Source organism: Electrona antarctica (genome assembly GCF_951216825.1).
Source record: "Electrona antarctica genome assembly, chromosome: 10".
Lineage (NCBI taxonomy): Eukaryota > Metazoa > Chordata > Actinopteri > Myctophiformes > Myctophidae > Electrona > Electrona antarctica.
The window spans coordinates 24737280-24806456 of NC_136791.1; the positions used below are offsets into that span (position 1 = coordinate 24737280).

The window sequence follows — 69177 nt, forward strand, 5'->3', positions numbered from 1 at the left end:
AGTGCACACTCACATGCATCTAGTGCACACTCACATGCATCTAGTGCACACTCACATGCATCTAATGCACACTCACATGCATCTAGTGCACACTCACATGCATCCAAACTCGGTGGCTAGGCTAGCTAGTTTCTTGGGACATTTGTGGTCGTAGTGACTACATCTGTCATTAAAAAGATATGTTTTTTCAGCGATTCTCTTAGTTTTAAGGTTAACTGTTGTATAATTGCAATATTACACTCGGGGGGAACTCGCCCTGCAGGCGAGTTCCTGCAGCATCGCAGGTGTGCATTAATGACGTTAAACCACCCCCTCTCGTGTAATATTGCTTAATTATAGTGTGTGATCAAGTTAGTTTATAGTACCTTCCAAACATAAACTGATGAATTCTGCCCTACAAAGCTAGAGTGCACTTAACTACGAAAGAAAAAAAATCACTGATAAATTGGTTTAAAAGTGTTTCAACTGATATGCATATAAGTGATATTACACTAATTGTAAATCTGTTCTTGAGGTCATTGTTTATCCCCCAAAATCACAAAGGCTAATTTGACCTTTTGGCATACACAAATAAGTCGGTGTGTCCAAAAATGTATATACGGTTGTGCCGTTTGTGAAACAAGCTTGTAAACATCTGGAAACCAATTTGTTGTATTGTAATTAAGATGAGAGAAACCCAACGGCTGTGCTGCTTGTAAATAAGCTACTGTAAGAGAGACCTTATGAGTGTGCTGTTTGTGGAGCAAGCATCTAAATGTTCTGTCCTGCCTTGATCTCCTTACCTCCCCCCATTTCTTCCCTTTCTTTGTTTTCATGGAAAAATAACACGATGGAACTATGCACAAAAACGCATTTCACCCACCTTTTTACTTGTAAAACTGTGAAGTGACAATAAATTATTCTGATTCTACTGCACTTTGGCTTTGTAGGGCAGAATGATATCAATTTAATTTATTTAGAAAACGTTAAATAGAGCGCCAAAGTCCTGACATCAGTCGCTCATCCCCTGGTTCTGCCTGGTTCATGGAAGTAATTTCTCTATGGAGAATAGCATGGGGTCATCTTAAAATCGTTTCATATAAGCATTGTGGTCCAAAAATAAACAAGCTGTCTCTGTGTTATTGTCAGGGAGGTGTCTCTGTATCGTTTGCGACAGTCAGTCATTTCTAGCGAAAATGTAACTAATTCAGTAGCAGTAACAATAGCGTTTTCTCTCAGTCAGTTTTCATATCCATATGAGTGTAACGGCCGGGATGACATGTTTATTTTTCAAACACAGTTATTATATGAGGCGATCTAAAATCCCCCTATGGGGATTACAATGCAAATAAAAAGTACATGAACCCGTGGATTTGCGCCCTCTACCGATATTGACGTCGGACTTCGGTGCTCTATATAGGGTTCTTTTTTAATCATTCATGCATTCTGTGGAAATCAGATGATACACATACAGCCCACACACAGCCTTTGGTCCACAATGAGTACAGTAACAGTAGCCTACACTTCAAGTATGAAGCATTCAGACATCATACTGTACATAACCACAAGAGGGGGACATACAGTAAAACATCTTCCACATCATCACACAAACACACTGTTCCAGACCTGCTTTAGAGGCTCATTTTAGTAAAAAATGTCTTCTAAATACCTAACAGGTTACCTAACAGTTTCTATATCAGTGGTGGTGGTTTTTCATGTCAAGGACCCCCACAATGTATTTGTGGACCCCATATTTGTGGACCCCCCGTATACTTTCAAATAGCCTGAGTATAAAATAGGACATACTGTACAGTAAGTGGTTAACCACTTGAACCCTAGCATCCCTTTTCTGGGTGGAATCATAGCCCGATCTACAAGCTCACATTGTGGTGCGTTAGAGGGGTGGAATCATAGCCCGATCTACAAGCTCACATTGTGGTGCGTTAGAGGGGTGGAATCATAGCCCGATCTACAAGCTCACATTGTGGTGCGTTAGAGGGGTGGAATCATAGCCCGATCTACAAGCTCACATTGTGGTGCTTTAGAGGGGTGGAATCATAGCCCGATCTACAAGCTCACAATGTGTCGCATGGTGGTGCGTTAAGGCCTATTCATTCATACTCCAGTTTTAGATGATAAGATGCGACTCACCGCTCACCCCAACACACCTCCCGGTTTTTATAAACCACCGTAAAGGTGAGTAGTTTATCACCTAAAACTGGAGTATGAATTATTAGGCATTTAGCTCATGTCGACCCGAGGACGATTCTACAAAATGTATTTTAAATCCTGACAGTTTTCTTGAAAAAACAATGTTTCTATGTCAGTGGTTCTCAAACATTTTCATGTCAAGGACCCCCAAAAATGTATGTAATTGGCCGCCGACCCCCATCTGAAAATATGTAGTTCCAGTGACCTCACCAGAAGCAAAGATTTGAGTTAAAAAACGTTGGCTCTGAAAGAATATATATTCGAAGATTTGAGGCACATTTTTACGATTTTTCAAAAAATAGAAGACCTACTGTACAAGCTCGTAGCGCGGCACTCGGTGCCGCGCTATGAGCTTGTAGATCTGCTATTTTTCAATAGCTAAAGCATGACATAATGCTTAAAAAGTACAGAGCCAACTCAGGTCAAGTTTACTATAAGTATGGGCTCTTCCAGTGTATAAACCAGAAGGACAACTAGTCCATATTTTGGTCTCATGTCCAGAAAGGATGTGATGTGTGATAATTCATTAATTCATGTGCACCAACTTTAAATCTCTCAGTTTTACAATGTAGGCATTTAGCTAGATGCCTCTTATCCAGAGCGACTGCACAATGTTTATTGGTCTAGTCAATACACAATCAAATTAATCACATACTGTATAGGTCTACTATATAAATTGAGTTTAGAGAGAACAGCTTATCTTAGAGACTAGGATACGTGCAGCTAAACCTACCAGGCCTACCAGGTAAACAATAGCACCTAGCATCGATCTGTCTAAACAACATGCTGTACATTTTGTGGTCAAGAAACAGAAATCTAAGAATCATGCCCCATCTTCCCCCTCTCTCTCTCTCTCTCTCTCTCTCTCTCTCTCTCTCTCTCTCTCTCTCTCTCTCTCCCCCCCACCTGACAATTTGTTTCAGGGTCTGCGGTGGGTCAGAGGCTGAAGACTGATGAGTCATGACCCCAGCAGAGAGAGGCCAGCGGTGACCCTTGACCCTTGGGCTTGGCGCGTGTGCGGCTGACCCTGGAGGATAGTGACCCAACAATGGGAGGCACGTGCCCTGGCCTTGTTGTCGCCATGGTTACCCTCAACCTTTAGGAAGGGGGGTAGGGTCGTGTTGTGCCGCGGCTATTTATCCAAATCCATGTTAACCATCTGCTGCCAATTGACTCCCTTTGATTTGACACCCGTACGCATGCACGCATGCGTGCGTGCACGTGCGACACACACACACACACACACACACACACACACACACACACACTGCAGGCACGCACACGCGCACACACACACAGTGGTGGAAAAAGTACTCACATATTTTACTTAAGTAAAAGTATCAATACTGCCATATAGAAATACTCTGTTACAAGTTAAGAGCCAGGAATTTAAAAAAACTATATGAGCAAAAGTACAAACGTATATATCAAAATGTACTTAATGCACCAAAAGTAGAAAGTGCTCATTATGCAGAATGTCCCATTTCAAGTTTTCATTATGTATCAAAATCTTTCGAAAATAGCCGATCTACAAGATCACAATGCTGATCACTGATCACGTGTGTGTGTGTGTGTGTGTGTGTGTGTGTGTGTGTGTGTGTGTGTGTGTGTGTGTGTGTGTGTGTGTGTGTGTGTGTGTGTGTGTGTGTGTGTGTGTGTGTGTGTGTGTGTGTGTGTGTGTGTGTGTGTGTGTGTGTGTGCGGGCAAATAATTCAGGGGCAGGCTGGGTAATCTCTGCAGGCAACTGTGATGGTGCTTTAAATTCTCACATTCACCTGGAGAGATTCTGCAGTGTGTTCAACAGGCATCCAACACACACACACACACACACACACACACACACACACACACACACACACACACACACACACACACACAGGCCACGCCATAGGCCACGCCATCTTCAGTCAGTCAGTGTATCACTCAAAATCCCCATACATGCAGGGGGAAGCCCCCATATATGGTGCCCAGGTCTCGTGACATCATCAGTGATTTAGATCCCTGATGTCATAGTAAATGTGACCTGCTGTCGCAAGACTTCTTGGAAATTAAGTAATGCAGATGTTTAGCAATAATTTAACTCTCAAGAGTTAAAGATCTATGATCGAGGGTCCATTTGGTTACCAGCTCTCCATTTAGCTGGGGACCACCTGGAATCCTTTCGAGGACCACTGGTGGTCCCCAGACCACTGGTTGAGGACCACCGGCTTAAAGTGGTTGAACTGGAGAGGCGATAATAACCTGCACCGTCAAGAGACCAGCGTATATTAATAGAAGGTCGCCACCTGGTGGGCGAGCTGAGCGTTGATCCTCTTATCCGTTTCAGGTCAAAAGAGGAATCGATTTATTTCAAAGGAATGGAAAGAGGAGGTCATTGATTGACAGCCCTGAGGTGATTGGGCAATGTGCAGTACACCTGAAAGTACACACATGTTGTTGTACTACTTTATACTTTTACCTCCTTGATGCATTTAATCAGTGGTGGAAGAAATACTGTGGAATGTTTAACTTAAGTAAAAGCAGCAATATCACAATATCCTTAAAAACGTATACTCTACTAACAAGTAAGTCTTAAAAGTACTGGCATTAATACCTTTATTGCAATTAATTCACATTACATGTCATGTTGCAGTACACATATTACATGTCCTTTTTTTTCTTCTTTTGTAATCTATATCCATTTATCAATGTCATTTGACTTTCACAAAGTAAAACAATGCAAAAATAATAATGATACATTTTTTAAAAAGAAGAAAGAAATAGGGTTCTCTAAAATACTGCCCTCTATGTTGCGAACAGTTGGTTGTCTCTAGTTTGATGTCAGTCAGTTCCAAAGGTCAGACTACCTTTTTCCTAAATTGTTTTATTGGAATGGTTTGAGAGTAGACCACCACAGCCCGAGCTCCCGGTATGGAATCGAGGCTGGGTCTCATCAGTCATTCCCCAAATGAGTCATTGGTCCATTAATTTGTCCCTTTGACTCCATCTTCTGTTAAACTCAGGCTCATCATTTCTAATTCCGAAAGTTACTCTCTCCAGTTCCAATAATATTGGAACTGGAGAGAGTAACTTTCGGAATTAAACACTGAATGCAAGACATATTATGTCTTGCATTCAGTGTTGATTTTGTCGACTAAAACTAAGACAAAAAATGTTTGTCGACATACCTTTTTCCACTGAAATGGAAACTAAATGAAAACTAAGCTATGGTGACTAAAACTAAGACTATACTAACAATTTCGTCAACAAATAAAAACTAGACTAAAATGTTAGGAAGGGACTAGTGGACAAGAGATCCAAGTCATTTCATTTTACACTTGGTTGCGTGCTGAAAATAGCCGATCTACAAGCTCACAACGCGTCGCAGAGCTTGTAGATCAGCTATTTTGTAAAATCAGTCATTACGACGGCATCAAGGCCCGCCACATCACATTTTAGTCGACTAAATCAACTTCGACTGAAATCTTATGACATTTAGTCGACTAAAACTAGACTAACACTAAAACATTCCGGGTGACTCAAATCTGACTAAAACTAAATGAAAACTATTCAAGAGACTACGACTAAAACTAAAATCTAAATGTGCTGCCAAAAACAACACTGCTTGCGTTGTTTCTTAGTGGTGCACACGTATACCTCCCACATCACAATGCAGGACTCACTCCTAAACCACTCAAACCCTGTGCAGTTGATGAGTGGAGTACCTCAGGGCTCTATGCTATAGTAGTGTATTTTCTGTTATTGTGATGAAAGCTTTGGCTGGAAATAGTTGTGAGCTTTGTCGATCTGCTATTTTCTGCGAAGGCTTTCCCCACTAACCTCACGTCACCAGGCTTTCCACCTCGGAGGAAAGCCTGGTCTCTGTGTGAACCAGTCTGGAGCGGATGATAATAACTACGTCATGTTGTAGTATTGTTTTGTAGTCATCATGCAGGAATAATCAATCGGAACTTCCTTTTCCCTCAAACCGGAAGAATAACAATAAAAGCTCCCATAGCCTGCAGCTTTTATTGAGAAAAATCGGTTTAAGGGAAAAGGAAGTTCCGGAAGATTGATGACTACAAAACAATACTACAACATGACGTAGCGATATCATCCGATCCCGACCGGATCATAAACCCGAAAAGGAATGCTGCCCAGGCTAACTCCCCACAATAACAGACGCTGGTAGAAGAGTAGGCTATTGCCATCAAAATGTAGTCCTACGTCATTCGACGGAATGTCACATTTCACAAGTAAAAACAAAATTATATATGTATTTTATTTATAAAGTTCTAGGCTTGTTTAGCTTAGAACTGGAGGTCTAGAACTTGGGGTCATGTGATCAGTGACATCACAAAGATGTACTCTGCAAGCCAAAAAAAGTACATGTATGACTTTTACACAACAACTCTAAGGTATATTAATGACACATAGTTCAATGTTGAAATTTAAGTACAGTACTTAGTACAGTACAGTAGTGAGTACATTGGTTACTTTACAGCAGTGGTTCCCAAACTTTTTCATGACCCCCCGAATTGATACTAATTAGCCCCACGGACCCCCATTTGGAAAGGTATGCCAGAGACCCCCCCCATAAGGGAAGATTTGTATGGCTCTAGCAATGATCCTCAATCCGTTTAATTTCAAGGACCCCCAGTAAGTTTGATGCATGCATATTACAGACCCCCATTTAATGGCATTTCTATCTCTGGGACCCCAATTTATATTGTAAAAGCAATGTTAATTTAACTCTGAGAGTGTACAAATGGAACCAAATGGACCCTAATGGGTCCATTTGGTTCCAAACTACCATTTAGCTGGGGACCGCCTGGAACTCCCTCAAGGACCACCACTTGGGGCATCACTGTAGTTAAGTGGTTAACCCCCAATCCCCCCCCCTCCACCTGTCCCGTCTCATCCCGTTGTACCGCGTACCACTCTGCTGCGTTTTGGTCAAATCTCAGCTGGCAACTGTGAGTCGTTGACGAGCTCCTCTCACAATGGCCTCTGGGATTATGCTAAACCCAGCGCCTCTGCCTCTCTCTGTACCTAAAACCCCCGGGCCCGGCATGGCCCGGCGCGGCCCAGCCCGGCGTGGGCCAGCCAGCGCGGGAGGGACGCCCTGAGGAGCCCCGCACAGGAAAACAAGTAGAACGGAGGGTGAAGGAGGGAAGCTCGCTCTTCAATGAAGATGTCACTGTGATTTCACACGCAACCCCCCCCCCCCCCCCTATCTGTGTGCTCTTCCTTCCTTCCTCCGTCCACCTTGTCACAGCCTCGTCCCCTTGCCCCACTCCCCCCTACCCCCCCTCCCCTATTGGACATTCTTTTGAAGTTTGCTCCCATCCCATGCTAACCCGCTCATAATGCAGCGCGTCCGTTTTTTGTGAATTTGCATGAATTCACTTTGCAGATGCCTCTGCTGCTGCCAAGCTGGCTTACACACTGATGCGTTACTGTTACAGTATGCGGCATTGTGTTCCTGTCGCTTCAAAAGAAAGCGTTTTTTTAAATGTTTTTGCATCGCTCCTCTTACTGTTATCCCTGATGGACGAGACTACCCCCCCACCCCCCACCCGAAGTGAAGGGTGGTTGCCCCCCTGTGGTTGGGCATGAAGAGTGGTTGCCCTCTACATTTGACGGGTGAAGGGTGGTTGCCCTTCACCCTGTTGGGAAGGGGGGAGGGGGGGGTGAAGACAGAGCTTTCAGATGTGGGTGATACTGCATCAGGAACTGATTGGCTGGTTCTGAAGTGTCAACAGTGCCTGATGCACTGCCTTCAACATCGAAAGAAACATCGCAAACCTGAACGACCAATCAAACGAAAGCGTGCACAGACATTTAGCAGGTGCTCAAGTGAAAAAAAGGGCACATTGTGCAGCGCATGGGAACCGGCCGGTTGCCTTAATAGTGTGAGATTTATAGATTTTGAGCCATAAATAATATATTAGAAGCTTTTTTTTTATCAAGAATTGATCAATGTCACCATGGTCCACATACTGTACACCTTTTTCAAAAGGGCACATTACTCTTCAGAGGGCAAAAGGGCAGATGTCCACCTAGTGTCTATCTGTGCACGCCACTGCCAATCAAATGAAACATCACAGTCTGAACGACCAATCAAAACAAACATCACAGACTGAACGACCAATCAAAAGAAACAAACCTATACTGCAGTGGTGGAAAAGGTGCTCGCATGTTTTACTCCGTAGTTCTCAGTTCAATGAGAACTACTCCATTGTAAGTAAAAAAGTCCGGAATTAAGAATTTAAGCAAACGTGCAAAAGTATTGGTATCAAAATGTACTTTAAGTACATACCTGACGAAGGCCCCTGACCCTGATGCCTAAACGTTGTATTGTTTTCCGCTCTGTTGTCATTAATAAATAAATTAAAATGGTGTGCGTGTGCGGGATCTCCTCTTTCCTTTCTTAGTTTCTCTTTTGGATCCTGCACCCGTTGAAATTTGTGGATGTGCGTTCACCTCTTGACCATTGCAGTCTTAGCCCTGACACATGACTGTCATGATATATATTATATATATAGTCATGGATAATCCTCATCCACTTTGCACTTTCTCCCTTTTTGGTCCATACATCTACATGAACCGATGTCATCAGATTTAAAAATGTACTTCTCCCATGGCCATGGATGAATTTAAAGAAGGATAATAGTGTGCATGCGTACAGTATGTATGTATGTGTGTGTGTGTGTGTGTGTGTGTGTGTGTGTGTGTGTGTGTGTGTGTGTGTGTGTGTGTGTGTGTGTGTGTGTGTGTGTGTGTGCGCGCGTGCAAATACCTGCTTTGTCTTTCTCCACTTGTTCAAATTTGTTCTCACTCTCCTTCAGCCTGGCCTCCATGTACCTCAGCTCCACCTTCTGCTCCACCGCGGTGCTCCCTAAGACGTGGACCATATATGTCCCTGAGGTCTTTCAACTCTGTCCAGAATCCAGATGTCTGGGGCGGTGCAGCTGGTCAGTCCGTCCGTCTGTTGGCCGCTTGTCTCTGTTGGTTCAACCGCCGTCTCTCTCTCCCTGTGCCCATGCCCCAGACAGGCAGAGCAGCGCAATGTGAACTGAACTGCAACGCGTTTCATGATGAGAGGAACACAACAGATAAACCTGTTCTACAGCGACCATCCTTGAGCTTTTGAAAACAGACACAGTATCACAATTTAGCTGCAGGCATTATATTATTAGCAGTGGCGTGCACAGATAGACACTAGGGGGTGCTAGAGCACCCCCTGCCCTTTTGGCAATCCTTTTCTGTCCTTTTGATACCCCCCCCCTTTTTTTTTTGTACACTGTACATTATGTGAACCATGGTGACATTGATCAATTCTTGATAAAAAAGCTTCTGATATATTATTTAGGCCCCAAAATCTAGAAATCTCACACTATTAAGGCAACCGGCAGGTTCCACGCGCTGCACAAGGTGACCTTTTTTCACTTGAGCACCTGCCCCTCTAAATGTCTGTGCACGCCACTGATTATTAGTAAGTAAAGCTAATAGAACTAGATGTTTCAATCCCTATATGGTAAATTAGCGCTCTTGAAGGTCAGAGTGGAGTGGTGAACAAGCAGAGTAGGACTTTCATTGAGGTCATCAGGTGGGCACCCTGCTTCATCGACGTTTCATTGATGTTAGCCCACTACGTCTCCAGAGGGCTCAATGGTGTGCCTGGCGTCCCAGGTACCCCCCCCCCCCCCCCCCCCCCCTCCGTTCCATATCCTCCATATTCACCACTGGACTCTGCATGGCAGGGGCGTCCTCCCTGAGTCAGGCCTAAGCCTGACCGCATACCAACGGTCTTTATCTGGCTGCCCAGTTGTCGTCCTTCCTTTTGATCCACAGCCAGTTGCTGCTTTTTTTCTGCAGCATTTGACACAGACTTGGTTTGCCTGTTGGAGGGAGCGACCCCTCGCTCCCATTTTCTTCAACAGACTTGTCGTGGATGTTGCCACATAGCCTCTACTTCCCACGTCTACTGGAACTGGCATACATTATAACTGTACGATTGTGATAGAAAATATACCTGATAAATGTGTCACACTTAGAATTTAATTTCGACGTCGCCAGTGGTGACAATAGCGGCTAGCCAGAAATGGTGTCCTCTTCCTAATGCAGGAGTGCAGCTCTGCTCTGCATTTGCGAGGCCAGAGTTGGACTATGTATAGGTCAGCCTTTTTTCCACATTTCCACAAGAGTCTACGTTTACAGTCAGGTGCAATGCAGCATACAAATCTTTAATTTTATCATTTACATTGCACTTATATCAGTGTACAGTATTGAAGACCCAGCCCATGATGGACCTGCTCAGCTATTTCCAGAGCAGGGTCAATATTCAGATTCTGAAGACGACCCATATCTAGGCACCAGCTTGGCTCTTGGAGGTCCTTGAGCCCAGCGCCGGCGAGACACGGCCGCCGCCGCCCAGCGCCGCCGAGACGTGGCCACCGCCGCCCAGCGCCGCCCAGACGCGGCCACCGACACCCAGCGACGCCGAGACGCGGCCACCGCCGCCCAGCGATGCAGACAAACACTGTGACGCCCAAGTGCCGCCCCTGGCACACGATGCCCTGATGCTGTCGCCGCAGCTCCGTGCCGCAGAGCCTCCGCTGCCGCAGTTCAGCACTACTGAGGCTGTGCTGCCGTCTAGTGCTACAGATGCTCCTCTGCTGCTACCTACGCTCTCGTCAGCAGACAGCCTGCCTGAGGCCTGGTCAGCCTTCTTTGCTGACACCCTTCCAGAACATTCTGAATTGCCACCTATCACACGCCAGATGTCTGTCTCCGTCCCTGACCATCAGTCTGAACCTAGCCCCCCTCCTCCTCCTGTTTCCCAGCCCGCTGTTTTCCCGTCTGCCAGGCCCTTTGTTCCCCGGGTCTCTGGCCCTCGGCTTCCACAGACTGTTGCCTCTCCACAGCCCCCTCTGTTCGGCTCTGGAGTTCCATGCCCCGGGCCCTCTGCAAGAGGTTCCATTGATCCACCAGCCAGCCCATTGACTATTCTCCCAGTTTGTCTGTCCACCTGTCTCCCGGTTTGTATGTCTGCGTGTCTGTATGCCAGTATGCTTGTGCGTTTGTCAGCTCCCCAGTCCTTTAGTCCCCCTAATCTGTTTACCCACCTGTTGTGTCAGACCGCATGTTTGTCTGCCTGTTTTACTGTTTGTCAGTTAGTTTGTTTGTCTCTTGGTTTGTCTCAGTTTGTCTGTGTGCTTGTCTGCGTGTCTTCCCACCTGCCTTTCTGTGTAACTTTTTGTTGTACCCTGCCAAAGTCTATACAGTGTTTTTGCCTAACTAGTTTTGAGCTTGTAGATCTGGTACTTTTTCTGTTTTTGTCCAGCCAGTCCTGTTAGTTTTGTGCCCCTGTTTCCCTCCCTTCCAACCCCACCCACCCTGCTTGGTGTTCTGATCTCTGTTCTTTTTTCTTTTTGAGTGGTGTAAACCACTCCTACAACTGGCTTTGTTAGTTTGTCTGTCTGTCTGTTCGTACCAAAAAATGAGCATGGTTGCTATGGTCACCCAGTTCACACGGGTGTGATTTCATTACGTCAGACATTACGTCAGACCACAGCTGATTAGTCTATATAAGACCTTACACCACTCAGTTCACACGGGTGTGATTTTTTTTGATGTTTGGAACCCATCCCTTGGGGGGAGGTACTGTCATGAACTGTGTACTTTTATTGTGTAGTTATGTTCCTAGTGTTTCCTTTCTACTCTATTTGTTACTACCTGTCTTGTCTCTACCCTGATTGCTTACTTGAGTCCACCTGTGTCATGTAAAGTTCTCAGCCAATCATCAGGTGTTTGTAGTTATGTTTCACCTGTGTGTAGTTAGTCTGTGTCTATTTAAGTCTCCCTGTGTTCAGTGTTTCCTTGCTAGATTATAAATTATTGTTACGTTGTGTTGTGTTCCTGCCTGTATACCTGTGAGTTGTTAATAAATACTGGACTTGATCTGCCTGTCTGCCGTGTTCTGCTTCTGGGTCCTCACCTGACACGCACCGTGACAATATGTGCATAATGAGTACCGTACTTTAACTTTTGGTATTTTAAGTATATTTCGATGCCAATACTTTAGTATTCTTACTCAAGGTACATTTTCCTGTGTCCTGTAAGCAAATAAATAAGTCACCTCCTTCATTCTGTTTGTTTTCTATTGGCTCTAATTGTGGTTCTTTTGAATTTACAAAAATGGGCTGTTGCGCCACCATGAGGCCGACTGATGTAATTATTACATTAATTTGAATTATGAACCTCCAAGTGTTGGAACTGTAGCCCTTGCGGTTTCTAAGAGACAAATACTTGAATGTGAGTCTTCGACCTTCCCCATTATAGGTGAATGGGGAAATTTAATAACCAATACATTTAATAAACGTTTAATTTGTTAAATTGAAAAAAGGGCTTTGAGATGTGGAACTGTAGCCCTTACGGTTTCTGAGAGAAAATATAAGTGAGACTGGCAGGTGAAATCATGATTTAAAAAAAAATGTTTTTGCTATTTTGCTTCCTAAACATGTTTTCTTTCAAACTAAAGCAAAATAAACATTCAAAACACAGATTTAGATGTTTATTTTAATAGTTTATTTTAGCCAATGACAGCTCTTTTTGCTGGGTGAAAATCCACCCTCTCTATTTTCATGATTGGTTGTTGGTACAAAGGAAGTGACCATATTTGGATCAAACTACAGTCAGCTCGAGGTCCAGACCTTTCCAATGATATATGGCATTATATGTTGTTGCCAAGGTTTGGATGAGATATTTTGTCTCAAAATAATGTCTTCAAATAAAACTTTTTGGATACAAATACAAATCTTTAAAGGCCGTTTACTCAAAATGAGTTTTCCTCATACCTGGGCCGGGACAAAGAATCTCCACTTCAGTTGCACTCACATACACCAAACTTTCCAGTCTTATTCATAACTATATTCTGCAGATATTTACAGAGGGGTTTGTTGATATATAATTCACAGCCTGATTTACATCACATTTTATACCTAAAAACATGCCGAAAATTTCAGATCTTCAGAAATGTATGCAAATTAGCGCATATAATGCCTAATTTGCATATTTAAAAACATGTAATTTCAGAAAACTTGTAATACAAGAAATCTTAGTTTTCATATAAGTAATCAACTGGAGAAGTTTCTACAACAGGTGCGCAGCCACACCCACCTCTGAGTCCAGTTATAGTTTGACTAGGCCAGCAGGTGTGTGTGACTGCTCAAATCAGTCATCCTCCATCTCACAACAACCTTATCAAGTCACAATTTTGCTGAAAAGGTGTTATTTTGGGGGGGGGCGAGCAGCACAGCCACACACTGACATGTTACAGAATGACTTTAAGACAATAAAACGAGTCATTCCCTACACGGTGCTGTCATGATGACAGCTAGAATATGACGATCCCTTTTACAAGGGCTCTGAAATGCCACTTTGTTCTCAGCTGTTTTCTCCTAAACAGATTGTGGGCAATGCACTCAGAGTCACACACTGCCACGTAGACTACACACTGCCTCAGCCCAGGGAGAGAGGATGAACTTCTCTCATTTCTTTCCCTTTGACTTAAAAAGGTAATTTTCTTTGGTTAAAATAAGTGTTAAATAGCTCTATATTATGATAAGTACTCATTTGCTATACATTGTTTGTTCTGTAACAAGAGTCCATGTCTCTCCAGCTCTTTGTTAAACATATTTTTGAGTGGTGCAACCACTCCCTTACGGACGTATGTGTGTGGGTGGGTGCCTGCCTGGCTGGCTGGCTGGGTAGGTATGAGCATGAAAACAGCATGGTTGTTTTTCACCACCTGTGCGCAACCTAACACACACAGAAACGCACATATTAACTGTATATATGATGATTTTGGGTGTGCCAGTACAGTACAGTACAGTACAGTACAGTACAGTACAGTACAGTACAGTACAGTACAGTACAGTACAGTACAGTACAGTACAGTACAGTACAGTACAGTAGAGGGTACAGTATAGGGACCGGCACACAGTAACTCATTTCTCACAGTAAGTCATTTCTCAACCGTTTTGGACGCGGGGTGGCTCGCGGGGTGGCTCGCCAGAACCGGGCCGGAACCCTGGGTACTGTAATTCTCCAATCTTTCAATCAATCAATCAATCAATCAATCAAACATGGTTACTTCCCACCCCTGTAGGGAGGGGGGGGGGGGGGTGGGATTGGAATTAGGTGTGTGTGTGTGTGTGCGTGTGTGCGCGTGTGTGCGTGCGTGCGTGCGTGTGTGTGTGTTGTGAAACTTCAGTGTGCTTTGCTTATGTTAAAGGAGTAGTTCACCCAAAACACGACTCATTTTCACTCAATAATTTGATGACCAGAAGAGTCTCTTATTGACCGATGACCCGGTGCCAGTCATATTTTGTGTTGGCATTTCTTGTCTACAGATTAAAGTTGGAAAGGTTTCTTCACAAAAAAACAGCTTAAAATATAAACACAATGTATCATCCCTGCCTTGTCAAAGCCTATGAAAGTGGCGTCTTAACTACAGAGTGGGATGAATTACATTTTCTGTAATTATTCCAGCGCAAGAGGGATTGGGACATCCTTAATCATCAGTGCTGTTACTATGGGGACCTTCCCACGCCCCAGAGGAACAGTAAAGCCCCATTTTATACTTGTAGCCAATCTACAAGCTCAGAACACGTCGCGGTGCGAAGCAATCTGAGCTTGTAGATCGGGACACCTTCTTCGTGTGACTAAGCATGAATCATTTAAAGGGTTCCCCACCCATGTGAGCCTTGCCTCTGAGGTTTGTAAACACTACTAAAGCTGTGTGTCACAGTTCCAGTGAGTTATAGGAGGGGAGAGAATAGGGCCTATTACTTTACAGGATTAAAATGTAAAAAGCGACATCTCAAAACGAGCTTGTCTATCTGCTACTTTTGTGTAAATATATGATCAAGTAGTACAGTTGGAGGCCATCGATATTGTCCTTTTCTTTTTGCTGAGGTTTGCGTGATCTGCGTAAAAGGACAGTTAACCCATTTTGGGCGGGAACCCCTTTTGGTGTTTTAAACATTGTTATAATTTAGCTATTGAACAATAGCAGATCTACAAGCTCATAGCGCGCCACCGAGTGGCGCGCTACGAGCTTTGTAGGTCTGCTATTTTTGAAAAATCGTGGAGGATTTAGAAGGATTTTTTTAAATTTTGAGGTCAGGCCTAAATGGGTCAAATGATAAGGGACAATATCGGTGGCACCCAACTGTATGATCAAGTAGTAAGTAGGGCATTCATTTACCAAAAAACAAAATGGAGATAAGAGGTTTCTCTGCCCGACAGCAACAACCTACAGTGTGTCAAACTGCCTTTGATTCATCAAGAGCTTTATCTCTCCGTGCCTCTGGCCTGTTATTTGTGCATCTGTTGAATATAGCTTGCCAAGTAAAACAGACTAGGCCAGCGGGAGTGGATCAAAGCTGACCTACTGCTCAGGGGAAATCTGTTTCACCACTTTTCAACCTATCTTCATATCATTGGTCCTCACTAATAGTCCGGCAGTCAACAGGCAGGACATTTGGTCTTTTTTTATTGGCCTAAAATATTGTCTATATACTTCATGAATCCACTTGCTGACCGGCTGTCGATAGCCTATTGAGCAATTATTTTATAGGGGTTTATAAATAATGTGACCATACCATTAACATCCTATAAGGCAAAAATGTCAAAATTTCATTGGGCTTTAAGTAGCATGTGACATGTCAAACTATAGGGTTTTTCATGATTCTGAATGCATTCCAAGCATTAGTTTTGCACAAAAAACACTCCTTGGGCTAAAAACGGCCATAGGCAAACATGTCCACCGTAAGATGAACCTAAATAGGTTTGAATGGGGTTTCTAGGTGTAAGTATGTAGGACTAGTAGCATGCCAAAGTTTGTGCTATTGCCATTGAGAATGCATTGGGCATTTACGTTAAATACGGGGGGGACATATTTTGACAGCAGAAACTGCCTGTCATAATTTCTCCCCCCTTCCTATTCCAAAGCCCCCCCCCAGGTACATTATATATTTAAACTATTTTCAGCAATGGTACACTTATTTTGTCAGTGGGTAGATCTTGTTGAGCTGGTCATTTTTAAAGTAGATATCACGTCATAAATGTGTGGGCACCCCTGATGTAGGACTAGTAGCATGCCAAAGTTTGTGCTATTGCCATTGAGAATGCATTGGGCGTTTAAGTTAAATAACTGAGAAACTACAAATCATTTCAAAGTAAAAAGTTCCAGCATGTGTCTCCACAGTAAGCTGAATTATAAAATGTGTGAATAGAGTTTCTAGGTGAAAGTAACCATAGACGTGCCATAGAGCTGCCACTGGGCCCCATTATAAATTTCTCAAATTTGAAAGCACTATATTTCTAAAACTATGAAACATTTCAAAGATTTCTTTTCAGGCAAACATGTCCACCGTACGATGAACCTTGAATGGGGTTTCTAGGTGTAGGATTGAACCAGTCGCCCTGTAGTCATACAAAGGCCTAGGGTTCCCAGATTGTAAAATGTTGTTCCTCCATCTTGGGAGAGTATGTAAGCTTCAACTTCAGTTACCCAGTACCCAAGGTTGAAGCCCTTCAACTTTGGGCAGATCTACAAGCTCGTAGTGCGGCACCGAGTGCCACGCTACGAGCTTGTAGATCTGCTATTTCTCAGTGGGGTACATTGAATCACTGGTCCTGGGTCAATCCAAGGGCCTACCACTCCACTCTCTTGCCCAAATCTGAAGTTAGGTGGTCAAATGAACTGAAACTGAAGCAATTCAGTAAAGGTCAACGCTTCCTCATGGGGTCATTTTAGGGCCTAGGACCTCCAGTAAAGGGTAAAATTTTTAAGTGGTGGGGGTCAGAAGGTCCAGGGAAAGGCCTACATACTCTCCAAGAGTTGGGAAAGAACATATCAAGAGAGTGGAGTGGTAGGCCCTTGGATTGACCAGTGGATGCGATGTACCCCACTTTGAGGTCACGTCTTAGGCCTAGATTTAGGATAGGATTGAACCAGTCGCCCTGTAGCCAAGGCCTATAGGGTTCCCAGATTGTAAAATGTTGTTCCTCCATCTTAGTATGTAGGCCTTTCACTGGACCTCCTAGCCACTAAGATGACCACAGGCCCACCACTTAAAGACCACATGTTAGGGTGCTGAAATCTGAAGTTAGGTGGTCAAATGACCTGAAACTGAAGCAATTCAGTAAAGGTCAACGCTTCCTCATGGGGTCATTTTAGGGCCTAGGACCTCCAGTAAAGGGTAAAATACTCTTCTTGGTTGTGGGAACAACATATCCAACGATGAGGACCCCAGGGCCTCATAATTCACGCCAGCCAGCCGCTGGTGTGAATTAGATCCTAATTTTTTAATAAATGCTAACAGGTTAAGTGTTAAGGAGTTGGAGAGACAGGGAGACACATTGCTACTGGTAGGCCTAAATGGTAAATGGTGCATTTATATACGTAGCGCTTTTATCCAAAGCGCTTTACATAGACAAGTACAACGACACTAACTCTGGGGGAGCCCAGGATCGAACTGGGAACCTCGCGGTTCCCATCCCGCGGCTCTACCAGCCACTACCCCTGATCCACTGCCGCCCCTATACTGAACAAACACTCAGCCACCACCAAGTGTGAAGTGAGGGGCGCTCTTATCATCATACATCTTCATACGTCACATTCCGTGCTCAGCCAGTGAAATCATCACAACTGTCACTTTTCTGCCCTCACTTTTATCTTCAATATGTACTTTGCTCAGCCAATGAAATCATCGCTGGGTGATCAGCCAATCACAAGCCAATGTTTGTGTTTACACAAACCCGGAAAGCTGGGCATAGAATAACAACTTTTAACAAAAACTTGCCCTGTGGTTTTCAGTTCCTCTGCTCATTCTGGCCACTGTGCAAGACAACCCCCCCCCCCCCCCCCCCCCCCCAACTGGAAGAACAGGTGCCAAGTCCATCCCCATAGCGCTCCTGTCAACAAGCTGCTGACACACACGCACGCACACGCACACGCACACACACGCACATGCACACGCACACACACAGGTTTGTATTACTATACTTGTGGGAACCTTGCGGTTAAGCTTACTTTTAATCGTAAGCTTACAACGTGTCGCTAATTCCAACCCCGAATCCTAACCTCTAAATGTCCACGAATGATCCCAACCTGAGAAACATTTTCTAATCGTAAACGTAGGCCTATTTCTAAAACAAAATACAATCTATTTTCAACCATGAAACAATGTTTTTTTCCCTTGCGAGTACCATGGGAATGGTCCTCACTTACAATGTCAACGTCTATTTTCTCACTTGCATAACTATACTAAGGAATGCATGAGTATATTTCGAACATTAATTGAAAACAAATACATTAAAACAACAAAAGAAACAACAATGTCTGAAAAGGAGTAGGGTGAAGTATAAAACATATTAAACTCCTACCCCTCTTTTACCAATGTAACATTCACTAGTATTATTACTTTTCAACACAATGTATTTACTACAACTCAAGCATCTACTTGTTACTTAAAGTAAAACATGAAAATAGAACAATTTTTTTTTAAATCTCAGCAATAAAATCAATAAAACTGGTAAAACTAAACTATATATAGTTACATATATTTACATGAACTGGTCCTCACAAGTATAGTAATAGGAAACACACACACACTTACGTTGCCCTGTCTTCACCCCGTGGGGGAAGGAATAGCAGGAGCCATGCCAAGCCCAGCAGATGGTCCTCACAAGTATAGTAATAGGAAACACACACACACACACTTACGTTGCCCTGTCTTAACCCTGTGGGGGAAGGAATAGCAGGAGCCATGCCAAGCCCAGCAGATGTTCAAGAAGCGTTCAGGCATCTTGTAAACACCATGAAGCTCTACACCCGGAAAGTAACCAAGTACATTTTCTCAAGTACATAAGTAACATTTTGAGGTACTTTCACTTTTACTGGAGTATACTTTTCCAATACTTTTACTTCTACTCCACCACATCTCGGGTGAGTCGGGTCCAAATAGTGTACAATGTATTTGAAAATAGTTACTTTGTAGATTTTCATTATTATTACAAAACCTACATTTACCACTCCATTTTGGCCATTTGAAAATAGCCGACCTACAAGATCACAATGTCTTGCAATATGACGCATTGTGAGCTTATGTAGATCTGCTGTTTTCTAAAGAAGTGTATACATTTGAAAACTTGAAATGGGACATTCTGCATAATGAGTACTTTTGCTTTTGGTGCCTTAAGTTAAGTAGGCCAAATTTTGATGCGAATACTTTTGTACTTTTACTCAAGTACATAGAATTTTTGACTTTTACTTGTAACAGAGTATTTCTATATTGCAGTATGGTAATACATCAAATGCATAGAAATAGTCATCTATGTTCTATATCTATAAAGTAAACCAAGAACCTATCATCAGTCAGTATATCAAAACAATCAATAATCTGTAGCTACATTGAGTCTAGTATAAACCTCTTCATATTCCATTTTAGCCCGTAGCACTTGCCACTTGCCCTAGCCTCGATGACCTTACAGGCGTATGCAAAGACTCAACTTACGTAACTTAATAGCATTCTATGTAGACATAGCACTATATAGTGTATACGCATTATAGTTTCATTATATAGATATTCATCCCTTCCCCTGAATACATTCAAATTAAAGAAGTTAATAAATGAAACAAAAAAAGTAAAAATCAAGAAGGTTTATTATATTACTTTAGACTGATGCTATAGGTTCTTGGTTCCTATCTATGATCGTCCTATAGTTTATGGCAGTGGTTCCCAAAGTCGGGTCCGGGGACCTCCAGGGGTCCTTGAGGTAGTTCCAGGGGGTAACTATATAGGCTAGAATTCCTAAAATGTACAAAAGCATCAGCATCAAAATGTACTTTATAAAGTACTACAAGTAAAAGTATTCATATTGCAGAATGTACCATTTCACAAGTTCAACACACTTTTGAAAATAGCCGATCTACAAGCTCACGACGCATTTGTTAGCTTGTAGATATGCTATTTTCAAATGGTCGAAGTGTATATCTATAGGGCTGACATGGTTATGATTTCTAATCTAAATCTACAAAGTAACTATAGTAGCATAATGTAGTGGAGTAAAAGTACATCTGAGATTTGGTGTGGAGAAGTAAAAGTTTTGGAAATTCTCAAGTAAAGTGCATATACCTCAACATTTGACAGTAGTTACTGATGATTTCCTGGTTTTGGCTATTAGTGTAGCCAGTTGGTCTCTAAATGTTATGATGAATTGAACACGGTGGACCCTATTGTAAACAAGTGTAATGCTTTATGGCGTCGTCCACAGTTAACAGTTTTTGTATTGAGTTGTGCTTGAAATGTACTGTAATTCTCCAATCTGTTAACTTCAATCAATCAATCAATCAATCAATCACTTAATTTACACCACTGCATTTGATGTTTGTATTTAACTTGCTTATTGTAAAATGATGCACTCTGGATAAGAATAGCTGTTATTAACAGCTAGAATTACACATAGGCCTAATACATAAATGCATTAGTAGCCTAAATGGTAATCTACATGACGGTGAGCGGTCTATAGAGGGAGCCACTTCTGTGGGTTACTGATGCACGCGGTGCACTTGCACAGTGTGTGTGTGCATCCATGGACACGCACGCAAACACACACGCGCGCCGGCGCCGCACACACGCAGCACCAGCATGCGAGAAAGAATCCTCCCGTGATTATTCCTCCTCCGTGCCCGGTGCTGGTGGCGCGCAACAACCTGTGCTACGGTACGTGCGCGCGCCCACACACACACACACACACACACACACACACACGCACACACACACGCCGCCCCCAACATTCCAACTGCATGTTCGGCAGAAGAGCTGCGCAGCGAGCAGGCTCTCTCTCTCTCTCTCTCTCTCTCTCTCTCTCTCTCTCTCTCTCTCTCGTCGCACACACACACACACACACACACACACACACACACACACACACACACACACACACACACACACACACCGTTTATAGCGGAGTAAAAGAAGACCACCCAAAACTACCGCATGCTTTTGCAATAAAGACAAGTATAGGTAGGCGACATGTCATCTACAACGACTGGAGAGGCAGAGAACGCAGGTATAATACCACCCGTGTGTGTGTGTGTGTGTGTGTGTGTGTGTGTGTGTGTGTGTGTGTGTGTGTGTTTGTGTGCAGGTATAATACCACCCGTGTGTGTGTGTGTGTGTGTGTGTGTGTGTGTGTGTGTGTGTGTGCAGGTATAATACCACCCATGTGTGTGTGTGTGTGTGTGTGTGTGTGTGTGTGTGTGTGTGTGTGTGTGTGTGTGTTTGTGTGCAGGTATAATACCACCCATGTGTGTGTGTGTGTGTGTGTGTGTGTGTGTTTGTGTGTGTGTGTGCAGGTATAATACCACCCGTGTGTGTGTGTGTGTGTGTGTGTGTGTGTGTGTGCGTGTGTGTGTGTGTGTGTGTGCGTTTGCGCGCACGCGTGTGCGTGTGCGTGCGTGTGTGTGTGTATGTGTGTGTGTGAGTTTGCGCGCGTGCGTGTGCGTGCGTGTGTGTGTGTCGTGTGTGTCGTGTGTGCACGCTCTTACCCCTAGCATAGGTGACAACAACCCCCCTAGCATGCATGAGCAGCATCCATGCATAAAAGTCGACTGGGAGGCATTGTGAGCTTGTAGATCTGCTTTTTGGTGTAGCAGAATAGATGGAAAAGAGAGTGGTCCAACTGTAGGTACAGTGCAGAGGCAACTTATTGGTTCAGTTTACCGTTAAGACAGCATCACTGCATCAGGATTGAGTGGTTGGGGCAGCGGTGGCCGAACGGTTTGCGGAGCGGTCTTGTTATCGGAAGGTCGCCAGTTCGTATCCCCGGACCGGCACGTTAAAATTACCACCGCTGAAGTGCCCTTGAGCAAGGCATTGAACCCCTACCATGAAATGTTCTATGAGCAGGGTCTGGCTGTAAACAAGTTCGTCAAGCTTAGTCCATTCACCCTGGGTAAACAAAGAACTTTGCTTACTTTGCTTTGCTTTGATTTGGTTTGATTTGAACATTTTATTCACAGTTTGTAGAATTATGTGTACAGTTCAGACGAAAGCACATGCAGGTCAATACAACAAGGATAAAAAACAAACAGAAGAAGCACTATGACTTGTTTACATCAGGGTCCGACGGGAACATAATATAAAAGTACAAATATACACTTCTGTGGGAAAAAAGAAGGAAAATCATCATTCAGGTAAAGAATGGACTCATATATGCAGGATTATCACCTGTTGCATGTTTATTATTTTAATAATCGTTAACACTATTCTGTTTTTTTGCATGACTGGTCTGGGTGATGATGATGATGACCAACATTCGTCTCCCCCCCAACCCCCCCCCCCCCCCCCCCCCCTCCTCACTGACTGACACACACACACACACAGACACGACAGAGCGTGTTTACGCAGTGGGATCTTTACGCGCATTACGCATTAATCCTTTTGGAGAAAAACAGGGCAGAAAAACACTTCACTCACTGAAGTCGCAGATTTGCGCTGGAGCGGTGCCAACGTAAACATCAACGCCAGCCACGGGGGGAGACGTTCGGACTCGTTCAGCAATTCCATCAGTGATGTAATAACTGGTATTAAAACGTGTAGGGCTGTCAAGGAAAAATGATCTTGCGTGCTCTCTCTATCCACTCTGGCTTTTAACACTCTCTCTCTCTCTCTCTCTCTCTCTCTCTCTCTCTCTCTCTCTGTGTGTGTGTCTGCCTCTCGCTCTGCACAGTTCAGCTCCGAAGTTTTAGCGAAATGCTGGGAATCTGCGTGTGTCTGTGTGCTGTCTTCACCCATGTCCTATCCCAGGAGGCTGAGGAACCCATCTCATATACAGTAAGATCATTCATTGCATCTCCTATATACAACAAAGATAACTATTTTTCTCCTATACAGTAGTAAGGGAATCATTTAATCTCTAAGTGAACTCATTTCATCTACTATACAGTTAAGAAATCATTTAATCTCTAGTCACTCATGTTATCTCCTTTACAGTAAGCCCCCTTACTGTATGTGAGATACAAATGATCTTCCTTACTGTAAGGTACTATAATTTAATTAAAGATTACCCATTTCACCTCCTATACTGTAAGGGAGCCAATCACGTTTAGGTTTTGAAGGTTGAGACTTTTGACACAAAACACAATACGTGAGATAACACTAGAAGTGTCTATTCTTGTGTAAGTTCTCAATTTGAGGAATTATTCAGGATTGCTAATAGTATTGTTTCACAGGCGATTTGGTAGTTTCATTATTTCAACGTTTGTTTTTCAGTGTACTGATGGATACGAGTATGACCCAGTACGACAGCAGTGTAGAGGTAAGAACAATGGGACAACTGTGTTGTCCTTAATGCATAATGTATAATGACTTTGATATTAGATATCTAGGATACTTATTTTGTCTGTGTTTTTTGAGTCACAAGATCCCGTTCTTTCTTTCTTTCTTTCTTTCTTTCTTTCGTCCCTTCCCTTTCTCCTTGTCTCCTTCTGATGCCGGTTCACATTCTCTTGTCATGCCAGACATTGACGAGTGTGCCATAGTGGATGATGCGTGTAAAGGGGGCATGAAGTGCATCAACCACTTCGGTGGGTACCTGTGCCTCCCCCAGAACGCCCAGATCTTCGTGGACCAGCAGGTGTCGGCGCCAGACCCCGTGCCACCCATCGCCCCCGTGCCACCCATCGCTCCCGTGCCACCCGTCGCCCCCGCCCAGCCCAGTCGCACGCCGCGGCCTGGGCCTGGCGTCCCCAGGCCCGTACGCTGCACCCCAGGATTCACAGCAGACGAGCAAAACTTCTGCAGAGGTAGGAACAACATCCGCTTTGGCCACGTGCTCAATGGGCTCTATATGCACACAGAATAACTCTTCCTATACTTCCGGGCCCCTTCCCTACTTCCTTCACAGGTGTGCAATGGTTCTCAAACTTTTTAATTTCAAGAACGATAACTCATAAGAGTGTACAATTGGAACCATAAGGAATACGGTCCAATTGTGCTCGTGTAGAAGATGTCCGACAAGGTGAGGTGATGGCTTTGTAGTGGAAGAGATCCTACCTTCCCCCTCACTTCATCCTGCCTCCACAAAACCATCAAACACTAGCATTAAAGAGCTTTTTTCATGATGTGCCAACGCGTGCACTTAATCTCACACCCAAAACTGTGGCATAGCACTTTGTTTTTTTGTAAACAGGGACTTGTTATGTAGTATTCACTTAATAATCATACACCATGAAACGGCCATGAGCTCTGCCTAAGCAGCCGTCAACACAAGTTAAACCATGCAGAGCTGCCAGGTGTGTTGAACGCCACTCAGCTGCTTTTCTGTCCACATTTTGTACCACATTGACGAGTCTGGCATCTCTAGTTTAGCACTTGACTGGTCTGCACGTGGTGACTGTCCACTTGCGTCCTCCTCAGAGTCAAACACAAACAGAACAAAGGAGAGAGGGACAGAGGGTTGTGTAATATCTTGTGACAATAACCTGAAACTCTCTAGAACCATGTGAAGTTCTGTGTTTACGTTCGTATTATAACCAGAACTACAAAGGGGGGAGGTACGACCGTACGCCATGAGAACAAAACTCATGGAGGAAGCGAAAATGATAGAGCTCAGGGTCAGTAGGCTACCAAATTAGGTTCTGAGAACCTTATCTGAAACCGAGCTGTATAGCATAATGGAAAACAAACACAGAAACCGTTGAAATATGCTTTCATGGCATGGCACAGCACGGCTCACTAGGTTCTTGTGGTTTGAAAGAGCCATAACATATAGCCATCTTACGTGCTGTTCCCTGCAGGGCCTGACACTCTCATGTTTGTGGTAGCAGTGAGGCTGTGTGGGTGTGTTCTTGTGGTCGAGAGAGCGCCTTTGATCTTTTCAACAGGGGGAGTGGTTCAAAGATTCTCTCTCTCTCTTGCTATCATACGTGCACACACACACACACACACACACACACACACACACACACACACGCAAACGCAAACGCATGCGCGCGCACACAAATCTTTTGTTGCTTTGTGCCAGATGTGTCTTGGAGAAGCTCTGCCTGTATGTATCCCGTGTAGGTTTTTGTTGCGGTTTTACGTCCAAAACTCTTTTGAACAGATTGCGATGCTTTGTGAGCTGCTCTTGTCTGGTGCTCTTTTGTGATGAAGTGAAGGGCATTGATTTGATGATTTACGGGGTGGGGGGGGGACATAAAAAGATGAAATATGGAGATGTGAGACTTCTGCCCCAACAGCAACAACGTTTTGCAGAGATGAAATGATTCCCTTACTACTGTATAGGAGAAAAAGAGTCTGAAGATGTCGGAAGAAAAAAAAGCATACGGTCTCTGTCGGGTGGAAACCTCACCATTATGTGCAAAACTGTTACTTTTCAGGATTCGAAATTCAAAAGCAATCAAAAGTAGCAGATTTACAAGCTCGAAATGCGCTGCTTCGAGCTTCGAGGTTGCGGATCTGCTACTTTTGATTGCTTTTGTGTGACGCTCTGTAGTTAGTATACAAGTAGGGCGTTAATTAACAAAAAAGAACACACACACACACACCAAAAAAACAACACACACACACACACACACACACACACCAAAAAAACAACACACACACACACACACCAAAAAAACAACACGCGCACACACACACACCAAAAAAACAACACGCACACAAAAACCCCCACAAAAAGTGACATGGATATGGAGATAGGAGGTTTCTGCCAACGACATGGGTATATTTACAGAGTCGGGTCAATAAATGTACAGCGATGTAATGCAAGACATAATTACCTTTACTCCAGCATACGTGCCCGACAGTCATGCCAATTAGCATGAAACTCTGACTGCAGCTTGCGCGCGGTTTGTTGCACGCTGAGATTTGTGGCCACAGGGCTGCAGTGAAACTAACAGGTTTGATGGGACGCCCGGGGCTAAACCATGGGTAAGGTGCTTTATGTGTTTGGTTTTCTGTTCTGAATGGAGACCCATGGTGCTTCTCTTTCCTCCAATTAGCTTTTATTAGAGTGTAAAACATGGCAGCGTATCAGCGTAAGCAGTGGTGGAAACTGGAAAGTAACTAATTACGTTTACTCAAGGGCTGTACTTAAGTACAATTTTGAGGTATTTTTCACTTCACTGGAGTATTTCCAGTTTTCGGTTCTTTTACTTCTACTTCACTACATCTCAGCGGCAAATATTGTACTTCTACTCCACTACATTTATTTGAAACCTTTAGTTACTAGTTACTTTGTAGATTTTGGCTATATTTTTACAAAGCATAATATATTAACCACTTCAGCCCTATGTACATATATGTTGGGATTTAAAATATATCCAATCTACAAGCTCACAATGTGTCGTAATGCCATGCATTGTAAGCTTGTAGATCTGCTATTTCCAAAAGATCTTTATACATTTGAAAACTTGAAATGGGACATTCTGCATAATGAGTACTTTTAATGTTGGTACTTGAATTCCAGACTTTTACTTCTAACAACTCTGTTATAAGTAAAAGTTTATATCCAATGTGAGTTGGTTTTGAAAAGATTTAGATTATTGTTTTTATAGTGAAATGGACCATTCATAATGAGTATATCTTCTATTTTGTTAAGTACTTTTACTTTTACTAAAGTACATTTTGAATACAGGAAGAAATCTGAGTACTTCTTCCATTACTGCATGTGAACAGGCCTAATCCATATTTCTCAGCTGGCATCGTGTGATTTCAACATGCGGGTAAAAAAACAAAACAAAGGTAGACTGTTGTCAGTTGTTTAAGAATGTTTAGCGTGTCTTTGCGTTGGCATTTAAAAGGTGGGTGTCTATTATAACAGTTCATTGAAACACTTCAGCTCAGAATGACCATTAACCATTTATTGCAAAGCTATTGCATTTAGTATGGCGGTGTGGCTCTGCTCATGTGATATCATATCATATGATATCATATCACATTTGATATCTCAGATTATCTGTGCACCGAGACACAGCTCTGATATCAACAACAAACCCCAGAGCAGAGCATAACATAGGGGCGACTGTGGCTCAAGAGGTAGAGCAGGTCGTCCAATGACCCATGGGTCGGCGGTTCGAATCCCGGCTCCTCCTGTCTACATGTCGAAGTGTCCTTGGGCAAGACACTGAACCCCAAATTGTTCCCGATGTGCTGGTTGGTACCTTGCATGGCTTCCGCTGCAATCGGTGTATGAATGTGTGTGAATGGGTGAATGTAATGCACAATCTATGTAAAGCGCCTTGGATAAAGGCGCTATATAAATGCACCATTTACCATTTACCATTTACCATAAAGACATTACACCAACAACATAACTTTCAATGCATTCCATATACCACAGATACTGAACATACATATCAGATGATCATTAAAACAATCCATAAAAGACATTCTAATCACAGAATCACCCATTACAGAACTATTGCTACAGGGAGGAGGCCGGGGAGGTGGAGGAAATTTTAACGCTGACATCTGAACAACAGAGACACAGAGTCAGCTAGCATGAAGACTGAGGACAGGGTAGTGACTGCTTAAAAAGAACACCTGATTTAATGTGGGCGTGAGTGAATTAGCTGGCAGCCAATGAGAGTGAGGGGAGTTGACATGGAGAGAGACAGCTGATTTAAAAGAACAGAATTAATTACTGATAGAGAACGAAGGGGAATAAACCTTTTGCCTTCCGTGTCTAACTATCGCTGCACTGGATTTGTTTAAAAATGTTTAGTACAGTATGTCTTTGCGTTGGCATTTAAAAGGTGGGCGTCTATTATAACAGTTGTTTAAGAATGTTTAGCGTGTCTTTGCGTTGGCATTTAAAAGGTGGGTGTCTATTTCTGCCGGCACAGTGATATTATCTTTGTTTACAGCACTCCCTACTTTCTCCCTCATTACCCCTCGCTTGATACAATGAGCCAATTGTTCTTGAAACGGGAATTGTCCCTCTCTCTCTCTCTCTCTCTCTCTCTCTCTCTCTCTCTCTCCTATCTCTCTCTCTCTCTCTCTCTCTCTCTCTCTCTCTCTCTCTCTCTCTCTCTCTCTCTCTCTCTCTCTCTCTCTCTCCTATCTCTCTTTCTTTCTCTGGTCTGTGGCTGGCCTGGCAGTGGTGGAAAAAGTACTCAAATGTTTTACATCAGTAAAAGTATCAATATAGAATTCAAAAAGTACTTTGTACAATTACAAAAGTATTGGCATCAAAGTGTACTTAAAGTACCGAAAGTAAAAGTACTCATTGTGCAGAATGTCCCGTTTCAAGTGTATACAAATGTAAGTTTTGTAATAATAATCAAAATCTACAAAGTAATACTAGTAACTAAACTTTTCAAATAAATGTTGTGGAGAAAGAGTACAATATCTGCATCTGAGATGTAGTGGAGCAGAAGCAAACGTTTGGAAATTGGAAATACTCAATAAAAGTACAAATACTTCAAAATTGTACTTAAGTACAGTACTTAGTATTAAGTGTACATGGTTACTTTCCACCATGGTGGCTGGTTTTGCACAGCGAGTCTGGCTCACTCAGGGATCTCCCATTGACGAGAGCAGGGGGGAAACCTCAGTGTATCAAATATTGCTTACCTCAGGTTCACTATAGCTGCTAACTCACCACTCTGAGGGGGGAAACCTCAGTGTATCAAATAGTGCTTACCTCAGGTTCACTATAGCTGCTAACTCACCACTCTGAGGAGGATGTTGGGAGGGGAGGGGGGGGGGGGTGCAGAGTCAGGTATAGACTAGACTAGAGAGAGGGGAGGATGAAAGCACTGATGTGGGATGAATTCAACCATAATAGAGCAAGAGGACGTCACGGTTTGTGACTGACCGGTAGCTGGGAGTCAGTCTGCTGACTGTTCTGACCTTCCCCTCAGCCAAATGAGTGAGATTTGTAGGACCTCTGAGGGTGTACGAATGGAATCAAATGGTATATTAAAAAACGAAGCAAAAAAACAAGGTTTAAAATATATATTTTGTTTTCTTCTTCAGTTAACACCACGAACGCCCGGGGGTACAGTATTTAGGACCATTAAATCAGAGCGCCCAGTGATTTGCAGCAATGGAGCACATTTAGCGACGCACCAGGCGCTATCCCGGATGTAGCTGAAGTAGCTAGATGTAGCCAAAACACCCCCGAGGCGATCGACAACAACGGGAGGTATGATTAATTCTAACGCGACTAGCGACGGGACCGCGATGGGCCGTCTAAAACATAATCTTTGATTTGACTTGGACGGAATGATTTACCGTAGATCAAGAGTTATTCACGTTTTAAGATTTTCGGTCTCATCCGCTAAAATGGGGGAGGACATTTTGGATGACTTCCCAACGGGAAATTACATTGAATGTTGCCCAACAGACACGCTCCCAGCCTGTGGAGCGATGCGATTGGTCAATAAATCACCGTCCTTTTATTAATCTCCGTCCTGAGCGCTGGGCGTTGGAGAGAATCCTAACTGAGGAGCTCCGAAAGGAAACAGAGCGATCACTAGATCCAAATCAATTTGCATATGCACCGAATCGGGGAACTAGTGATGCGACATTAACACACCGTGTATTGAAGCACTTAGAGGGAGCTGAAACATATGCAAGACTTCTCTTTGTTGATTTTAGCTCAGCTTTTAATACAATCCATCCAGACATTCTTCTTTGTAAGTTATCTGAGATGAAGGTGAATCCAGTTTTGATTAGATGGTATTTCTCCTTTCTATCTAACAGGCCACAACAGGTGAGATTTAATTTGGCGCTCTCTGATAGGGCAGTAAGCAGTACAGGGGCCCCCCAGGGGACAGTTAGTTCCTCCTTTTTGTTTACCCTATACACAAATGACAGCCCAATCAGTGTGTAGTCAAGTTCTCTTATCCTTAGTCTACTCACAAGTGAAGGTAACACCAGTAGCCATATAACTGGAGTGGACAGGTTTGTAACCTGGTGTGATGAACATCACTTACAAGTTAATGTAAGGAAAACTGAGGAGATTGTAGTGGATCCCAGGTCTATAGGTGACCACACCACGATCACCATACATGGTCATGACATCAAACAAGTCACCTCCTATAAATATCTAGGAGTGCACATGGATTGTGATATGAGCTGGCACTCCCATGTGACAAGTATGTGTGCAAAAGTACACCAGTGCCTTCATTTTCTCCATAAGCTCAGACCTTTTGGTGTAAGTAGAAACATAATGCTGATCTTCTATAGAGCTAGTATAGAGCCAATTCTAAGGTATGGTATCACCAGTTGGTTTGGAAACCTAACTGTAAAATACAAATCTGAGATCCTTAGATTAGTCAAAATGGCAGGGAAGATCATGGGTATGTCTACACCTCCGATCACCCCCCAGGTCATCTTTGAGCAGGCCACCATTGGACAGGTTAAGAAAATTGTGTCTGACCCCTCCCATGTACTATACCCTGAGTATCAGCTAATGCCATCAGGTAGGAGGTACGAGGTCCATGCGTGCAAGTATAATAGGTACAAGCATTCCTTTGTCCCTCTGTCAATCACACTCCTAAACAGAGTCCTTGCAGAGGGCAGACAGGGTAGGGGTCGAAGGTTTTGAGGTGATGTTCTTCCCCTCTTTTGCACTAGGTATGGTGGTGTGTGGTATTTAAATTTTGTACAGGTCACCATGTGCCTTTGTTGTCTTGTATTGTGTATTGTATTGTATCTGTATGCTGTAGGGCGGGTCCTTGGGGTCCAAGACAAATTTCTCCTTCGGGAGACAAAATAAAGAAACCTTGATAGGACGGAGAACTCCGTTTATGCCGCTCAGGGTGTTAAACTTTGCTTTAAGATGTCTTTCCATGCACGTTCTGGCAGAAAGGAAACCGGGACACTCGGGACACTCGGTACAGCAACCGAGTTGGGCCCTTTTCTCACGGAACACTCTGTACAAGCGGCCCGCTTGGTGAGAACAGACTACGGCCCCTTATATTACGTTAGGAACTAGTTAGGCAAGAACAACATTTAAATGAGTGGTTTCAAGCTGACTGGAGCCACGAAAGGCACCACCGAGTGAGTCCAGGCGAGCGAGTAACTGGTGGTGAACGTTGCGAAGTTTGCTTCGAATCAGCGCCGTTCGAGTTACGTCCCGATAGCGACAGAAGCGTAACCCCCCTTGTCTCGGTACAATTTAGGCATTTAGCGGACGCTCTTAATCCAGATCGACCTAAAATATCCCCAGATTCAGGTCCGACTGGGTTGTTCTATTGGGTAGAAAGGTCAAAAAAAGAAAGAAACGCCGGTCTCATGGAAAATGAATTACTAGGTGCGTTAATCGCTGCCCGTCTGAAAAGAGCTTAAGTGTGTAGTGACACATTGGACAGTTTGTCACCCATTACTGACTGAGTGGAAAGCAATTTACGCACGCTACTCAAATGAGTAGCCTATGTCAATTTGTTTTTTTACTTCACTAGAATTATGTATCATTAATTATTTGAATACTAAATACTTTATAACTCTTGTTATATTGTGGTATTGTTACTTTTAGTTAACAGTTCTACTGTGAAACACGCGTTCCCCGCTATTTAATCCAATATTCTGTTGTTTTATTACCTTTAGGGCATACGCTGAAGTATTTGCAGCTTTCAACCACGAAAATCCGGGGAAAAATGGTCTGTTGGTTTGTTATGATCAGAAGCACCAGCGGCCATGACAATTCAGTATTTAAGTCCGACGTCATTTTGTAGTGCTACGTTACGTCCGGGTCCAAGTGGCACCAGCTCCCGTCCGCATCTCATTGTAAACGCGTGAATCTTTTTACAATGACGTTATTTTTCAGAAAGGAAGCCATTGAGGGTTAAAATGGGTCTTAATGCTTCCAACTCAAGTAGAATTATTAATGTTTTGTACAAGTTTCCATGACAAAAAAAAATATGATGTGGAGACAATAAAGACTATTATTATCATTAATATTGAAGGTGGTAACAGTCCATTTGCTCAGTAAAATATTTCGGGGGCATATTTAGAATGTTTGCAGGCTTGAGTATGTTGAATCTAGTTTGCATTAATGAGGATTTAGTTGACACAATGAAATAAAATGGCGATAGTATTCTGTGTGGGGCAGACGGCCTGTCACAGCCAGATTTGGGAGAGCAGCGCAGCTTGCGAGGAAAGCGGTAAAATGAGACTTTCGTGGTTGTTTTCGTCTCAGATTTAGTCCGACGGAGCGTCACAGTATAACTCTATGGGGACACAAAAGCGACACAAAAGTAGGACCCGGAAGTATCTCAGGAGGGGGCGCTCACGTCACAGCTAAAATACTGAATGCGAAACGAAACCACAGTGCACAGCATGTTGTAGTCTAAACAAACGGCCCGTCCACTTGCATTGGGATTTCCGGTTTCGTCATCATAACACAACGGCCTCGTCACCAGGTCCGGGACAAATCTGTTCTTTTTAATTATTTTAAAACGGCGAATTAAACAAATAACGGGTTTAGTGTGTTACGTGCGGTGGAACCCTGAATTAAACAATTTAAAGCCCTGAAAGTGTTAAGTATAAAATAACTAAACACTGCAAGGTCCCTTCCGTTTTAACTTTAGCCTGAGACTGTGTTATTGCAGTGACACATCTGTGACAGGGAGTTTGTCACCCGTTCCTGAGGACGCACGCACGCACGCACGCACGCACGCACGCACGCACGCACGCACGCACGCACGCACACGTACATTTGAAAAGTTGAAATGGGACATTCTGCACAATGAGTACATTTACTCCTGGACTTCTATATTGCAGTATTGATACTTTTAATTAAGTAAAACATTTGAGTACTTCTTTCCACCACTGACGCACGCAAGCACGCACGCACGCACGCACGCACGCACGCACGCACGCACGCACGCACACATACACACACACATACACACACATACATACACATACACGCACGTACGCACACACACTTGGAACGTTTGCAGTGTGTGTGACAGCTTAATGATGATTTGCCTTTCCATGACCTCTTCTACCCTCACAAAGCACACACACACACACACACACACACACACACACACACACACACACACACACACACACACACACACACACACACGCCTGGTTTACTGTATGCTTTCATAAAATGAGGCATGCTTTACTGTACAAGGTGCTTGTTGTACAGTACACGCAGCCCTGCCTGGGCTCTGTGTGTTTTCAGGCTGATGTCATTAGTTTCTCCCACACACACACACGCACGCACGCACGCACGCACGCACGCACGCACGCGCGCATGAAGTTAATTCGTTCATCAAATAAACTAATCAATCATTTAGAGGCCGATGGGAGAGGGAAAAAAATGAAAGCGGATACTTTACGACGCTCGTTTGGAGTAGTACACGCTCACCTTTGTAAAAAAAGCTCCGTGTGCTGCGCTCATGCTCGGGGACTTAAGGACGTCCGCCGTTGGCCAAGTACAATGAATCATCCCTGTGTTTTATGGGGTGGGGGGGGTGCTTGTTATGGTCATAACATAACAAGAGTTAAGTCCTGGGTTTAACATGCTTTAAAACCCTCATACGGTTGACCCCTAGCGCCACCCCCCCCCCCACCCCCCCCTCCGCACCTCCTGTTTTCACTCCACACAGTGGTCCTCAAACCTTTTCAAGTCAATAAATTGATATGCGTTTGGCAGCGGACCCTCTGCCCATACAGTACGATATACATACTGCAGCACCCTGGTCTGTCTGGGTAGAGAGATGCTACCCCTGGTTCACCTCCTCACGCCCGGCCCCCTATCTATGTGTTGGAAGTGTCCCTATGAGCAAGACACGGAGAAGACAATCTACAGTTGATTTTGTCGACCAAAATGTATTTTGGCGGGCCTTGATGCCATCGTAATGACTGATTTTACACTTGCTTTACAAGCTCACAACGCGTCGCAGCGGGACGCCTTGTGAGCTTGTAGATCGTGTATTTTCAGCATGCAACCAATATTGTAAAATGACTTATACTGGATCTCTTGTCCACTAGTCCCTTCCTAACATTTTAGTCTAGTTTTTATTTGTTGACGAAATTGTCAGTATATTTAGTCTTAGTTTTAGTCATCATAGCTTAGTTTTTATTTAGTTTCCATTTAGTTTTTGTCAGTGTCGACGAACATTTTTTTGTCTTAGTTTTAGTCGACGAAATCAACACTGTAATGATGTCCAAATCTGTCATCTCTTGACAAACCAACACATATTCACATTCTCACTTGCCTATTATTAAAACATTAGTGCACACAAAGTATTGATATAGTAAATGAATTAAAAAACAACAACATAATAATACAAAAAAAAGTATAGTTGTACTGTACATGTTGCAACAACAACAATAACGTGTGGTCGCAAAATCTCTAGGCACACCTGGGCTTGCCTCACCGAGTGGAACAGAGCGCTGCCCTGCCTGTGTGTGTGTGCTTGCGTGCGTGTGCTTGCGTGCGCGTGCGTGCGTGTGTCCGTGTGTGTGTGTTTGTGTGTGACAGAGAGAGCCCGCTGTGTACTTTTCCACGCCGACTCCTTGAGTACAAAGCCATTACATTTTTCCGTGCAGATGCAATGCGCTCGGGAGGCATAACTCTGGAATGCCAGAGTTGGTTGTTTTCTTTCCGTTTAGCTCCCATCTTTTGTGACGGGAGGAATTACTCACCTCTCTGACAGATAGATAGGCGTCGGATCGATGCGCTTTGCAGCAGGAATGTATGTCGGCATACATGGCGAGGACTGGTCCGCCATTGCTTTGTTTTTCTTTACTCTATAAAGTCACTTGTAAATATTGGTTAGTTGCGGGTTGCGTTTTTTTTTTTGGGTGCGGGGGCTTGTTTCTTAAGTGTAGTTGCTTATTTTGGCTTGCTGCCTATAGGCCTAATGTTTTTTTTTTTTTCTCAAACAGTTTCAGGTCAAGGACCCCCAAATTACTATATACTGTATTTGTCAGGGACAATAATCAAAATCTACAAAGTAACTAGTAACCAAAGTTTGCAAATAATTGTAGCCGAGTAAAAGTATAAAGTTTGCCTCTGAGATGTAGAGTAGAGTAGAAGTAAAAGTATTGAAATGTTTAAATACTCGAGTAAAGTAAAAACTCAAACTGTAGTAGTAAAGTAAATATACTTGCAGTTACTTTCCAGCAGTGGTTAGGAGGACATGTTGCTCTGCTACCAGCATGCTGGCTGTTGTGCACACATGCGGGGAAGAAACCTCTTATCTCCATAGTCAAACTTTTATTTTATTTTATTCTTTCGTAAATTAACACCCTACTTCTACAGCAGCGGTTTTCAACGCTTTTCATGTCAAGGTCCAATTTTTTTTTCATTATTTGAGCCACAGACCACCGTTTGAAGACATTTAGCCTCTCAGACCCAAAACTAAAGAATATTTTGTTGTCGTTGGATAAGATCTTGTCCACAATAACATGCTGTGTTGATGTTGGTACCTTTAGGAGAGATAACAGGCAAACATTGATCAAAATAACAATTCTTCTACATTCTCTAATTGTGTAGAATTCTTGTAAATTAAGTAATGCAGATGTTTCACAGTGATCTAACTCGCTCTAATCTAACCAAAAGAAAAGATGCGCAATGCTGTTTTTTGGGCATATGAGGTTTCCAGCCGACACGAACACGATTTGTAAAGATGACACGGCAAACGTTCAGCAAACGTTTACAGCTTTGCAGGAAATTCCTGCAGATTGCCATCGGTGTTTGCTTCTTCAAAACATCCACAAGATAAGGCCAAGGCGGGAGAAAAAAATTTGTTTGTTCAGAGACGGGAACGGTTTCAATGGCAAGAGCCACACTGAGGATGCAAAATACCAAACAATAAGAGACATAAAGAAAAACAAGAATTGATGACATAGTTATAATTATACCAGCTGCGTTATTTTATCTGCAGAATTGTGGGTGAAATAACGAGTGGATTTTTGTTGCAACTTGCTGGCTGCAATGCAATGCTATCCCATTGGTTGAGAGGTCGGCTAGAGGAAAAAAGTGTCTGGTTGCCTAGAGACGAGGCAGCCAATGAAATGATAAGTTGCCACTAGGTGACTATGGTCACCTAGTACACCACATACAAATAAACAACAGCAACAACAACTCTGAGAGGCATTGTGATAAGACAAGAGACACTGGACATCACAGGAAACTGGATCAAATGCAGATCTCTAGTTTGATGTTTCCCGGAGGGAACGGAGGAGGAGGGGTCATGATAATTACACACCTGCTGTTCTGCTGGTCTGTCTGTCGTAATGGGCTCTATGCACACACGCCATTTTGGAAAGAACTTCCCTTCCCTATACTTCCTTCACAGGTGTTCCTGATGATACTAATGGGGTGCTGCTATGGCTCACTGGAAACACTCTGCAACATGGGTCTCAAAGTGTCCTTTAGTGCATGGGTTCCAAATGGCCCTCGTACGGCCGTGTAACTCTGAGAGGTTACAAATGGAACCAAACTGGACCCGTTAAGGGTCCATTTGGTTGCATTTGTGGATTCTCAGAGGTTTGGGGGTCCTTGAAATTAAATATTTTGAGTACCATCACCACCTCTTCAGACTCCATCTTAGCCCACAGCACTTGCCGTAGCACTTGCCCTAGCCTCAACGACCTTACAGGCGTATGCAATAGGCGTACTTATTTTGACTTTTGGTACATTAAATACAGTTTGATGCCAATACTTTTGTACTTTTACTCAGGTACATTTTGAATTCCGGACATCTAGGCCTACTTGTAAGTTGTAACAGAGTATTTCTACATTGCAGTACCAGTTGATACTTTTGGTCAAGTATAAAGAATGTGAGTACATTATTTTCCACCACTGTGTATTTCTTTCACGGCTGGTGCAGTCCAGCCCGGTCTGACCTCTGACCTCTCGGTGGCGCGGAGTGCAGCGGAGCGGAAGCAGCTTTCTGCCCGTTGTGCCTCCTGCCTTGCCCTGTGCGTAAGCACTTAATGTTGTTGTTATACTCTCTCTCTCTCTCTCTCTCCCTCCCTCTCTCTCTCTCTCTCCCTCTCTCTCTCTCTCTCTCTCCCTCCCTCTCTCTCTCTCTCCCTCCCTCTCTCTCTCTCTCTCTCTCTCTCTCTCTCTCTCTCTCTCTCTCTCTCTCTCTCTCTCCTCTCTCTCTCTCTCTCTCTCCCTCTCCATGTGTGTCCACGGGCCAGCTGCTTCCTTCCTCCTCTGATGTGCTTACATGTGTTGGATCCTTTCCTCTTACCTCATGTCAGGAAGGGCCACCACGGGGTTATCTATGGCCACTGGTTGGGAGCAGAATGTGAAACCTCCTACACTGTAAAAACAGCCGATCCGCAAGCTCACAACGTGTCGCGTCTGCAACTCGCCGTGAGCTTGCGGCTCAGTCTTTTTTTGCCGACAGTGTAAATGGGAGTCAGCAGCAGTATAAATCACTTAGCTCCGCTCAGCTGTGGCATGTGACATTTCTACACATGTGGAGCTGTGTAGAAACTCTGCATTCCATTCCCATGTTTATTTGTTTGTTTTTGAGTGGTGCTAGCCACTCCTACAGACAGTGTGTCCGTACGTCTGTCCCTGTGTCCGTCCGAGTACGGAAATAGCGTTTGTTGACCACCAAGTGTCACTGTTGCGCAGCCTAACACACACACACACACGCACACACACGCACGCACGCGCACACACACACACACACACAGGCCAGGGAGAAGGGCTTGTACAGTACAGTACAGTACAGTACAGTACAGTACAGTACAGTACAGTACAGTACAGTACAGTACAGTACAGTACAGTACAGTACCACTCAGTTCAGACGGGTCTGATTTTTATTTTTTATTTTTATTATCTGCCCCTCTGTCTGTGTAAACAAACAAACTCCATGCGCGCGTGTGTGTGTGTGTGTGTGTGTGTGTGTGTGTGTGTGTGTGTGTGTGTGTGTGTGTGTGTGTGTGTGTGTGTGTGTGTGTGTGTGTGTGTGTGTGTGTGTGTGCTGAAATATTCAAGTAAAGTCAAAATTCCTCCAAATTGTACTTAAGTACAGCGCTTGAGAAAATGTACTTGGTTCCTTTCCACCACTGGCGTGTGCGCGTGTGCAACTGTTTGCGTGCGTAGACCTTGATTTCTGGTTAATGTCAAGACTCTGGTTAACCTTTCTTTGTAAACGTGGCTGGAACAAATGCACAAATCAAACCGTTTAACGTCAGCTTGAACGAATAATCACTTTCTCTGTGTTTCTGACCAACCAACTCACCAAGAGCGGGTGAGTAATGAGATGAGAATAATTCAAAATGCTCAGGAGAACATCTTTGCAATAATTTTGTGAATCACCTCAGATATTCCATCGTTTGTTTTGATGTATGATCATCCGCTCACAGTGGATCGTCCAAACCTGTTATTTTTCAGGATTCTAATACAAAAGTAGCAGATCTGAAAGCTCAAAAAGAAAAAGTACCTCAAAACTGTACTTAGTCGGTATCGCAGTCCCATCACAGCTAAAGGTCCAGGGTTTGATTCCCGCTGGGGACGCTGGGTGCCCATACCTGAGGCAGGGTTGGCGAAAGGGCCTTTCTGTGTGGAGCTTGCATCTTCTCCCCGTCTCCCCTAGGGTAGATATACCTCACAAAAACATGCAGTATAATCCCTGGTCAGCCGGGGCGCTTGATGGAGGGGAATAAAGGAACTGGTTGGAATAACGTGTTCCTTCCACACGCTAATTCCAACCGGGGGGGGGGGGGGGGGGGGTTACAAAATCGTGGAATAACAATTGAAAGATGAAAATTGTACTTAGGCGCAGTACTTAAGTACTTAAGTACTTAGTTACTTTCCACCACTGGGGTTAGCCCAGGAATGGCAGCGGGTTGATATCAAAGGTCTTTGAGGTCTAAATAAAGTTAAACCCTCTCATGATGCATGCAGGATCTGGGCCTGGTGGATGACAGGCTGATAAGTTTGATATTGTGAAATATTTTTATGGGTTTATTAACATCAAACATGCTGCACCCCCCCCCCCCCCCCTTCTAATAATCAGAGGGGAAACAAGAGATTGTGTCCAAGAACAAGATGACTCCAACTGTTTGTCTGGAACTATTCCTGCTTTCCACTGCACTGGTTCAGTGAAAACATTACAACAAGCCCTATCATGTTGTATACACACTAGTGGCAAGCTAGGGGAACTAAGTACTTTAAAAATATAAATACTGGAGTATTTCTATTTTATTACATTTAGATTATTATTTTTTTGTACTTTTGTACTATTGCTGTATTAACATCTCATAGGCAAATGTTCACTCCACTCCACTTAACCCAAATAGGCGATCCTCAAGATCACTGCAGCGCGTCGCGTTGCAATGCATTTGTGGACTTCTTTCTGCATCATTGAGTACGTCTTTTTTTTTTTTTTTATACTTGTAAGATAGTATTTCTATACTTGTGTATACTTTTACTTACAGTAAGTAACAAATGTGAGTAATTCTTCTTCCAACACTGATGATCACAACAACAAGCCCTGTCATGTCAGTCTAAATCTGGAGCAAATAACGCATTGTTCTAAAATATTTCCAAAGTACTTTTAGGCCCTGATTTGGACATACTGCTCCATCGGCACACGCCAACAACCTGTGAGTGTGTGCACAGCTATGCCTGCGCACATGCGTATACATTTAACCGTGAACACGCTCGTGTGCTGAACTCACATATTGTACAAACCCATATGTATATTTCATCAAAAACGAGAGAAATGTTTATTTTTGTGAAATCCTATGAAAGGATTTGATAGCTGATGAATTTGTTTTGATCATAAGTTGGGTTTTTTTCTCGGTTGTTGTCTGACCCGGAAGCCGTAGATTAACGAACTGGCGGATGGACAGTGGCGATGAAGCGTTGGATTTGAAATGCTATAGAGTAAACATGACAAAGACATGGAAGACCATACCATACCATACCATACCATACCATACCATACCATACCATACCATACCATACCATACCATACCATACCATACCATACATAACATAACATACCATACCATACCATACCATACCATACCATACCATACCATACCATACCATACCATACCATACCATACCATACAACTTTATTGTCAGCTTGCACTGAAATTTGTTTTGCGTCCATGACGTCACCGTTCAAGATTCAAGATACAGATTACAAGACTATGCCGGTTAAGACTGATATGAGGTTAGGGGACTTATGTGGCCGGTTAAGACTGATATGAGGTTAGGGGACTTATGTGGCCGGATAAGACTGATATGAGGTTAGGGGACTTATGTGGCCGGTTAAGACTGATATGAGGTTAGGGGACTTATGTGGCCGGATAAGACTGATATGAGGTTAGGGGACTTATGTGGCCGGATAAGACTGATATGAGGTTAGGGGACTTATGTGGCCGGTTAAGACTGATATGAGGTTAGGGGAACAACGCGACCAACGCCGCGTCGGACAATAGCTGACAACAACGTCAGAAATGTCCATACTGGCTGCATTGCATGCTGTTGATAGAGCAGCTGTTTTTGCTTCTTTTTAATTTGAATCCTTAACAGTAACAAACCCTCGTAAGGCTTCTGTTTATTTATGTTTGGGGTAATGTAATATTAGCAGTCACACTGTCCAATACACATCCATGTCCTCGCACGCACGCACGCACGCACGCACGCACGCACGCACGCACGCACACACACACACACACACACACACACACACACACATGCTTTGAGCTCCCGCCAACCCTATTGCTCCCCTAACTCCCACAAGTCATTTAGAATTAATCTCCCTGAAAAGCCGGGAGTTTAACTCTGACATCACACACACACACACACACGCACGCACACACACACACACACACACACACACACACACACACACACACACACACACACACACACACACACACACACACACGCACACGCACTATGCACACACACAACCACTAAATCTCGGTTGAAATGATGAAAAGAGCTTTTTGTTTCAAAAAAGCCTCCACCCTTTCTGAACATTCTCTCCTCCCATATCTTCCAGTGAAGCGATGTGTCATTCCCCCAGCCATTCAACATGGACGGGAAAGCTGCTTGCACACTGGGTCTCAATGTCGGGTTTGGGGACCCCTAGGGGGTCCTTGAAGGGGTTCCAGGGGTCCCCAGCTAAATGTGTTCATATTACATTAATCATCAGTTTAAACCCTGCACACTACACAGTATATGAATGTTTGCTACTTGAGAAGAATATAATAACCACTAAGCTCACAACGCAAACAATTTGGAATATTTTTGAAAGACAAAATCTTGTGTCCGCCAAATACATATACGTTTGGAGGTCCTTGGCGCGAAAAAGATTGAGAACAACTCCAAGGAGTCATGTAAGTGCTATAATTGTTTGTTGAAAAAAACCTAGCGTAACTTCAGAGAGAGCGAGAGAGATTATATCATAAGCAGTCTCTCATCCCCTCCCTTGACAAATTATCACTCAATCGCCGGTAGTTTACTGTAAATGGATCAGTGGTTCTCAAACCTTTCCATGACAAGGCAGAGCCTGTGGGCCTAGATGTACGTCAATTGAAGCCTATTATTTAATGCTACCCTTAACGCCATTGGCGTAGCCCTACTGCAATTGCGCTTTTATAGTGCATTCGATCGATCAAGTCATAATGCTACTTACGTTAGCATCGGGTTGCTATAGCTGTTGTTGTCATAACACTGGGCCGTGCCATCTTAGATCAAAGAAACTAGAGAAACGGTTGGATGGCACTTACACCCACCTTCTAATGAGAGCGCAGAATTTGTCTTGGAAGAGCCACCCATCGACTAATCTAATATACGGCAACCTTCCCCGTATTTCTTCACTAGTCCGATCCAGAAGAACACAGTTTGCCGGCCACTGCTACAGAGCTGACAATGAGGTTATATCTTCCCTTCTTCCTGTCCTGCCTCAAAGCAGACCAGAGGTAGAAAACTATACTCGTTCCCTGATGTCATGCATGACACATGCATCAGTAAGCAGGAACTGGGGGTGGCAATGAAGGACCGGGAAGTCTGGCGTGTTATTGTGAAATCCACGATCTCGACCGCGGTCGAAAGATTATGATGATGATTCCTTGGCATTTTTGGTCAAAACAAGGTTTATTCCACGGCACAGAGCCGATGATGTGAAGCCCTCCACTGCACGGCTTAGCTCCGTTTTCTACAGAGGACCTGACCAGGCATCGTTCAACTTCCTATTTTATGATCAGTAGGGGAGAGCCGCCACGATTGTAACACTTTTCCCGTTTCATTTTTTTACTCAGCGATCCGTTTATCTACATATGTAATATTTTCAGGCAACGGACCTACACATGTCTGCTACCATAAACCACTTCAAGTTTTTCAATTGATAAAACAGTTTGGGAATTATTAAACCGAACGTGGATGCTGTTCCAGTGTTACATTTGCTGCGCATATCGGATTAATTGTAACGGCATGCGTGATAAATGTAACAACGCTAAAAAACACCATTAAACATATCGTTTTCAGCTTAAAGCAATTATATTTAATTGAAGCAACTCCTTAACATTGTTTTCATACCATGGATGTGATAAGAAAATGTATCAAACATAAGGGAAATATTAAATAGTACCGGGTGTACCAGTTTGGGCGTTTGAGTCAGTTCAATGGGAAAATACATTGATTAAACAAACGTTTGATTGATTGAGTTGTACAATGTTATACAACCCTAAACTAATTTATAATACACTCTGTAATGAAAGACAACTGACTGAACATATAATATTGGCCAATCTGTCAAATATGGAAATATGACTTATAATGGTATTTAATGGATAGGCGTGTGTTACAATTGACCCACTTTTGCAAGTTGTTCTGGTCTGACGTTGCTTACAGACCAGAATGAACGTGCATTCCGTCTAAACACGATGCAAACTAATGAAGAACATAAGCATGAAGACATGCATGTGGATTTTTATTCACCAACATCAAAGAAAAAAATTGTAGCCCACATATACTCCAGGTGTAAAATGTTACGCATTTTGAGAAAAGTCAGTTTTTCGCCAATAATTCCCCGTAGGATGAAGGTAAACACTTCAAACTTCCTGGGCACGTAGAGTACGTTGCTGTACACATACTGACGCGATGGCGTCATGATGGCGTTGACCAATCAAGAGATAACGTGCATTTTACAACCATGACGCGTTACAACCGTGGCGGCTCTCCCCTACCGGAAGTCTGGAAATGTGGCTTTTCAAAATAAGAGCTAAACTGGGAAAAATGCTGGCGTGAATTATATCATAATTTGTCAATAAAATGCTAGCGCTGTAAGTGTTAATATCTTTCTCTCTGTAGCTAAAGGATGCTTGGCCTGAAAATCATTGTAAACTCCTGATTTAGGGTGAAGAAACACCCCCCCCCCCCAGCCTGTAGTGATGTTTATGCTCAGGCTTTCAGAAGGAGGGTGACATGGCACCGTGCAGTGCACTCAGATGCCACCAGATATTCCTGTGAATTAAAATATTGGGTTGCATTTACTGTAGAACATATGCTTTTATTTAGAGAGCTTTAAGGTTTAGAGAAGGGAGTTACTGTACTGTGCTCTGACTTTTCCACGCGTGCACGCACACACGCACACACGCATGCACGCACGCACGCATGCGCACCCACACACAGATTCATAAGAAGCTGAAGGTTATCATGTTGTTGAAAAGGTTTAAAATGTAGCCGTTCGAGATGTGTTTCGTAATTGTGTGTGTGTGTGTTTGTGCGTGCGTGTGTGCGTGTGTGTGTGTGTGTGGTATTGAGCTGTCTGACACGTTGTTATATGGATGCCCACTGGCTGTCTGTATTATGATGGGTTGTCTGAGACCACCCAGGAGAACTGCTGGTGTGCGTGCGTGCGTGCGTGCGTGCGTGCGTGCGTGCGTGCGTGCGTGCGTGCGTGCGTGCGTGCGTGCGTGCGTGCGATAGTGGAGATGTTCACAGTGATTTGGAGAGATGTTCTGTGATTTAAAGTGAGTCATTGATGATGTTGTTGCTGTGGAGACCAGTGATTGGTCGGAATTGTCATTCACAGATCTGTGAGACCACTGTGATTGGTCATATATAGTCATTCACAGATTGAACCCCAATATTCTGTCACAATGGGTCTATAGGTGTTGTATTTCTATGTTGTTATGTTCATGTTCTAGTTGTTACGGTTCTATGTGCATGTCTTCCCCGCAGGTGTTTCTCATACGTAATCAGCTGTGTATATTATTGTTGTTCGACATCAGTCAGTCAGTCAGTCAGTCAGTCAGTCAGTCAGTCAGTACGTGTCGGTTCATTGTTTGGTGTCACTTCATTAGCTAGTGATTTCTTTTCACCTGTTGTTTATTGAAACACCAAATCAACCATGGGTTTGATCCCTATACCTGCCTGCAGTGTTGTTTTTGGCAGCAAATTTAGTTTTAGTGACATTTTAGTCACCTGGAATGCCTTAGTGCTAGTCGACTAAATGTCATGTGATTTTAGTCACCTGGAATGCCTTAGTGCTAGTCGACTAAATGTCATGTGATTTTAGTCGGCTAAATCTACAGTTGTTTTTTGTCGACAATTTTTTTTGTGGGCCTTGCATGCCGTCGTAATGGCATATTTTACGCTTGCTGAAAATAGCCGATCTACAAGCTCTGCGACGCATTGTGAGCTTGTAGATCGGCTATTTTCAGCATGCAACCAAGTGTAAAATGACTTATACTGGATCTCTTGTCCACTAGTCCCTTCCTAACATTTTAGTCTAGTTTTTATTTGTTGACGAAATCGTCAATATATTTAGTCATCAGCTTATTTTTCCGTTTAGTTTTCCATTTAGTTTTCGACGAACATTTTGCGTCTTAGTTTCAGTCGACAAAAACAACACAGATCTGTAAGGGGGTCCATTTGGAACCCCCTCAAGTGACCCTGAGAGTCCCAGGACTCACCACTTGTGTGTGTAGTGTGTGTGGTGGAACATGATGGATGTGATCTGCAGTGACTCAGCTGCAGTTTGATGTTTCTAAGATGTTTCCAAACCAACATCAAACACCTGATTCTCATACCATGACTCACTGGAGCTGTGTGCGTGCGTGGGTGGGTGCGTGCGTGCGTGTGTGTGTTTGTGGTTATTTCTTACCAAATGAACACCCTCATTTTACACACACACACACACACACACACACACACACACACACACACACACACACACACACACACACACACACACACACACACACACACACACACACACACTTGGAGAGATAAGATCTACCAGTTCTCCACCACACCCACTGCTGGAAGACCCCTCGCTTTAATCAGCTGCTGTGTGTGTGTGTGTGTGTGTGTGTGTGTGTGTGTGTGTGTGTGTGTGTGTGTGTGTGTGTGTGTGTGTGTGTGTGTGTGTGTGTGTGTGTGTGTGTGTGTGTGTGCGCGCGCCTGAGTGCGTGCCTACGTGCGTCTTCAAGGTTTTTCAGGCCATGACCCCCCAAAATAAACAATCTGAAAAGGCGACCCCTCCCCCCCCTCCCTCCAACCACCCCACCTTGACTATGGTACGTACTTGGAAGGGTATAGTAGGAGTTGAGTGAGTACAGTTTGATTGACTCAGTCAGTCCCACAACAAAAGCTGTGAAAACTGCAAATGAAAGCCAATACATTTTAATTCAATTAAAGGGATATTTCACCACAGGAAGAAACTGCATGTCACTCAATGTTAATAGTATTTGTAGTAGATAACAGTAGCACAATTTGAAATTTGCACCCTATGGCCAGAAACATCTGTGTGTTGGACTAGGGTTTGACTGGATTGCTGAATTCCTACAATGACCACAATGCTTTGGTGCACTTCCCTCCTTGTGGAGAGGGGGGAGGCTGCGTGGAGGTGTGACTTTGTGGTCCAGGATGGAAGTGAGACCAATGCCTGATGACTCATCAGGCATTTGAAATAAATAATAATAATAATTTGGAATGTTGTAAACATCATTAACACTGTTTCTGTCTGGTAGGTGGTAGCATAAGCACAGCTAAGCTATGCCAGGCATTGACTACCATTGTAACGAGCCTCCATTTCATTTCCGGGTTATCAGGGAGGAGGAGGGGGCTGTTGTTGTTGAGCAGTGATCGTTAGCATTAGCATTAGCGCACACTGTTTACCTCTCGTCAGAAACGGTTACATTTCCGGCGCGATGCGAGACAAAGTCACAAATGAAATCCGATCATCATCATTCGCACGACGGCTCTCCATGGACAGCGTTCGAAGCTTTAGAGATACTGCTTTTAATGGAGATAAATGGAGCCTGGATGTAAAAATCCCATAGCTGGTGGGGACGGAGGCGTTGCATAGCAACCGGAGCAATGCTAAAATGTCAATACTTTATTTGTATAGCACCTTTCATGACATGAAAAAAGTGCTTTACAGAGAGGACATGAATAACACAAAATTAAAAGATCAATTAAAAGCAAGAGTGTAGAAGTGGGTCTTGAGCTATGCTTTAAAAATGTCTACAGATGCTGCCTGTCGAAGGTACAGTGGGAGTTTGTTCCACGCCGTCGGCCCGTAGAAGCAAAAAGCTGCTTCCCCGTATTTTTTAGTTGCCATTTTTTTAGGCAAAGCGAGCAGGCCAGCAGTGGAAGACCTTAGGGGGCGGTTTGGGACATATTTAGGCAGGCAGTCATGTAGGTATAGTAGGTGCGAGACCATTGAGAGCTTTATAAACAAGTATAAGAATTTTAAAATCAATCCTAAAAACAACCGGAAGCCAGTGCAATGAAGCTAAAACTGGAGTAATATGTTCTCTCATCTTAGTTTTAGTTAAAACTCTGGCTGCCGCATTTTGGAATCTGCCGCAAGTTGTAATCTGTCAGTTGTTTTAGTAGGCAGTTCAGAAAAAAGTGCATTGCAGTAATCAAGCCGAGAAAAAACAAAGGCGTGGATTAGCGTTTTTGCATCGTCCAATGACAAATAGGCTCTGATTCGTGCAACATTTCTAAGGTGATAAAAGGCAATCTTGGTAACATGATTAATGTGTGAATTAAAATTAAATTCAGAATCAATAATGACCCCCGAGTTCTTTACTGTACTGTTACTTTCTACAGTCAGGTTGCCAAGTATGCTTATTATTGATTATTTCAGATCACTAGAACCGATTATGAGAACTTCTGTCATATCCTCATTTAGCTTGAGAAAGTTCTCAAGCTAAATGATGGTCGGCGCTTTCATATATGGAGTATACGGTTGTCTACGAACATGTTCGTAGTTGGCACCTGCCATACCTAGCCTAGGGGGCCGAATATGTTCGTAGATGGCAGAAAAATAATTAAAATTATGTTTTTTTTTTGCGTGCGTGCGTGCGTGCGTGCGTGTGCATGTGTTGCAGACATAGACGAGTGTGCGACAGGCAGACACGCGTGCGGTCCAGAGCAGACGTGCTACAACACCAGAGGGTCGTTCACCTGCCAGTGTCCCACCGGCTTCCAGAGGAACGGGGACCAGTGTGTGGGTGAGTCAGGCTGACACCAGACTCTACTAAATGTCTTCACTGAATCATGACAGTTGTCTGAAAAACCTGTTTCTATGTCAGTGGTTCTCAAACGATTTCATGTCAAGGACCCCCAAAACGTATCTGAAATTGGCCGCCGGACCCCCATCTGAAAATATGTTGAAAAAAATCACACCCGTGTGAAGTGAGGGGCGCTAATATATTAAAGTCTATAAACTCATGTTGATCAGGGTGATGTAATGGTGATGTAAAACAAACGGTGCCAACACAAACATTAAATTATCTTTATCGTTAACGAGGTGGAGACTGAAGGGGTGAGTGCTAGGACGCGAGGTTGAGTCAGAAATCAACAAAGTGTATACGTAGGTTCAACCTAAAACCTTTATCATAAGTGATCAGTCCTATAGTCTCTGTGATGCTTGATGGATGCCCATATGCATGTGTGTGTGTGTGTGTGTGTGTGTGTGTGTGTGTGTGTGTGTGTGTGTGTGTGTGTGTGTGTGTGTGTGTGTGTGTGTGTGTGTGCGTGTGCGTGTGTGTGTGTGTTTTCCCACAGACAGAGACGAGTGCAACCTGTCTCACTACTGCATGCATCGCTGTGTGAACACGGTGGGCTCTTACTACTGTGAGTGCAACGCAGGGCACCAGCTGGCCAGCAACAACCACAGCTGTATCGGTAAGTCCGCTGCATGGGTCGGTTCCACTCAGTGTTGCATTGGTGATTTGATCTCTGGTGGTATACGCTATAGTATTGACGTCACGTGCATGTCACTTAACACCTGCAGGTCACACCAGAGCCTAGAGGTGTCTGGGTCACACGATGGACCCATGATGATATGCATACAGGCTCATTCCTATGTTAATTTGCGCTGTGTAAATGGTAAATGGTGCATTTATACAGCGCCTTTATCCAAGGCACGTTACGTAGATTCACCCATTCACACACACATTCATCATACACTGATGGCGGTGGAAACCATGCAAGGCACCAACCAGCACAATGTGGGGTTCAGAGTCTTGCTCAAGGACACTTTGACACTAACTCCGGGGGAGCCCGGGTTTGAACTGGCAACCTTGCGTGCGTGCGTAAAATGGAAAAAAGAAAGCGAAAAGAATAATACAATTTTCCTCCAATGCTGTGTAATTTAAAAGTAGCCTTTTTTGCTGCTGAGGTGTGCATTTTGTAAAGGACTTCATGTTTGCACGCACACACACACACACACACACACACACACACACACACACACACACACACACACACACACACACACACACAGACACACACATTTCGCATGCCTCTGTGCACCTGCACAGAGGCATGAGAAAGGAAGGAAAAGCTATGAATATCCTGGTTACAAAGGTGCGTATCCTGGTTACAAAGATGCGTGTGTAATCACGCACACGGTCGCGCGCACACACACACACACACACACACACACACACACACACACACACACACACACACACACACACCACATATTATTATATCTACTTATGAGGGGACAAATGTTGCTAAAGAAATTTTAACTCGAGACCCAACATCTTTTGTCCGTGACCCACAAATGGATCCCGACCCACTGTTTGGTAAACAGTGCCCTAGATGCCTAATCCTAACCCAAACGCCAACCTGAATCTTTTCCTAAATGTAAACCTATAAAACTATTGAACAACAAGTCTCTCTAGTGGAGGATCAAAAAAATTAAGACACAGTTGTCTCTTTCTCAAGATTTTCTATACATGTGGGGACATCTGGTCCTCCCAAGTATATTAATACACGCACGCACGCACGCACGCACGCACGCACGCACGCACGCACGCACGCACGCACGCACGCACACACACGCACAACATCAAAAGCAAATTGTCTTGCTCTTATCGCCAACATTTTACTCCAGTGCAGATGGAGAGAGAAGCAAAACAAACAAAAGTGTGCGCTGGCTGGCTGCCGCTCGGAACACGCAACCCGAACCTCGGAAACAAATCTCCCACTGACGTCAAACAATGACTCGCTGGAATGTTTCGGGTTTTTTTGCATTGACAGCGAAATGACAATGAGTTGTGTATTCATGAAACATGTTTAAGCGTATCAAATCTCACGACAGCTCAACCACCCCCCCCCCCCCCCCCCCCCAGCTATGCAGAGGCACTCAAAAATAATAATAGATCTTCAGTGGGATTGTATCCGTGAGTGGTTCTCAGTGTTTTAAAGTAACTAAGTGCATGTACTCAAGTACTGTATATACTTAATTCCACTAATTTTACTATAATATACCTTAGAGTTGTTGTGTGGAAATAATAAAAAGGTCCCCCCCATGCTGTGTTGCCTATACTGGAGGTCATTAACATTATGAAGTACATCTTGATGATGTCACTGAGATGTACTTTATAATGTTAGTGATTTTTTTTCAGACGTCCAGTTCTAGGCAACACAGAATGGGGGGACTTTTTTTTATCTCCACACTAAGGTATATTAATGACATAGTAAAATGTTGAAAATGAGTGCATTCCCCTTTAAGTACAATTTTGAGATATTTCTTTACTTTATTTCAGCACTTCTTTTCAAAATATTTTTATTTAGGTTTTATAACAGAAGCCCAGGGGCAAGTATGAATGTCATCAAGTCACAGGTTCTTAGAAAAAAAAATCACACCTGTGTAAAGTGAGTGGTGCAACTCTGTTTGGGGGTTTCCGGGTGGGGGGGGGGTTGAGTTCCAGACCCACAGGAACGCACCCTAAGGTGCCGGCCCGGTTCCGGCGAGCCACCCTGCGTCCGAAACGGTAGAGAAATGACAGAGTTACCATGTCCCCAGGGGTGTAGGGGGGGGGGGGGGGGGGGGGGGGTCCAGACCCCCAGGAACGTGCCCAGGGGGCCGGGCCGGTTCCGGTGTGCCGCCCTGCGTCCAAAATGGTTGAGAAATGACAGAATTACCGTGCGGCAGTCCCTCTACTGTACCCTCTACTGTACTGTACTGTCACTGTACTATACTGGCACACCCGAAAGCATCATATATACAGTTAATATGTGCGTGTGTGTTTGTGTGTGCGTTAGGTTGCGCACAGGTGGTGAAAAACAACCATGTTGTTTTCGTGCTCATACCCAGCCAGCTACCCAGCTACCCAGCCACCCACCCACACACATAGCTCCGTAAGGGAGTGGTTGCACCACTCAAAAATAAAACATCAGATTTTACACAATGTTTCCTTCAAGACAAAAATGTCTCCCCTTCAAGTCCCAATTTAGTAAGGCCAATTCCCAATTCCCCAGCCTCTCTACAAGTACTCCATCTCTGCTAACCCCCACAATCAGTCATCAGTCATTGGGAGGGTGAAGAAAGCCTCGGGTCTCCTCAGGGCCGTCAAGCCAACATCTTCTTTCCACAGCTGTATCTATAGCTCATTTTAATGTGAAGTAAATGATCCAGATGCTTGTTGTTGTTGCAGATGTGAATGAGTGTGATGACGGCCAGAGTCCCTGTGAACACCAGTGCTACAACCTGATGGGATCCTTCCTCTGCCAGTGTGACCAGGGCTTTGAGCTGGCACCGGACACTACGTCATGCCAAGGTGGGCACGCAAGCACGCACGCACGCACGCACGCACGCACGCACGCACGCACGCACGCACGCACGCACGCACGCACGCACGCACGCACGCACGCACGCACGCACACACACACACACACACACACACACACACACACACCTCTGTCAGTGTGACCAGGGCTTTGAGCTGGCACCAGACACAACGTCATGCCAAGGTGGTCACACGCACATGCACACACACACACACACACACACACACACACACACACACACACACACACACACACACACACACACACACACTGAGCTGGCCCCCAACACCACCACCAACAACACACCTGCCATGGTGAGCACAAGCACGCGCATGCCATCTACACAATACACATGCACCCGCATGCACCCCACACACACAGCACGCACACACCCCAGTGTTCATTTCGTTGACTAAAACGATGTGTGTGTGCATGTGCGTGTGCGTGGGTGTGCTTTCAGACATTGATGAGTGCGGCTTCTCCAGCTACATGTGTCAGTACCAGTGCGTCAACAGTCCAGGCAGTTACTCCTGTGAGTGTCCAGATGGGTACCAGCTGCAAGGCGCCAGGCTGCTGCTGTGTCAAGGTACAGTGGGGGGGAAAAGTACTTAACCCATTTAGGCCTGACTGAAAGAAAAAAAAGTATTCTGAAATCCTGACAGTTTTCTTGAGTTTAGTAGTTAGTAGTAGTTGCTGCGAGAGTGAGGTCTAGCCAACACCAACTCGGGATTCCTGGATCGCTGTCCTCCACAAATTCCTATTGAGTTTAAAACGTTCGCTCTGAAAGAATATATATTCAGAGATTGACGCCACATTTTCACGATTTTTCAAAAATAGCCGACCTACAAGCTCGTAGCGCGGCACTTGGTGCCGCGCTATGAGCTTGTAGGTCTGCTATTTTTCAATAGCTAAAGTATAACATAATGCTTAAAACACCAAAAGGGGTTCCCGCCCAGGATGGGTTAAGTAAAAGTATCAATACTGCAATGTAGAACTACTCTACTCTAGTATAAAAGTCCCGAATTCAAAATGCACTTGAGTGAAACTACAAACGTATAGTATATCAAAATGTCAAAATGTACTTAAATGTACCAAAAGTAGAAAGTATACTAATTATGTCCCATTTCAAGTTTCCAAATGTATTAAAAAGAAAAGGTCATTGTTTTTCGGAAAGAAAGAAAGAAAAAGGTCATGGGGTGGAGGAGGGAGGGAAATTCTCCTCATTTGACTCAATTATAATAACTCGATTATTCCACTGATCTTAGGCGCCCCAAATTATGTGGCTAATAGCCTCTCCAGTAACATCAACTCTCCAGTAATAGTGTCATGTGGAATGAGCGCAAAGGTTAGGGCTAAAACACACACACACACACACACACACACACACACACACACACACACACACACACACACACACACACACACACACATATATACACACACACACACACGCACGCACGCACGCACGCACACACGCACGCATACACACACACTGTTGAGCTATAAACGGCCTCCTCTGTGGATTTATGTGCTATACGAGGATGATGTTCTTGAAGTAGGATTCATTTGAAGCTCTGTGCGGTGTTCCTTTTCAAAGGGTGGGCTGTTCTGTGTTCCTGTCCTGTCATTGGTCAGGTGCAGGCTTTCACAAGCCTGTACGGGGCCCATGAATCCAGCACGTTGTGTTGTGTGTTCGGGGGTAGTGGGATGGAGGGAGGGAGGGAGGGAGGGGGGATGAATCCGGGTCGCTTGTGCCAGAAATAGCCTCTGTGGTCTGGAGCGCGTTTGATGGGGTTGTTTTCATGGCCTGGGGGTACTGCAGCAGGGCGAGGGGTGCAGTTTAGGTCTCTCTGCCCGTCTGCCGTGGGAGCATCGGACGGGGGGTCTTCCCTGGTGTTGTCGGCTCACGGGGCACTTATACGACCCTGCGTGCTTCCCTGGGGGAGTTCCTTAACCTACTTAGACCTGAGGCTGATTCTAAAAACGCCTTCTATATATATATCCTGACCTAAGTTTTCTGAAAACCTTTCAAAACAAGGTTCCAAAGTGCTGTACAGTACAAGGTTAAAAAAACCAAAAAACAACATTCTGTGTAAAGGTGAGTTTTTAAAAGTGACTTAAACACAGGCACAGATGGTGCTAACCTTACATGCACGGGTAGAGCATTCCATAATCTAGGTGCCCGAGGGGTGTGCGCGTGCGTGCGTGCGTGCGTGCGTGCGTGCGATAACTAATTCATACTCTCTCTCTCTCTCTCTCTCTCTCTCTATCTCTCTCTCTCTTTCTCTGTCTCTCTCTCTCTCTCTGTCTCACACTCTCTCTCTCTGTCTCTCTCTCCCACTCTCTGCCTTGTGATTGGCTGTCTCTCCATCACCAGACATAAACGAGTGTGAATCAGGAAGCCACGAGTGCCGTGACGACGAGATGTGTTGGAACTACTTTGGAGGGTATCGTTGTTACCCCAAAGACCCCTGCCAGGAGCCCTACATCCGAACCTCCGAGAAGTACGTTCGCCTCCTTACTATCTTCTTTTCTATTCTCTGTGCGTGACACCTCATCCACACAGGCAAGTGGCAAGCGTTCCGACGGCGATATTGTGCGGAAGAACTGTCCTGATATGGGCATTGCGTTGCGACGTAGCCTGAACCAATCAAATATCCAATAAATAGCACCGTGTAGATCTCAACCAATAAACGTTTGCGGTACGTAAGGACAGTCTCATTGGAAAAAATTCTAATGAGATTTCATTTTTCACTTGCTCGCATTGCTGGCTCTAGACTAGACCCAAAATAAAAACACATGACGCATTTATGAGCTTGTAAATTATTATCAAAAGATTATTATCCATAATGTTTAATTTAAAAACATAACGAATACTTTTAAAGTAGCTATAAGCAATAATATGTCAACATTGCCAGTCAGCCAGCAATGAGTAAAACGCTCCAAAAAAAAATTAGTCTCTGTGACACATCTAGGGGCCACAATTTGTTTTGGGAGCGTTTTACTCATTGCTGGCTGACTGAATACCAAAAAGTAATTGAAATTTTGACATATAGCTTATAGCAGCTTTACAGTACATTTTTGACACCAATACTTTTGTACTTTTACTAGTACATTTTGATTTCCCGGACATTTACTTGTAACAATAACAAGAGTACATATTCCTACATCTGTGATGGTTTTTCACAGTCGCTGCATCTGCCGGTCTCAGACGGAGTGCCAGGGCCTCACACCGTCCATCGTGTACAAGTACATGAGCATCCAGTCGGAGCGCTCGGTGCCCGCGGACATCTTCCAGATCCAGGCCACCAACATCTACTCCAACACACACAACACCTTCAGGATCAAGGCTGGCAACGAGGCCGGGGAGTTTTTCCTCAGGGTGAGTGAAATGTACTACTGCCACTAAAAGTGTTCATCAGTCGGGGTTCATGTGTTTGTTTTTCAGACTGTTCCATGTGTCGGACTGTTGCATGTCGGACCAACGTCTGCACCCCCCCCCCCCCCCCCCATCAATATCCCTCGACTAAAATTATATGACAAAAAAGGTTCACTGACTACCTTTTTTCCAACTAAATGAAAACTAAAGGCCTCTCTGATCTTATTCACGATACAAGCGAGTGGTTTCCAGATATTTACATGCTCGTTTCGCAAAACGGCACAACCGCAGGGTCTCTGACTCTTACCTTGTGTTTTGTTTCTGTGTCCCATCCATCGTGCAGCGCTCCAGCAACGTGAGCGCCATGCTGGTGATGACCAAGCCCCTGACGGGCCCCCGGGAGCACGTAGTCGACCTGGAGATGGTCACGCACCACATGACCATGAACTACCGCTCCAGCTCTCTGCTGAGGCTCACCATCATAGTGGGACCCTACGGCTTCTGAACAGCGCCTACCCCCACCCAACCCTCCAGACCCTACGGCTTCTGAACAGCGCCTACCCCCACCCAACCCTCCAGACCCTACGGCTTCTGAACAGCGCCTACCCCCACCCAACCCTCCAGACCCTACGGCTTCTGAACAGCGCCTACCCCCACCCAACCCTCCAGACCCTACGGCTTCTGAACAGCGCCTACCCCCACCCAACCCTCCAGACCCTACGGCTTCTGAACAGCGCCTACCCCCACCCAACCCTCCAGACCCTACGGCTTCTGAACAGCGCCTACCCCCACCCAACCCTCCAGACCCTATGGCTTCTGAACAGCGCCACCTATCTACCCCAACCCTCCAGACCCTATGGCTTCTGAACAGCGCCTACCCCCACCCAACCCTCCAGACCCTACGGCTTCTGAACAGCGCCTACCCCCACCCAACCCTCCAGACCCTAAGGCTTCTGAACAGCGCCACCTATCTACCCCAACTCACCCCTCCAGCTCTCTGCTCAGGCTCACCATCATAGCAGGACCCTACGGCTTCTAAACAGCACCTACCCCCGCCCATCCCTCACCATCATAGTGGGACCCTACGGCTTTCTGAACAGCACGACCTACCTAAGTACTAGCCTCGGTCCCAGCCTTACTCATCGACGAAGAGAAAAGACTGGTCACAACCTAAGGCAGAGAGAAAAGCCTGGTCACAACCTAAGGCAGAGAGAAAAGCCTGGTCACAACCTAAGACAGAGAGAAAAGCCTGGTCACAACCTAAGACAGAGAAAAGCCTGGTCACAACCTAAGGCAGAGAGAAAAGCCTGGTCACAACCTAAGACAGAGAAAAGCCTGGTCACGACCCAAAACAGAGAGAAAAGCCTGGTCACAACCTAAGACAGAGAGAAAAGCCTGGTCACAACCTAAGGCAGAGAGAACAGCCTGGTCACAACCTAAGACAGAGAAAAGCCTGGTCACAACCTAAGACAGAGAGAAAAGCCTGGTCACAACCTAAGACAGAGAGAAAAGCCTGGTCACAACCTAAGGCAGAGAGAACAGCCTGGTCACAACCTAAGACAGAGAAAAGCCTGGTCACAACCTAAGACAGAGAAAAGCCTGGTCACAACCTAAGGCAGAGAGAACAGCCTGGTCACAACACTTGTTTCATTCACGGAGAATATAAACTGATTTGTAAAGCCTCAACGTAATTTAATTGAGCGGTTCTTCCGCCAAAATCCTGCGACTTCCAAAATTATACCGTCTACAGCGCAGGTCTTGCCCAGCGTGCTTACCTATACCTACCTTATACTAACTGGCTCTCTAGCCATTCAGCTATGGCCGCCCCAAAATAAATTGTTATCAAATCGGGGGTCCGTGGACTAATACATATCAAAGTGGGAGGGTCCTTGAATCACTGAACCTCACGGTTGTTTAGACCTCCCGTTGGTCCCCTGAACCCGACGTTGAGAACCAGGCGTTCCTCGTACAGCAGACTTCAGCCCGGCATACATATATAACGCCAAGCCCAATGCTCTCTGCATCTGCACCGCATAGCCCCAACACAGCCTGCAGGTCAAAGCTAGACCACCGCATAGCCCCGACACAGCCAGGTCAAAGCTAGACCACCGCATAGCCCCAACACAGCCTAGTCAAAGCTAGACCACCACATAGCCCCGACACAGCCTGGTCAAAGCTAGACCACCACATAGCCCCGACACAGCCTGGCCAAAGCTAGACCACCGCATAGCCCCGACACAGCCAGGTCAAAGCTAGACCACCACATAGCCCCGACACAGCCTGGTCAAAGCTAGACCACCGCATAGCCCCGACACAGCCTGGTCAAAGCTAGACCACAGCCCCGACACAGCCTGGACAAAGCTAGACCACAGCCCCGACACAGCCTGGTCAAAGCTAGACCACAGCCCCGACACAGCCTGGACAAAGCTAGACCACAGCCCCGACACAGCCAGGTCAAAGCTAGACCAACTCATAGCCCCAACACAGCCTGGTCAAAGCTAGACCACAGCCCCGACACAGCCAGGTCAAAGCTAGACCAACTCATAGCCCCGACACAGCCAGGTCAAAGCTAGACCAACTCATAGCCCCAACACAGCCTGGTCAAAGCTAGACCACAGCCCCGACACAGCCAGGTCAAAGCTAGACCAACTCATAGCCCCGACACAGCCAGGTCAAAGCTAGACCACCAGCCACAAGCCCTTCTAGGCTGTTTTCTCTGGTACGAGAAATGAAGTGTTTTACTGCAGTGAGGAAAAAAAGTCCCTGCGTGCGTGCGTGCGTGCGTGTGTGCGTGCGTGCGTGCGTGTGTGCGTGCGTGCGTGCGTGCGTGCGTGTGTGCGTGCGTGCGTGCGTGCGTGCGTGCGTGCGTGCGTGCGTGGGCATCCTCTACACCTAACATTATAATAGGGAAAGTTCAGAACTTTTCCGGAGAGAAGGTTGAAAAAGGTTTGAAGTGCCTGCTGTGGTGCTGCGTGAAAGAATTAAACAAAAGGGGGACGTGGAGCGAGGTGGCATTTAGGAGAAGAAGCACAGTGCAGTGGTCCTATAATAGTGACGTGCGGGGATCCTTGGCTAAATTATTAGTACCCCCTCCCCCATGGCCCTATAACGCATAGTAAATTGGGGTCCTATGAGAACCTCTTTTTAACCTTGGTGTCACCATCAACGACACTCTCTGTCACTATTATGTTGGACCTGCATTGGAGAAAATAATAATAATAATGTATATGCAAAGCTTTGCAGACATTTGAAAGCATAACTGGTGTCAGTATGGTTTTGCAGGGGTCCTCTCACCCATCCTACAGTATGTATGTTTGCCTGTGTTTACCCTCACGACTAATCATTTCCATCGTGGTCCAGGCAGGTTGAGAACAGTGTGGAGGTGTTACAGTCACAGTCTCTGCCCAGCAGGGAGAAATGCCCTTTGCCTGACCACAGCCTGCACTGCCCGACCCGTATAGACTTCAGCTTGAGGAGTCGTACGTGTGTGTGTGTGCGCACATCTGAGCAAAATCTCTTGCCTGAATCCAGAGCTAACAAGTGTAGTGTGTGTATGCGTGCGTGCGTGCGCGTGCGTGCGGGTGTGCGTGTGGAAGACATGAGAGGGAAGGAAAGAGTGAGAAAGAGTTAGTTCCCAGCTCCAGGTTGTCGTGTGGAAGTGGTTGAGCTGTTTATTGGTTTCTGTGATGCCATCCTGCATGGCAACCCTCACTTATGAAGCTCTTCTGTGCTCCACGCTGCCCTCTGAGTACCCCCCCTACCCCCACCACTGGCACGGAGGGACTCCAGAAACACACTCAGGAAATGATGGCATTTATAACACATTGGCACATTTGGGCATAATCCACTTCTCGCTGTTTGTTTAAGGCCGGTTTTTGCCTGCTACTTGGTTGGTACCACGGTTAAGAGCTCTCTAGTCTAATGTGGGTTCCAGTCGGTATAAGTCGCTCTGGCACCAGGCTGGCTTTGCGTGAGAGAGATAATTACAATGTGCGGCCGTGTAAGGGTGGCTCATAGAGTTAAGACACAGGGGATTATTATAAGTGTTAATACAATGCCACCACACTCCTGGTGGAACAAGAGAGCGTTCAGCGCATTGCTTTACCCTTCACCCCGACTGCTTTGGCTGCTTATTGTCGCGGAAATATTTTTTAGCACTGAATACTCTGTATTGAAAAAACCTGGTATATTCACCACTCTTCTTGCAGTACAGTTGTTATCTTTGGTCAAGCCGAATCACTAGCTTCGCTTGTATATATGTTTGGTTTTCCATCGTTTCAGCACTGAATGTGCACTTAGCCCGTTATAAGATTCTACAAATGCCTTCTAAAGCAGTAGTTCTCACACTTTTATATAGAAGATTTATAGATAATGTTTAAAAATAGCAGATGTAGCTTGCTTGTACAGCTGCTATTTTTGAATACGCCAACGCTAAACTCTAAAATGACACAGATGCTTTCCCGGTTTTAATGGGTTTAGGGATTTAGAAGTGCCAATAGAAGTACATTATACACACCACAGAGCAAATACTACACATTTGTTTGTTTTATCATTTTGTTCTGTCCAGACTGTACAACTGCTTACGACTTTATGAAATGTTCATTGAAATGCCTCGATGTTTTTTGTTTTTGTTTTTTTTCCTCCTCTATTTAAAATAGCCGATATATTTTTTCACATGTATCTTTTTGATCGATTTTTTGCACTCTGAAGTGCAAAAGTTATATTGTTAAATAAAATATGATGGATGAAATGAATCTTGTGGGTTTTCATTTGAAAAAGAGAATAAAGGTTATATATATTGTGAGCTTGTTGATCGGCTATTTTCAGGCTGAAGTGGTTTATGTTTTGTAATAATAAGCTAAATCTACAAAGCCACTAGTAACTAGTGTTCAAATAAAGTTAGTGGAGTAAAAGTACAATATTTAGATCAGGGATGTAGTGTAGTAGAAGTAAAAGTACTGGAAATTGGAAATACTCAAGTAAAGTAAACTACAGAGTAAACAAATACCTCAAAATTGTACTTAAGAAAATGTACTTACAGTTACTTTCCGCTACTGTTGTTAACCCACCATGAACATTTTGTTCTTGTCGCAATCTCGTGGCCCCCGACTCAAAGTCATTTTTATAATTTTAAGAATTGTGGCCTCTGCTCCGCGGCCTCTGCTCCGCCTCAGCTGCAGCATACTGCAGGGATCAAAAGATCTGTCTTCTTATGTCATGGAAAACATATACTGTGTAAGCCCTGGTATGGAACGCTTCTGTTGCCTTTTCCATGTGCTCAATCGGGACAAGGTGAGGAGGATTTCAACTTGAATATAATGATGATAAATGCAGTGTACAACAACAGAGTGTCACTTGCAGTTCATATCTGGGCGCTTGTTTACAGTGCAGCACTCCATCCGGAGGGAAGAATAAGACGTGTGAGGAAGGATGGATGGGGAAGGGTCAACATATGGAATGTCAGAACAGGTCAGCTCCATATATGGAGATCTAAGGGTTTGAGGTGAGATGTAGAGTTGCTGCTGGCCAATATTGATGACATCAGGGATCTCCACATATGGGCTTAATATTGATGACATCACGTGATGTCACGAGGCATGCCATATATGGGGCGTGACTGACTGACGGGAAATGCACGATTTCATAGTAAATGCGACGTGCGGTCACAATAAAGCCGGGTAATTACTGTAGGGCAACCACACGAATAAGGCCTAATTAATTCCAAACCTAACTCGTATAAACCTATAACCACTAAATGTCTAATCCTAGCACTAACCCCCAACCTGAATCTTTGTCCTAATTGTACTGTAAGCCTATTATTATACCACCACAAACCAACCATTTATTTTGCGAGAAAATTGGGAAAATTTTCCTTGCATAATGTCTTATTTCTCAACTTTCTACTCTGCTTGTTGTGGGGACATTTAATTGGCACTCACAAGTGAAGTAATACAAGTACACACACACACACACACACACACACACACAAATCAGAAATGGGCTGGGTGTTTACGGTAAGATGTTACTCAATCATTGTGCTGCGCAGGGCTCTTAGTCAGAGCCCTGGCTGTTTGGGACAAGCATGATGTGTCACAGTTCCCCCTGAACCCTGTGCACAGATAGACAGCAGCTATGCAGCTCTCCCCTGTGCATTCATTGGACCACGGCACATTTCTGCTGTCTGCATAATGAGAACTTTTACTTTTGGTGCTTTAATTACATTTTGATACCAATACTTTTGTACTTTTACTCGAGTCAAGTCAATTTTTATAGTAGTCGATCTTTCTGCAAGGTTTACATGTTGGAACTACCAGTGGTTCTCAAACGGAGGCCCATGCAGGGACTTCCTTGAGGGGGTTCCAAATGGACCCTCGCTGGTTCCATCTGCCTGCCGAGAGCGCCCTGCCCCATGCGAGGGTTTTGGATCTGATAAATGCAAGCACGTTTGCTATGTATTATAGCTCTAGAATTACCACAGTTATCTAAGTCAGTGGTTTTCAACCTTTTTCACATCAAGGCCCATGACATGTTCGTCACCATCTGATGAGATTTAGCCTCGTAGACCCAAAACTAAATGATATTTTGTTATCATTGGATAAGATTTTGTCCACAATTCCATGCTGGATTGATGTTGGTACCATTAGGAGAGATAACAGGCAGACGATCAAAAATAACAATTATTTTACATTCTCTAATTGTGTAGAGTTTGTGTAAATTAAGTAGTTGTTAGAGTTACAACAATAATGTAACTCTTGAGAGCGTAAAATGAAACCAAATGGACCCGTTAAATGGGTCCATTTGGTTTCATTTTACGCTCTCAAGAGTTAAAGATCTAATTATATGGGTCCATTTGGTTACCAACATCATTTAGCTGCAGGGGGACCACCTGGAATCCCCTCAAGGACCACTGGTGGTCCCCGGACCACTGGTTGAAAACCACTGATCTAAGTAACTGAGGAGCGATCAAAGGAATCCTAACGGATATAATGAGCCTTTGTACAAGTTATGGGTACGGTTGCCAATATGCCAAGTTGCCAACAGTCCCTTGAAATAAGGAATCTAAAAGACGTGCACTTTTTTGAACGGATAGGGGACACACTTTGTTCAGTGTTGAATCAATGGCACGCATCTTACAGCTCATATAATAGGCCTACATGTTTCATATAATATACAATGAAAAACTTCAGATATAAAGGGAGATTCTTATCTTTTTCTGGGCCTCCCTGGTTGTTCTTAGAAATGAGGGACCCTTATGCAGGTAGTTGGCAACACTAGTCTTTCAGAACCACTGCCTGGTGTGTATACTATACCACCCTGTCTATGACTATAAAGCGGGGTTCTTCAACACGGGGTCTGGGACCGGGAGGGGTCCTCAGAGTTACTACAGGGAGGCCACCAAAACTTTGTGTGATAGGATTAACCACTTGGACCCTAGGCTATAGCGTCCCTATTCCATAAATTAAGACGGCACAATCTATGTAAAGCACCTTGGATAAAAGCGCTATATAAATGCACCATTTACCATTAAGAAAAAAATTAATCTTTTTTTTTGTGTCAATTACATGTTTTTGTCACAGTCTGTCTCTCCCTGTGTCTCCACCCTGGCCACTCCCATATCCCATTCCACCACACTGCAGTCCCATTTACACACCTGTCTCCAACTCCCTCATCAACCCACCTGTGAACACTTCTACAATCAATCAGCTCCTATAAAACTGGACTCAACGCAAACACTCACTGTCAGTTCATAAGTTTGTTGTCATCGATGGTTCTGGTTTGACTACTTTGTTATTTTCCTATTATTGCCTGATTCCTGACTGCAACTTCAGTGTAAGATCATCTCTACATTAAATACTTTGAAATCTACGCTTGTTTGTTGTGACTTTCCACATGGGTTCAACTCGCTCCATCTGCATCCTTGACAATTTTACACCTAACTCACAATCCCTGTCACTTTGTCACGATACCTAATTCAAATCTCACGTCACTCGCCCCAGGTCATCGTGACATCACGTGACATGACATCACGTGACATGACATCACGTGACGTGACATCAGCCCCCTGGTCACCCCAGGTGCCCAGATCACGTGACATCAGCGGCCCATATATGGTGCCCAGGTCATTGTGACATCACGTGACATTCATCAGGGATGGATATATAGTAAATGCAACCTGCTGTCGCAGTTGCAGTTACGCCCATATATGGAGATCCCTGATGTCATCAATATTGGCCAGCAACTCATCTGACCTCAACCCTTAGATCTCCATATATGGATATAGGTCAGAGTCAGAACCTGTTCTGATATTCCATATGTTGATCCTTCCCCATCCATCATTCCTCTTCGATGTCTCCTTTTGGACTTATACCTGTCCATTCAAACTCTAGACGGGCCTGCCCCAAAGTTATTATTGCAGCCACACCCAGCAGCCGGCGAAAACTAGAGTTCTCAACAGGCCCGAAAATTAAGGCCCGGCCCTACCTGGGCCCTCATCAAACCCTGTACACAAGAGTGTCCCCGCCATCACCCTTAGATTTCTATATACTGTATGGAGCTGACCTGTTCTGACATTCCATATGTTGATCTGACCTCATCAAACCCTGTACACTCAAGACATGCTCTGCTCCTTATATGGGAAGTACAGAATTCATTCCATGTTGATCTGACCCCCCCATGGCATGCCATAGCGCCAGCGCTCGCCCAGCGCTCTGCCGTCAACGAGGCGGATACGTGCACGCGACCTCAGGCATCTTACTGGTGTTTCTTAATCTTGATACTGACTAAAGGCCTAACCACACCAAAGGGTCAAGATGGTTTTAGCGTTGTCTCTGTGGTGTGTCTTGTTGCACGTTGACCCATGTTGAGCCTAGTGATTCAACGCATGGAATTCAATGGCCCAAACCACACCAAAGGGTCAAGACTGTTTTAGCGTTAACTCCTTGCAACCATTTGGACCCAAGGAGTTGCATGGTGACTCTTTGGTGTGGTTAGGGCTTAAGGTCACACTAACCTTAACAGCTGAAGCTGATCTGCTGGGGCAGAGGCAGTTCATTCTGAACAGAGCACGACATGCAACAAGCAGAGTGCGTGGCTGCTGTCATACTGTATGTGTAAAAGTCAAGATATGCTGAGTCAACATAGTTATTATAGAAGATTCCCCCAAGTGGATATGCAGCCAATGAGTTAACTCATAACATGCCACAGTGTATTTTGATGAAACAAACACTTTGATAGAAAAAGTGATAATTCAAGGTTTTCGTACAGCTGCAATGTTGGTGAGTTTGGTGTCGTTTAATACAATCCGATATAGGACTTTTCTGTTTTGATGTATGGGCTGTCAATGGCAAATTGAAGCTATAGTTGTTGGCAAGATGGCCGCGGTCTGCATAAAGATCTATATGGTAAAAATAGGTCAACAATACAGTAATTGTATTAGAGTACAGACTTGTACTAGAGTAAATGTACTTAGTTACTTATCCACCACTTGTCTGCAGGCCAGGCTCGCGCTGTTCTCTTGGGTTCAGGAACAGGCACACCTGCAGGGCAGATATATAGTTACATATGCAGGACAGATGGACCATCCAAACCCACTTACCTTTTTATCATGATGTGCTGCTCTGGAATGCCTCGTACACCAGATGCGCTGTGCCGCCACATAACTTAATTCATTAAACACAGCGGTGTGTGTGGACAGTACCAAAGGTTTACCATTTGACTTGAGTAGTGAGTACTCTATTTAACCTATTTAGACCTGAGGACGATTCTACAAATGTCTTCTAAATCCTGACAGTTTTCTGAAAACCCCATGTTTCTATGTCAGCGGTGCTCAAACTATTTTGTCAAGGACCCCCAGAATTATATATAATTGGCCGCCGAACCCCATATGTTGTTCCATGGACTCCCCAGAAGCAAAGATATCAGTTAAAAATGTTTGCTCTGAAAGACTATATATAACAGATTTGCACCACATTTTCACGATTTTTCAAAAATAGCTGATCTACACTCGGTGCCGCGCTATGAGCTTGTAGATCTGCTATTTTGCAAAAGCTAAATCATAACATAATGCTTAAAACACCAAAAGGGGTTCCTGCCAAGAATGGGTTAAAGGGACAGTTCACCCCCGAAAATACTTGTTGTTCTATCGAGTACTCGCCCCATATGGAGACTTGAGTTAATGGATTTTTTTATTTTTGTTTTTGTCACATTCCTAAAGCCGATAATTTGATGACCAGCAGTGGTTCCCTATGGAGACACAAAGAGACGTCACATATATCATATATCCATCATGAATTCAAGTCTCCATGGGGTGAGTATAAGCTAGAGGAAAAGAAACAGTATCTGTACAGTTGTATGTGTAATTTTGGAGACTTCACTTGGTGACTCCACTAATATATTTCAAAGACAAATATGTACTTTTGACATCCACTACATTTCTAGGAATGGACAAAAGTCCATAATGGATTAACCGCTTGAGCTCTGTTTCAAATGTAGTGAAAATAGCGGATCTACAAGCCCACAGCGGGGCGATGTGCTGTGAGGTGTGAGCTTGTAGATCTTTTATTTTCACTATTATTTGGTACAAGTAAGTACAATCAAAGGTTATTATATGTTAAAAGGATAACACAAATAAAATGCCCCATGGGGTCTTGTTTCCCAGTATCTATAGGCTACTTATTACTTTGACTGGAGTACAGTACATCATGGAGGAGTTGAGTGCTTTTTGTGTCCGCCACTGATTAAACGTTTCACTGGCCTCGGAAGGATCTTAAGTTCAAAACCTTAGTTACATCACAGAGCGTTCCCGAAAACTCAAATAGCCTCACAATGAATCACCTCACGCCGAGCAACAGCTCACAAACACTTGCTGGTGTGAGGTCAGTGTGCGTGCGTGTGTGCGCGTGCATGCGTGAGGCCTCGCAGAGTGGCTGTCAGTGTAAAAAACACCCCCCGTGCAGATCTAGAAGATCACAGCACTTCGCATCAGTGACACACGCTTGGCTTGTGAGCTTGTAGATCTGCTATGCTGTCGACGAGCTATAGGGCCAGCTAGGATTCAATCCCGGGAAAGCTTCTGTCATTTTTAGATTCTAGCTTTGGCAATTCAAAAGTAGCAGATGCACTATAGCTCTCCCTCCCTCCGTTATATGGCTCCGAAATGAGGTACCACACAACCGGGTACCGGCGCACCCGCACATTGGTACAACAAGGTACGAATTGTGCATCGAGGAAAAATATTCGCCAGGCGTGACCGATGCCTGTATACCCGGTTGTGTAGAACCTCATCTCGGAGCTACGTCGCGGAGGGAGAGGTTCCATAATGGATCTACAAATGGACAGGCTCACGGGTGCACATGTTTGTTCAGTCCGACGCACTAACAGTCCGACAGGCATTAGTCAGACACCCTATACCCCAAACCCTAACCTAACCCTAAACTCACAGGGAAGCCACGGGTGAGTCTTAACCGGCCCACGCATGTGTCTTAACCGGCAACGCATGTGTCTTAACCGGCAACGCATGTGTCTTAACCGGCCCACGCATGTGTCTTAACCGGCAACGCATGAGTCTTAACCTGCCCACGCATGTGTCTTAACCGGCAACGCTTGAGTCTTAACCGGCCCACGCATGTGTCTTAACCGGCAACGCATGAGTCTTAACCGGCCCACGCATGTGTCTTAACCGGCAACGCTTGTCGGGAGCCATGGGTGAGTCTTAACACTTTGACTTCTATTCACGAGTTGCCCGAGTTAATTATTTGTCGTACACTTTCCCTGCATTTCGCGAGTTGCCCGAGTTATGTTTTCATTGTTTAATCTGCGTTTTTAATCAGTTTGAAGTCATACGGGCAATCCACCGTACAGAATAGACGCGTTTTGATGACGTCATCACAAAAAGGTCCGGCGCGCCGGCGCGCAAAGGGTAATGGGAAATTGAGTCCCATTGTTTACAATGGCGAATCTGCCGAAGGAAGTATAGCCGTGCGCTGCCCGGGCTGTTGTTGTGTTCGCCGCTATGGAATACATTTCTACACTACAACAAGCGATTACACCGTTTTAAAGTGGATTTTCATGACAAGCAACTCAGCTATCGGTGCACTGGCTGTTCAAAGGTAACTTTAAACATAGGCAGTCTAGCCTGAAAGATGCCCGTATATTGTTGGCATTCAACCTGTTTTAACCAGCCATGCACGTGTCGGACTGTTAGTACGTCGGACCAACGTGAACTGCTCACAGAGTGAGCAGTTGGTTTAGAAGGAATTCGTATAGAGTCGGCCTCAGGTCTTCATGGGTTAAGAGTGCTCCTTCAAGGTGCGTTAATGGCAAGACGAGTGCATGAGGAGGTGAGAAATGACTCGTTTACTGGGCGGCATTTGAAACCGGAAAGATGTCATGGGATGAAGTCACCTGTTACCGTTGGCGAGAGCTATAGTGCCTCACAAGGGTGGCATAACCACACAGTGGCATTTACGGGGAGGGAGATCACACACGCACACACGCACACACGCACGCACGCACGCACGCACGCACGCACGCACGCACGCACACAGTGGTGGAAAAAGTACTCACGATTTTTACGTATGTAAAATTAATATCAATAGGCCTACTGAAATATGGAGAAATATACTCTGTTACAAGTAAAAGAGTCCAGAATTCTAAATGTACTTGAGGTTTTGGTATCAAAATGTACTTAAAAGTACCAAAAGTACTCATATGCAGAATGTCCCATTTCAAGTTTTCCCATGTATAAAAGATAGCCGAGCTACGTCGCACTGTGAGGTTGTAGATCGTCTATTTTCAAATAGCCAAAATTAAGTGCTTAATTTATGTTTTGTAATAATAATCAAAATCTACAAAGTAACTATAGTAACTAAAGCTTTCAAATAACTGTAGTGCAGTAAAAGTACAACATTTGGATCCGAGATGCAGTGGATCCAGTAAAAGTACTGAAAATTGGAAATACTCCTCAAGATTTTACATACAATACTTAAGTAAATGTACTTAGTTACTTTCCACCACTGACACACACACACACACACACACACACACACACACACACACACACACACACACACACACACACACACACACACACAGAGACATGTTGACAATGTGACATCACATTTTTGTGAGTTTGTGAGGTACAGTTTGTGTCATTGCGGTGATCTACGGCACACTGCCTGCCTGCATGGTCACTGCATGTGGCCGTTGGACGCGTGCCAGGTCGTAAACACGGCCTTCAGTCGGCCAGAAATATAAATCCTGGAGGTCCACAGCTGTGTGATTACATTCACTAATTACACTCTAGGAGCAGTCACTCCGAGAGGGCCGACCGAGCGAGCGAGCGAGCGAGACAGGCCCTCGGGGTGCTGTGAACGTAATTATATCTTGACAATTAATGGGCCCCGCCGCCGCTCCTCAGGAGAAGAGTTTGTTAGATGGTTGGTGACGCACCTACCGGACTGTTTTTAGCTCAACTGGGGAAGCCTTTGAATTATGACATAATTATAAGGGGGGGGGGGGGGGGGGGACGTGATAGAGATGATGATTATCCCCAGGTACTGTAAACGCACTGCCTTTGATGCTGTGCGTTTCACTGGCAGGAAAAAAGCAGAGCTCTTTTCTAATGGGAGGTCTCCTACAGGTGCCGATATACAGCACACACAGGAGGTGGTGTTTCAGTAGAACGCGGCTCGGGTGTAGGCCTACAGCCGGCGTAACTGTTCTGCCTGGTATTCCATAAACGTAACCTTTTTTACGTAAGACTTTTTTTTACAGTAATAATGCTTCAGTTGATGTTGCACTATACTTTTCGAGGGGCACCAGCTCCTCCAATGCATGACTTTTGAAGATTGTGGTGCAACCACTCCAAGGAACAGCAATGTCCCTATGTCCGTCCCTATGTTTAGAGTACCAACAGGGGGCGCTGTTGCACTGTTTAGAGCACTTGGCGTAAATCGTTTGCCAGCCAAGTCTGTGGAGTGTGGACTTGTTCAGAGCACTTTAGAGAGCACTTTAGAGCCAGCCAAGTCTATGGACTTTAATGTTTGTTTAGGGCACTAAAGGACGACGTAAGACATCATGTGGCCGATACAGTGGTCGCCCCTCCTCACTTTACACACTTCAAGTGTGATTTTTATTATACTCTTATACTGTAGTATTTACATTATTATTATTACTTGCACGAGCAGAGCGTGCGCAAGTACTGTTTTCGGCTGCGTATGTCGGTGACACCCTCGGCCAATCAGGGCGCTGCGTGCGTACGTCGGTGCGTCGCTTGGCCAATCAGAGCGCGAGTTGGCAGCTTGCTGCGTATGTCGGTGGTCCCTGTTGGTGGTGTTGCTCGGCCAATCACGGATTGGCTGATGACGTAACTATGTGTTTCTGTAAAAACATGTTTAAAAGACGTATGTGGATGATGCATTTAAGTTTTGCTATTAACAGTGGTGGAAAGTAACTACTGTACATAAGTAAATCTGTTAAGGTACTTTTATTTTATTTTCTGGAGTATTTCAAAATTCTACTCCACTACATTT

General features: G+C 44.5%; 1 protein-coding gene across 1 annotated transcript; it reads left to right on the forward strand.

The window, feature by feature from the left end:
* Window positions 1-21197: 21197 nt before the first annotated feature.
* efemp1 (EGF containing fibulin extracellular matrix protein 1) lies at window positions 21198-55273 on the forward strand. Its single transcript, XM_079512990.1, has 11 exons — window positions 21198-21318; window positions 22981-23084; window positions 23523-23568; window positions 23771-24055; window positions 47571-47693; window positions 48250-48369; window positions 51135-51257; window positions 51728-51853; window positions 53645-53771; window positions 54457-54649; window positions 54990-55273. Exons 1-11 carry the CDS (start codon window positions 21282-21284, stop codon window positions 55149-55151), a joined length of 1446 nt encoding a protein of 481 aa, XP_079369116.1. The 5' UTR covers window positions 21198-21281; the 3' UTR covers window positions 55152-55273.
* Window positions 55274-69177: the final 13904 nt, after the last annotated feature.

Bases quoted from the DNA above. Each gene is read 5' to 3' on its own strand.
- efemp1 (XM_079512990.1), top strand. From the start codon at position 21,282: ATGTCATCTACAACGACTGGAGAGGCAGAGAACGCAG. The intron at 23,569-23,770 runs GTAAGAACAATG...TTGTCATGCCAG, and splicing joins AGTACGACAGCAGTGTAGAG to ACATTGACGAGTGTGCCATA. The intron at 51,258-51,727 runs GTGGGCACGCAA...GTGTGCTTTCAG, and splicing joins GGACACTACGTCATGCCAAG to ACATTGATGAGTGCGGCTTC.